Consider the following 72,024-nt stretch of genomic DNA (forward strand, 5'->3'; position numbering starts at 1 on the left):
TAATAATAAATATAGCCATTTATATCCATTGAACTGGTGCACCCTCACTAAGATTGTGTTTGCTTTGTCCCATGAATCCATCTTGGCTAATGGCAACATTTTTCAGAAATGGTTTGTCACGACCTTCCAAGGGCTGAACGTCACTGGCTCAAATTCACTGGCTTCCTGGCTGAATGAGAACTTAACTCATGGTCTTCCAGTTTCTAGCCTAGTTCTTTTAATCACTGCACCAAACTGGCTCTCACCAGCCTGTGGGTTGGTAATAAAAAGAATTGTCTAATTTGGTTCTTGCCTTGTTGTACATTTATTAGGAAATCTTCCTTCTCTACCTTGCAACAGAACAGATCTAAAACACTGGAGACATGCTAACCACTTCAACCTAATTCAGCAGTGATTCTTTCTCCCCAGATTCTTTATGGGAAGACAAGGATAATCTCTATCAGATCTCACATGTTTATGTTTATCTAGTTTTCATAGAATTTCAACATTCATAATGTATACAGTGTCTAAGAACTGGCATGCAACCAGCTAATCAGAAAGGAAAAAAGATGATGTTCCTGTGTTTTTATACTATACATGCTCTACCTATAATCAGAGACATATATATTTATTTATGTCCCATCTATATTATTTTTACAAATAACTCAAGGCAGCAAACATATCCAACACACCTTCCTCCTCCTCTTCCATCTAAGTAGTCAGAGGAGCCCAAGCTGAAGCTTAGCCTGAAAAGAAAAACCCATGCAAACACTAATCACTGTAACATGATTAATTCATTAACTTTTGAAAGTGAATAAATAACTAATATTTCCAATGGTTATCTCTTTGACCTTCCGTGTCTGTTACCAATTACAGATATGGTTACGGAGCAAAACCTTGACATTAGCTTAGCCCCACCACATAGGCTGCCAAAACCTGGGTGGGAAAGTAAGCAGCATGCGATGAAGTTTTAGAACTATGTTAATCAAGACTGTCATTTGTTGTCACTAAAACGCTAATCATCTCAGAAGGGAAAGCAAGTTGAAGCAGCCATGTACAACACATAGAAAAGTTCATTGTTCTTGACTTCAGATGTTGATTTGTTCTTTTTTTATTTTCTTCCCTTTTAGTAGTAATGAAGAGAAGGAATTAGGAACTGATTGATTGATTGACTGACTGGCTGGCTGCAGTATTGCTATACACCCTACTTCTTGTAACTCAAGGTTTTCTTTTTTAAGGGTGATATAATAGCCTTTGAAATGAAATTAAAGAAATATTAGAAGCAAGAGGTGTCAAATTGGTGCCATATCTAGAAGTAATGAAGTTATTTCACTCAAGCCCATTTTTTTCATTCTGTTTTGTTTTTTATAATATCTATCTCAACTTTATATTATTTTGAAAAGCAAAAAGTTCAGAAATTGGAGGCTGGCTATTTATATTTTCATGTTTAAAAGTAAGATTCTTCTGTTCCAAGTATTCAGACTTTCAAGAAGATTTGCTAAGCACAAAATCTGTGTGAAGAATTTATACAGAATATAAATTTGAGAGCTTTGTTCCTTCCTTCCTCACATTCAAATCCAGCTTCGTTGCAAGAAAAATGCTAAAATATGGTTAACGTTTACAATAGATGGATGATGTCAACAGGAATAGTTTACTATGGGTCAATATATTCTTAACACTAATTTAGCATGCATTACCCAAGAAAATACCAGGAGTCTAGCTTGAATGTTATTTTCACGCAAAAGCATTTTGCACTTCAGAACAAAGATGATTGGGAAAAGGGTGTTTCTTCCCTAACATTTTCCTGATCTATATCATCATTCCTGAAACAGCTAATAACTTCATCGGGGAAAATGCATCTTCATCATTCTATCAATAACAATATTGATAGAATATCTGGGGAGTAAGAATATGAAGTTTGTTTTATTTTTAGTGGTTTGGAGTGGCTGGCTCAGATAATGGTAATTATGGCACAGTCCGACTGAAGGGTACAGGGATACTTGAAGGCATTTTTCTCCTCGCATGTTTTAACTGTCTCCATGTGTTTTTACAATACCATTTAAAGACTTGATTACAAGAAAATCAAATGATTAACAATTAAATACACAAGAAATTTAGAATCAATAAAAATAACAGTGAGATTGTCAGGGGAAAAAAATAACTTCCCAGATATGGGTGAACATATATTTTTTGCACAATCTAGTCTTCTAAACTTTTGGAGTGACCTGTCAGGGCTGCAGTTCATAATGGAGATCCAAGAAAAGGGTGAAATCAAGATGGTAATTAGATTTGCTTTATCTGGAAGGACTTTTTCTTTGAAAAATAAATTACATTTAAATATGATTACTCTAGACATATTTAATATTTTCCCTCTTGAGATAAGCTGGTACAGATTTCATAGGGGCTTTAGGGATCCACTTGCCCTTTTCAAGAGTCAGATATCTTGACAGCACCCCACTCCCAAATGTGCATTCATATTTTCTATATAATGTATTTACTCCTTACATATATAAAATGACTTCATTCCTCATTCTATGCCAGCAGTCCCTAACCATTGCAGCTTGATGGCCTGGCTGAGGGAGGGGAGAGAGGGGAACCGGCTTTGTGAGCGGTGGGCCAGCGCCCACATGTGCACACACATTTCAACTTGTGTGAGTTGAGCTGTGCACACAGCCCAGTTCTGAATAGGCCACAGACCTGGGGTTGGGGACCTCTGTTCTATGCTATATTTTCTCCATAGTCCATATGCAGAGAGCTAAAGAATACAGACTTAACCATTTGCTGGTTCCATTCAGAGCTACTTAACAGAAACAAATTAAAAGAAATGTCCCTCTCTCATCATCGTATGGCTGGTATTAATAAATAAGGCACTATTTCTATGAGAATAAAGCTGGCATTTAAAGCAAGAAAGCCTGTTGCGAGAAACAACTCAGATGCCATGACCTAGGTATCATAGAAAGGATACATTCACTTGACTTGGCCAGTAAAAGAGAAGGACACTGCCTTTTTGGAGAAGTTCTTGATAGTCTCTGAATTTGGTCATTTTCTCGCGGAGGTTGAATCCCAGGGTTCAACCCAATTCTATTTCTACTGTCATTTTTCTCTCTGCTTTTCTTCTGTTGGGGTCTGGCTATTTTGAGCATCGGAATGGATAGGTGTGTGTGTGCAGAAACCTGAATAATATGTTGTAATAAAGAAATTAGTCAATGACTGAGTATGCTCTTGGCTTGCTTATAGGAACTCTATAGTTTATGCTCAAACCTGCATAGAAGAGCCTACGTAGTTTCTAAGGAATTTTTTTTGTGTGTGTGGAAGGGAAAGGATGCAGCCACGAGAATCCTTCTCCATTGTCAAACTCTCAAGCGATCCACTTGGCACTTGTTCCCATCGTTCATCTGATAGGCAGAGACTTCACTAGGATTCATTCCCCAGACAGCCTTCATACTGCAATTCAGAGCCCAGTTAGATTCAGTCCTTTGAATGTAGCCTCTCAGTAGCTCTGTCCTTGAAAATATAACCTAATTCAATAGTTCTTGGGGAGAGGACGATGTGTGTGCGTGTGTTGGATGTCCTAACAGTTCACCTCGGTTGTGTTACATGAATCACAAGCAGGAAAATTGGAAAACTAGTTTGGTATAGTTATTACAGCATTGAGGAAGGATGAGGCAGACTTGGGCTTAAGTTCACCTTCAGTGATGAGAGCAAATTGTGTGACTTTGAGCCAGTCACAACCTGCCTGTACAACTGATCCTACAGAGTTATTGTAGGGAAAAACTGGGAAGGGAATGCTATTATGTTGCTAAATCTAATGAGTAAGTTAAATAACTCCATTCAAACAGCCCTTTTCCAAATACTTTCTAATCTTGTTGAGTGTGATAGGCTCCAGAGATATGTCAAGGACCAAGTTCCAACTTGTTATCATATTGTGGCACCTGGAAGTAACTCTTTAGGCATCCCAGAATTTTGGCCCATAATTAAAAAGAATTGGTGTTGCTGTGCTCTTTACATACATTAAGTGACTCTATCGAGTCTATTTCAGCATGCAAGGTGGACCCCACTTGGATGACATGGCAGCTTATCTTGTACTGACCCAGAATAAGGCAAGAGGAGGCTATCTCAGGGGAGCAGAACCATTCTTCAAGACAGTCATGTTGTGGCAGTGATTGGGGCAACCTAAATCCCTCCCCTTTCTTTTTCCCCCCTTTGGACTAAATAGGAATATTTTGTAGTAGAACCTGCCCTACCATTACATGGAACAATGAAGTCTGCCTCCAAAAGAACCGGGTTGTTTGAACTCTCCCCAGTTAAATGCACAAAAGATTATGGAGAGTTCTAATACTTCTCCTGTTGCAAGACTGATATTTTATTTATGCATTAAATAGCTGCCATTCAAATGATTGCGTGGAATGTGGTTGTGCAAGCATCAAAAGTACCAACTGGAGCAGGCCCAAGGCAATTACTAATGCTGAGTGGCATATCATCTCTATCTTGTGGTACTTTGTCAACTTTTTAAAATTGTGTCTACAATAAGTATGTGTATGCTCACTCATGTATGGCATCTTTAAAAACTCTCCTTTTGCTCCAGGGAAGCATACGAATCATTATTTTCTTTTTTTTTCCCTGAAATGATCATTTTGGTTTTAAAAATATTGTTCTTGGAACTTTGCCCTTCCTATCTCTCTATGCTGGGGTAGAACTCTCTGTTTATTCCTTAAAGTAGCTAATCCTGCACCTTTCAGATGCTTTGGGAGGCCAAGTGCTGGAATTCCCAACCATAATTCCTTCAGCCTAGATCAGCGGTTCTCAACCTGTGGGTCAGGACCCCATTTGGGGTTGAACGACCATTTCACAGGGGTCACCAAACAACGCAGTCCGCCATTTTTTCCCCCTTTTCCTTAGCTGTGCTACTCCCTTTTATACTATTGGCTTTTGAAAGCCAATAGAATAGACTCTCTTGAATAGAGTCTAATTCTATTGGCTTTCAAAAGCCAATAGGAAGTGTCCAGGCTGTCTCTGCCCTGCTGAGCCCGCCAAAAGTCCCATTCTGCAAACGGTGCTGCAAGTTGTCTGCAGCGAAGGTGAGCTGTCTGGAAGTTTCCACCTCTCCCTGCTGAGCAACTACTAAAAATGTAAGTAAAAGAGGGCCAGGGGTGGGAGGTGGGAGGCCGGCGGGTGCAGGGAGGGTTGCTGGCGTGCGTGGGGCCTGGTGGGTGCCTTACCTCCCTTGGGCTGGGCCAGCTGGTGGCCTAGCTGGTGGTCAGCCTGCTCCGTCTCTGCCGCTTGCCAGCTACGCTTCAGCCAGCGCAGGGGGCGGCACCATGCATGCGCGGCACTCCCGGGCAGGGGAAGTCCTCGACTTACGACTGGTTGGGTAGTCCTTGACTTACGACCGGTTTAGTCCTCAACTTACAACCGGTTGGATAGTCCTCGACTTACGACCGGTTGGGGGTTGCGGCATTAAAAAGGTTGAGAACCACTAGTCTAGAAGGATAGGGTTTCTGGGAACTGGAATCCTCAGGCATCTAGAGATGCCAAGCTAGGCAAATCTACTTCAAATCAATATGCAGAAGTCCCTCTTTTTCAACCACAAGACAAGAAAGGAGCGGGGGGGGGGAGGACAGGAGATGGATCCAGACCATAACTGCTACCCACTGTAATAATCAGAGTTGTGTCCTGATATATCTAAAGAGAAAAGTTTGAATTACTTTCAGATGAAGCAGTCAGAAATGCAAGAATGAAAATAGTAAATGAAACAAAAAAAAAAAAAAGTCCGCCTCCAAAGGGACCCAAGTTATTTGAGGAATTGCCTCTCCCCAATTACATCTTCTCTTCCTCTTTTTCTTCTTTTGTTGTTTCTTCAAATCGGTTTTGACTCCTGGGACTTCCTGCACTGCATTGCAGTTTTTCTGGCAACATTTTTTGAAAGTAGTTTGCCATTGCTTCCTTCTTCCTAAGACTGAGAGAGAGTGACTGGCCCAAAGTCACCCACTATGACCAAAGTGGGACTAGAACTCATGGTCTCCCCAATTCTAGCCTGGTGCTTTAACCACTACCCCAAACTGGCCCTCTCAATTATGTCTACCCATCCTATTAGGTCTGGCAGAAAAGGCATGTTCCAAATCCCTTTTCTATCATGTCATCTTTTGTTTGGGGCATTGTTCCCTGGGAGATAACCCTGGCCCTACTGGCTTTGTAAAAGGACTTAAAGCCTCTCCTCCTTCCCCCCCCCCCCAGCTTGGCGATCTGGAGGATGATAGAGCCTATACAGTGATTATCCTGATAGTTGCCATTGTTTTGTATACCTCAGTTATTGATTAAGTAGTAGTTTTATATAGCTCTATGTATAAATTTATATTATATTTGGCTTGAAATTGTAAGCCTGATGATGTCATATATTTGAGTCGGGTGGCTATGTAAAAATTGAAATAATAAATAAATACTAATAAATATACGGTATTATTGTGGGTTGTAAACCACCCAGAATCACTTAGGGGAGATGGCAGTGTAGAAATTTAATAAATAAGCTGACACAGGCAAATCTGAGGATATCCCATTGTGAGGCAGCCTATTTTTTAAAATTAATTTGTTAGTATGTTTGTATTGCTTTTGAGGGCTCCAGCTGAGTTGATTTAGCTCAATTTGTTGGGCAGACCCGACTTTAGATGCATGGGGGGGGGTTGAGCCAGACTCTGTGTGCATGCACATGACTCTGGGTGGGTGGTGCTTAATTGGAGGATTTTGAAGGGCTTCTGTGACCTTTTAAGGATAAAATAGTGAACAACAGCAAAAGCAAATTGTATTTTTATCCCTACCCCACCATCCACAGTGGAGGCAACATAACCCTGCCATTGTTCTCAAGGAAAGTGTCCTGATTTTCTTCTTTTTTTATAAAAGACTGTGAACAGTTCAGTTCCCTCAGTATACATATAATAATAATGTATTATAAGTTTATATTATGGACAAAAATATCACTTTCCTAACCACAGGTGGTACACGATTTTTTAAAAAATAAAAATGAAATGGCAGGTTCAAATACAGTTAAACTATTCCTTGTCCTCATTAACAAAGAAATATGTTTCTTTTATTGGAGCCTTTTTGTAAGTCAATATGTCTAAAATCGCAGCCTAAAGCTACAATCCTGTATACCCAGCTCTCTGTATAATTATACACCAGTGAGACATATTTCCGAGTATTCTTTTGTAATTTTTTTTATAACAGTAATCACTCCTTGGGAAAAAAAGGGGGCTGATTTTTATCAACAATTCTTTTAATATCTTCAGCAAATTATATCTATACAATGTGGAAAGAGTTGGAACCGGGAGGCAATCTTGAAAGGGGTGGGAGAGAAAGCACGTATATAAACACACACACACACACACACACATACACACATCAGGAATAAGGCAATGCTGTAATTATGAGCCAAATAGGAATTTTCACAATCAGAAAGTACATGTGAAATTATTCCAACAGAGAATAAGGAACGAGCGAATACTGCTAATGAAATTGTAGGTTTCCTCCCAATACCCGTAGAATCCCCTAGGCGGTCATTTTTAAGAGAACTTGGAAGAAAGTCCCATTTATTTCAACGGTTCTTCCCAATAGGTTGCTAGAGCAGAATGATCGGGGCGCCGGGGCTGGCTGGAAAGAAAAGGGTTTTTTTAAAACAAGTTCCCTGGATACACACTTACAGATGGCTTTTTTTTTTTTTTGGGCAGCCTATTATGTGACCATTTTCTCTTCAGCATTAATTATGCGCAATTATTTTCCCACGCAGTTCGCCTCCCCCGTCCTTTTTTTTCAACCTGCCCGTTCATAAAGCAGCCGAGGTCACAAGTCGGTTTGTGGGTCCAAATCGTCTTAACTTCCACCGGGCTGTGATTTGCGTGTTGAGCCAATGTTAAGTTTTCAACAGCCTAACTAATCACCACTACCACCACCACCACGACCGAGAACGCGTCCTGTGTCCAAGAAACAGCCCCCAGCCTGAAAAGGGAACGAGGACGAGACTCTTCTCGGCTTTACTTAGATATTTCCCTAAAAGTAGCCTAATTACTTATAAACTCTGGAAACGATTTGCTTGCCGCCCTTGAAGTGAAACAGACAAGTTGCCACGCTAAGGGGCTGCAGAATGGCTCTCTTAATTGTTTTCTTCATAGGCGGGCCACGACTGGGAATCTGGTGAAAGGCTGGGTCTGGTTGGGGAAAGAGAAATCGGAAACTAGTCCAAGGGCATTGAAGTAGGTGGCTATGAAAAAAGTCAGGCGAGTAATATCAGGTACAGGTAGGGTGACTGTGTTAACAATCCACGCTTGTGGAAATTATATAGTGCCCCCCCCACACACACACACCGACAGCGGCTCTGATCGGGAGGTGAAAGAAAGAGGGGCCTGCCTGAACGTCGAGGATGGAGGGCGCAGGTACCAAGTTCTAGGTAGGTCGGTGTAATCCAGGTCAAAGGAGGGGAGTTCAGACTGCGCCGTTGCTGCTGCCATCTCCAGATGCCAGTGAAGACTAGCCCAGGGTTTAGATTGCCTCGAGCAGGCAAACGGGCAGGCGCTGAGCCTCCCCCCCCCCCCCAAGCTGCAATCAAGTTGAAGTCAAGCGGCTTCATCAATGGAGGTTTTTAGGAAGAGACTGGACAGTCACTTGTCTGAAATGGTATAGGGCAGGGGTAGGCAACCTCGGCTCTTTTATGACTCATGGACTTCAACTCCCAGAATTCCCGACTCGGGAATTCTGGGAGTTGAAGTCCATGAGTCATAAAAGAGCCGAGGTTGCCTACCCCAGGTATAGGGTCTCCAGCTTGAGCAGGGGGCCGGATTAGAAGACCCCCCCCCAAGGTCCCTTCCAGCTCTAATCTGACTGAAGGGGGGAAAAAGATAGCCTCCCTCACTGTGACCTTTGCAAGCCAGTGCCAAGTTCCCTCCCTCTCCTCGACGCTTGGAAGTGGCGAGTGTGCGATAGGATCCCCAGTGGGGTTGGACCCGCTCTCCTCCTCTTTCTAACCAGCGCAGAACCAGGTCCTCCCGTTATCAGGGTCTGATTTTGTAGAGGCGGCGGGAAAACATGCGTGCGCGCGTCTTAACGGAGAGCGCCCTCACATCTCTCCCCTGCCCGTAGAAGCGCAGGGATGAGCTCCCAGCGCGAAGCCCTTGCGGCGTGCATTCACCGGAAGCGACGTCCATTGAAATCAGCGGAACTTACTTCCAATAATCGCGGGGCCTCCCGGGCCGTTTCGATGCCCTCAACGCCAGTGGGCGAGGCCTGAGCACGCCTCGTGCGTCACTCTCCCGCGCTTAATATAACCTCGCGTCCCTTCTGCGGTAGGAAGCTTAACCTCCACTGACTGCTGGCTGAGCTCGATGGCCGTCATCTTTGATATTATGCAGGAACCCCGTCACTCCCTTTTACTCTGCAACTCTCGAAGGAGTAAAACCACGTTCCCCCCCTCCAAAGACCCCCCCTTCACTTGCTTCCCGTGGGGGGGGGGAATCCCACGGGTCGCGCCACTGTTTCAAGCCGTTGTCTTCGCCACCCACCTGCGTTGGCCCGATACTCTTAGGGGCAACAGGCGAAGAGGGAGGGGCGGGAGACGCTCAGCAATAGTAGAAGTCTCTCGCCTTCTCAAGGGCTGTTTGCGCCTCTGCGCTCCGTTGGGCCCAGCACTTCGCCGCCCGGCCGGCGAGAAGTCCCTTGTTTATTTGGATGTCATCTTCCTAACGCGGCAGAAACGAAGTGCGGCTGGCGAGAGGCCACTTTCGCCTTTCGCTCGGGGGGGGGGGGGAGCCAGGCAACGACCGGCTTAAGGCGGGAGCCTTTCTCTCGCCTTGGTGGCCATCGCCTCTTCTTTAGAGCCTCGGCCGTCAATAAACCTGGCGCTTACTACCCCCCCCCACTCCCCCCCCAATAAAACGACAAGAGGACAGAAAACCTCGGCGTTCAATTTCTTCCTCGTCTGCCCGCTCTGCGTTTCAGTTTGTTCCCACCCACCCCGGCCCCTGCCGTCTTCACGAATCTATTTCCAACTCTTAAAACACCGGGGCGCGGCGGCTGGTTTTTCTACCTGGGACCCCACAATCGGTTTTTTAGCCCATGAATTCTCCCCACCCGCCACGCGGAGATCTGGATCTGGCAGTTGTCTCCCACGGCGAAGCTTGTCCCGTCCAGTCCCACCAATTTGCTCCTGCGCTGTACTTTCCTTACTCCGGATTTCAAAACGCTTGTCAGCGATATATTTTTGCTATCGAGCTATAAGGTTCAACTCTTTACAGTTAAGGCAGTGGGGAGTATTTAGTAGTTGTCTGGTGCCCTGACTTCACAAAAGGTCGTTTCTTAAGACTCTTGGAAACGAGTTCCAGCGAACCTTCCAAGCGTTATTGGCAGGACAGCGACCACGGGCACCCCTTCGCCTCCTTCTCCCCCACTTCACCCACTCACAAGAGCACAGCCGCACGGGAGAGAAGAAGCCCGCACCGTTTTTAGCTGCAATAAAATAGCTTTCAAGTCCTTTGGTCCAGGTTTGCAAGCGAGAGAGGTTTCATTAAACGGGAAGTTGCAGACAGGCGGGACTGGTCACCTCTCCGCTTGGGAGCCAGGTCTGTGTGAACGGACACCTCGATAAGCGAGGTGAGTCAGGAAACGAGCCATTTCGCGGAGACAATGATGTGGTTTTGCTTCCTTCCTTAAAGAAAAAAAAAAAAAAAAGCAAGAGCAAGAGCAATCTATCAAATCTGCCTGTCACTTCTCCCCCCTGCCCGCTTTTCGTATGGATTTCCCTTCACCCGGCAGTTAGTATGTGAGGCCCCACAATCGCCGTCGGTTCTGCGATAAATTTATATATACACACACACACAAATACATACATATACATATATACACACATACATACATACACACACAGATCTCAAAAACCAGACACGTTTAATAATTGTTTAGGACAGAAGTGGGCGACCGCTCCTCCGCAGACATCTATTTTCTATACAGAAAGGGTCACCACTGCCCAAATTTTAGAGACCGGACTGGGTCCCACCGAATAACTGGATCCTGGGAGCCACCCGAACCAAAAATGTATTGGCAAATAAAGCCAGGAAATTAAGCAAGGGAAGAAACGACTCGTGGCTGTATCTTTTGTCTTCCGTTGTTTGTCTGGCAACAGGAGACTGTCCGACCTCTTCTCAACACACTTGAGGCGACCGAGAGCATTTTTAGTGATTCTGGAACTTTTCATCTTAAACCTGTAAAAAAAAAAAAAAAAAAACAGGGAGGAAGGAAAGAAAGAAAGGAAGAAATTAAAATTCTTAATAACATTTATTTTCAAGCTCATAGTTGCTATTTCATTTGATAAAAACCATCAGACCTAATTGTTTTAAATATTAAAAAAAAATCAGAAAAGCAGCTACCTAAAACCATGCTGGAGATTGAGGAGAATAAAAATAAGTATTGGGGAGGAAATAGAACAGTGTTTCTCTGACGTCTAGAAAGGACATAATTTATTTGTCCTGGTCGCATTACCATTGTTGAAAAAAGCTTCGTAAACAGCGAAAGGGGGAGGGAGAGGAAAAACTAGCTTGAGGGTCGTTATGCTCTCCCCCCCCATCTGTAATCAATCACGGGGGGGGGACAAAAATACTGTAAATATTCCATAGATTAAAATGCAAATAAAAGGCAGAATATGAAGTATTAACATGACAATCAAATATTTAATAAGTGTAAATCAGGAGGGGGTTTGTTGTTGATTCAGCTGTTGTTTATACGTTGTTTTTTTTTAAAAAAAATGTTAATATAAGATTTGTCCTATAAATAAATAATTTCTAAGCTGAGAGTGATTTTTCATTATTTTAACCAAGCTTTCCTGGCATGAAATATTATTCTTCCTCTCTTTTAAAATTATTCTGGATGAACGACTCATTTTGATTAATTTACTGGGGATAGGGAGAAGGAAGAGGAAGTCCTCCGAAAATGAAATGCAAACATAACATAACATTCACATGGTGATCCATATCAAACGGTTCTTTCGAAATACAGCCGAGAGTGTTTCTGTTTATATAGCTGCAGTACTGATGGAAAGACGGCTGGAGGTGGGAGAACGATTAGATTTATATATATATATATATATATATATATATATATATATATATATATATATATATATATATATATATATATATATATATATATATATATATAAAATAGGAGAATCTCACGAAAGGGATTTTTACTTTTAGACTGAAATAGGAACCAAAGGAAGCTGCAGCTCCAAAGCTGTGACAAAGACCTTGTAAACCAAGCAGCTTCGCCTGGCGGTACCTTTTCCTCCAAAATGCTTTTATTCTTTGTTCTTCCTCAAAAAAAAAAAAAATGGAAAAGAAAAGAAAAACTAAACTAGGAGCTGTGTACTGCTGCTGGCAATTTGGCAAATTTTCACTGCTAGTCTTAAGCCAAGGACATCGGAGAGCAGAGGATTGATTCCCCCCAGCCTGGTCAGTTAAAATTGGCGCCTAGGTTAACATGATTACCTCCTCACCATTCAGTGAGAATAGCGCAGTTCTGTGTGCATGCTGGCAATTCTGTGCATTTTCAACGCTTCGACTCTAAAACCTAACTGCAGCCCCCCCCCTCTGGTGCGGGGGCGTGGTTGGGGTTGGATTGAAAGGAGAGGCACTTTCTTATTTCTTATTGGGATATTGAATCAATTCTGCCTTCAATTAAATCTCCCTTCTCAGGCAATGTATCCCTAATAGGTCTTGTGCCTTAATTCTAAGGGCATTTGCCCGGACTCAGGTATCGCAGAAGTGAAGGTGGCATTTGGCAAAGAGTCCTGGGGACACCAATTTAAATGGAGGGGTGCTATGGAGGTGCCTAGCCAAAGTGGTTACAATTTACTCCACGGGCAGGGTGAAATTTAAAGCTCGACCAAGGTGGGAAAGGGAATTATGTGCAATACAGTAGTCGGAGACAAATTTTATCTAAAGAAAGATATGCTATTTTATCTAAAGAAAAGGATTGCAACCAAGTAATTTTTTTTTCTTGAAATATGAAATGTGTAGTCTGTTTGGCTTTTTTTTACTTATCCCAAAAGCACCCAAAAAACGGGGCGGTGGGAAGGGGAAGGATAAATAAGAGAAAGATTATCAAATAGGAGTTCGAATTTCCAAAACCTGTGCTTTGAATGCGGCTGGACCTTTTGGATACCCCTTCATCGCCCAGGCTGAACAAACAAACTTGGCACCGTTGAGAGATCTCTGCACGATCCCGAGAGGGCAATGAAAAGAGGGGAGCAGGAAGGACGCATTGCAATCAGGATCTTGTCGGGTCCGTTGAAATCCACAGGATCCGCGGTCCAATCGATGGGTTTACAAGTCGGAGCGCAAAAACACATTCTCACATCAACGTTGACCCTTTCTATTCCCAACCCTTGCAACCTGGCTTTATTTCTTTGTGGAATGTCCTTAACCTCACGTGGCACCAATATGCCATTCTGTTTAGCTAGCCAGGACCATTCTCTCCCCCCCCCCAACGCACACACATCTTGCCAGCTGGTAACGGGGCCATTTCACGAGGATGAGCTGGGAGGGGGAGGGTCCCAGTTTCCAATTTCAGAAGGCAGGTTGGTTTGTTCTTTCTACTCAGGTAAGGGGGCGAAACAGTGAGTCCTCAGGTACCTGGAGGGAAATGGTCAGACGGAGAAGCTGGGAGGCGACCTGCGTTAAATTCTCAATCCACATTCATTAAGCGGAAAATATTGGTGGCAGAAAAGTGGGGTCTCGCTAGAAGGACTAGGGGAAAAAAGCCGGCGCTGAAGATAGTTCCCAGATAGTGCCTCTGCCAATTACTCTTTGGAGCAAGAGAGAGAGAGAGAAAAAAAACTAGTAGCTGTAGAGAACGGGGAATATTAAAAAGAGCGAGAGAGAAAGAAAAGGAGGGTCGTAAGTGCTTATTCACTACTTTCCTCTGCCCACTTGTGACAGAGGAGCACACTTCTCACCAGGCAGGACTGTTCCTTCGCTGAAATGCAAGGCAAGGAGCGGTTCTGCATTTGGGCAAAAAGTTACCTAAACCTCGGGAAGAAAGAGAGGGAAAGGATGACATCCCCACACAATCAGGTACCCTACACAAGAATAACCTCACCCACCCACCCTCCCAACCCCCAATTCAGAACAGCTCTTCTGTTTCTGCGGGGTGTGTGTGTGTGTGCGCACACAAACTCTACTTGTGTATCTCCTGACCCCACAACGCACAGTTCAGTTTCATTGATCATCTCTCTCCCCCCCCCACCTCACCCCTCCCCTTTATGAGATAATGCAATTACAAACATCAATAAGGAGCTGCAAGGGGAATCATTATGCGGTGACAGTGATAAATGACGGTGCAGAAATAGCATGCTTTTTTTCGAACAATCCAGGCGCTCAGGGGCTTTGGGGGGGGGCTGAACACAGTCACCAAGGAAACAGATGACATCCAAAATGGCACCAAAGGGGGGAAAAAACGAGCAGTCTTTTCGTCTCCCCTCCCCTCCCCTCCTTCCAAAGAGTTAGTTTTGGCTTTAGAAACAGCTGCCACACAGGCATTTAGTTATTTCATACATTAAAGCCGTGGAAGATTTTCTCTGTCCACTACATAAAATACAAAGCTGCTGACTGCTTAGGAGTTTATTAACTCCCTTGCAGGAAGGACTTCGTAAAGCTTTACAAAGCAGACCTCCAGCTACCCTTCTTTTGGGACAAATATTCTGTGCGGGCCGGAGGAAGGTTCGGTTCTCCCTTTCACCTTCTCTGTTCTGGCTCCCCCCCCCCGTGCCTCTTACCCTCTAGTCTACCCCCTTGCAATAGTGTGTTTTTAAAACATAATAATTTTTTTGTATGTGTTTGTGAGTTCTTCCAGATACTGACTGGAACCCCAGCAAAGTCACACACAGAAGAGGAGAAAACGCAGGTATTACCATGTGGGCTATCTCCAGGGGAGGAAAACAAGTTTCCAGAAAGGTTAAAAAAATACAACCCGTCACACGACCCATCTCAAAAGGGGAGAGTGTGTGATAACCATATCCTTTTTCTTGTCCTTGGAAGCCCTCTGGTATTCTTTTTATGAGGGCTTTTAAAGCAATTCAGAGGAATCTCCTTTGCTGGAAAACTTTCTGTTAGCATCAAAGTGCTTGGGTTGGAAAGGAAAGCCTCGAACCTGGCTGAATAACCGTTTATTTTATTTACTATTGAAGGAAGGCGACCCTCGTCGCGAGAAAAGCAAAAATTCATTTAGTCGAACTAGAATTCGAGCAAAATCTAAGCCTGTCCTCCCTTCATTTACTTTTGTTAGACTCGGGTATATTGCCCACATTTACTTGAGTTTGGGCTCGCGTCCAGAAACGAGAGAGAGGCGGTGTGATCAGCCGAGAATGGCTTCATTTTGCTAACTTTACGAGGGGGCATCCATATCCTTATAAAATCAGGTGCCGTAATAGCACCTGAGAAGTAAAATCTACATTTCTAAGGAAAAGTGCTTCAAGGTGAATTTTAAGAATATTAAAGTATTATTTATCCACCCACCACCTCGCATTTGGAGGAAAGAGGGAAAATCTCAACATCTCCTCCCCAACGTACACAGCATTTTCCTACGCGCCTCTCAGGGCTCTTCACCGTCTTGAGATGGACGTTCAATCCCCACCCCCCACCCCGTCTTAGGCTTGGGACCGGGCAGCAGGGAAGAGAACACTCGCTTTGCTTTGTTTTCCGGGACACTTCAGGGACTTTCTGCTGACACTTCGCTGGAAAAACTCCAGCCAGCACCCCACACGCGTTTTAGGAGTATTCATCGATGCCCACGCACGTTCACACGTTCTCGCGGTTGCACGACTTTCGGGAGGCAACCAACGAGGCGATCAAACGTGAGGCGACGACTCTTAATTGTCTCCAGATTGACCCTGCTTTTTACCTGGCAGAACCGAAAATTATTTCTACAGGCTCTGTCTCTCTCTCTCCTTACACAGACACACACACACAGAGAGAGAGAGAGAGAGAGAGAGAGAGAGAGAGAGGCGTCGCGAAGAAACTTGCACAAGAGGAAGCCTCTCGCCTCAGTGAACGGATTCTGGCTTTCGCTTGCTCTGGTGCCTGAAGTGCCCCAAGGGAGGGTTGAGAGTAGGCGGCGGGAATGTCTTTTCCCCTTTAGGGAAAGGTCCGAGGCCAGGTGGGCCCGGACGGCAGGATTGGAGTCCGGAGTGAGAAGCCACGGAGACGATCCCGATAGCGCTGGCTTTAAAAAGGGGGACTCGCTCTCCCCGCGCTTTCTCCGGGGATGCTGCGAGTGGAGCGGGGGGGGGGGGCAGGAAAGCGACAGACCCAGATTGTGGCGGCGGGCTAGGAGGGACTATGGTGAGCTGTTTTTTGTAAGAGATACTTATTGCGGACGACCTACTCAAAATCTCCTGACAGACCTCTCTTTTTCCCTGTTATCCGTTTCCTTTCCCTCTCTTTTTTTCACCTTTCGAGAGTCAGAACGAAAGGAGTTTTGCGGGACCTTTCCCCCACTTTCACTTGGTCCGGATTTCTGTTTTTCGGCGGTGCGTGGAGAGTCAAACCAGACAGTAAAAATAAAAATAAAATAAAAAGAGACCCCGCTGGATCTGAGAGGAGCTCCGACTCCCAATTCACTTCAGACCACCGACCACCTCTTTGCCTTTCGGGCGATTGACTTTCAGACGCCGGCGACCAGTGTGTGCGGCTGAGGAAGAGAACCGGGAAGCCTTCGCCCGATTCAGGAGAGCTCCGTCTCTTATACCCGAGAAGAGCCCAGTTCCGGGGACAGGGACTGGCCAGCTCGTCCTCCGTGGTTTAGGGCCCTCCCGCTCCTCCCTACAACCCCCGAGGGGACCTGGCTTTGTAATGAGAAGGGCAAGGCGGGCATACATGCGGCCAGCTCGCTTTCCTCAGGAAGAGAGATGGCGGCAATTGCAGAAGCGGGAGGCTAGACCTAACTCCATATGCCCCCCCTCTCTTCACTCTTTCTCAGGCACGTACGCACGCACGCACGGAGGCACGCACGCACGCTGGCGCTTATCTCCACCCAGCCCAGTAAAAACGGGGACAAGGCGCTGGTTAATGCTGCTCTACGTGTTCGGGCGCGCACCAGATCCTCAATTTCTTAGAAAGTGTTTATTCAAATCAACCGCCCCCATCCCAGTCTTGGAACACGTGCATGAAACGTGGTAAGAAGGCGCTATAGACTTGGGGGAAAAGGTCCAAACACAGCCGCAAGAGTCTCTAATGTGGCCGTCCCACTTTTTCTTTTCAAGCAGCCTCTTCTCTCCCCGCAACACACACCGGCCAGGCGGACGGTTGACTTCTTTCGACCCTCGCTTACAATAATAATAATAATAATAATAATAATAATAATAATAATAATAATAATAATAATAATAATAATAATAATAATAATAATAATAATAATATCAGTCTAGGAGTCCCACCGCGCATGCGACCTCGTCCGACAATTTTTCGCAGGAAAAAAAGATGTTTCCCTCCCGCAAAGGAAAAGCTTGAAGAGAAAACTTTTTTTGGGTTGGGGGTGGGGAAAGAGGGAAATAATTCCGCGCTTGACCGAGCAGGGACAGAAACACCCCGAGGATCGGCGAAACTCTTCTGCAGCTAAGCAGCCACGCGAAGTTTTCCTTGGTCGATGACTTAAAACGATTTCCATGCGCAACTGCAAGCCAATCATTTGCAAGAATGCCCACCCCAAATTTTATCATCATCGGCTAGAGCGGAATCTCGATTTCGGACCGGAGGTTTGGAAGGACGAAGGTAGAAGAATATCGGGGGAAAGGAAAGCGAGGGAATCGTTTTTCCAAATCCCCAAAAGATGGCAGTCGAAGCTGGCGTTCTGTCTCCTTTGGCTCTGCAAGCGGGTATCAGCGAGAGGGAAAGAAAAGGAAGGAAGGAACAAACGAACGAACGGGAGGAGGAAGGTGGAAGACGACTGATCTGTTTTCAAATTCATCCCTCCAGAGATTTTTCAGTGCAAACAACCCGTACTCCTCTCTGGGCTGCAAACTGAGATGCATTTCAGCAGCCCGCTTGATCGCTTCCTCACACCACACACACACACACACACACACACACACACACACACCCGCGCGAGTGCGGCAAGGCGCTAGTCAGAACTTTATCAAGCGATGCCCTTGCTCCCTCCAGACCGGGTCCACACCCTGATATGGATCTACGTTAATCTCAGTCGCTTTGCGATGAACGGATCCAACTCAAAACTTGATTCCCAGTTTGGGGGAAGGGGGAGCGAGGGGGAGCCGGCGGCGAAGGAGAAGTAGGCAGAAAAAGAGAAACAGCGGCGCTTTCTTTTTCCATATAGGGTAACTGGGGTGTCCAAAGAGAAAATAATCTGTTATTTTCTCCTTTACTTCTAACACATCTAAGAGGATGAATTGCAGCCTGGTTGCCAAAAAGGAAAAAAAAAAGGGGGGGGGAGTGTGATAAAGGGGGGGGGGGAACCCAACTTCTCTCCCTTCCCCCAGCCCTCTCTTCTGTCCCTGCTGCCTTCGCTTTGAATGTGGGTAACTAGGAAACAGCCAGCAGCCTGAGAAGACGGAATTTCCAACGTATAAAATGTTCTTAACGGAGCCATTGAGAGTGTGCAATAAGGCGTGAGGGGGAACTAATCTCTCCATTTAAATGTTTGTGGCAATTTTATCTAAATGAATTTTAATGCTAAACGAAGGATAATTCCCTATTTGTAACCCGTTTACTTCTCTTTCCTTTGCCTGTAAAAGCCCTCCAACATGTGACGAACAAATAAAAAAACAAAAAATATGCTTTGAGAGCGTTATTCATTAATGTGCTATAATTGCAGCTGATTAAGAGTTTGGGGATGTAACCCCGAATGTGATTGCCTTGGTTATATTTTTCGAGGAAAAAATAACTGAAAATGAAGAAAAAAAAATCTCATTAAAGAAAAATTCCCCTTCCAAATTTTAATAGCAGGACATACACGTTTTGTTCCACTCCTCAAAATAAAAAATGGGAAAGGCTATCAGACCTAACTTTGGCAGCAAATGTATTCCTAATTTTCTTTGATATCGCAGGGATAAGAAAGATATAACAACTCCCAGGCCATCTATAAAGTTGGTAAGGCGTTCTTTTGAGCAAAGAAAGGAACCTATATTAACCATTTGCTTTCTTAAGTCACTGATTGGTTGGCAGTTTCCTAGACAGCGACGCCCCTCCCTCCATTAATGCAAATGACTCGATCTTTGTTGGAATATATCCGAATCGTTATCTGTAGGATCTAAGTGGCTGTTTCAACATCAGTGCAACTTAAGGCATTGTGATTCTTAGCCTGAACAGATACATCAGATAAGAAAATATTTTTACTCCAATGGAGAAAGTAAACAAGTAGTAATTAATTAATAGCAAAGGCACACAACTGAAAACTGCCTTCCACAAAGAGCGACAGAGAACAGAAAATAAAATGACTCGAGTTTCTATGGTTTATAAAATAAAGCTTCAAGTCAGGCTCTGAGCAGAAAGGAGTAGACTTGTGTCCAATGCTAGGTTCAAATTCTGGACAGTGGGGAGTGTGTATCTCCTACATGCAGAAGATGCTGTCTTATCAACAGGCTTTTCTTTAAACATTTGAGATGTTAGCTGGATAGAGCGGGAATGCTCTCCAAGTGGTTCAAGCAGTAGATAAACTAATCTATCAAACTTTGCCTAGTAGTCACCAAACAACTGGTCTCCCTTTTAAATCTAAACAGGGAATTGTTAGGGCGGTTTTATGGGGTGACATCTGTGTGAATGGCAGAAATAGTTCTCACCACTGAGGTCTTTTGTTCCTATCAAGCAGTTTACCATTAAATCTTTTTTCAAATAGTTTTTTTTTTAATTAGTGTGCCTTAGTGAAAGTTTCTCTTTTTTCCCCATGCCCTTAGGAAACTTTTTAAAGCTGTAATATTATTTAGAAGAAAATTATAAGGTATTGTAAACCTAAGCATATTATTTGGTTCTAGTTAACCAGTTGGCTACGGAGCAGAATATACAACTATGCTGGAAAATTGCTCAGTATTTCTATCTACAGACATTTGCAGCAACCAGATTTGTTTATGAACATTGGATTTTTAAAGTGTAACATCTTTTACTGTAAGTAAATGCACTAATTCAGGTATAATGACTGGCAGATTTTTTTTTTTGTAATCAACATTAACATTTTGAGGAGTAAAATTTAACACATCCTAGAATAATTTAATTTAAATAACTACAACTATATTACTTAACAGCATTCATTAATCTTGTGCAATTGGTTCTTTTTTGATTTGGAATGACTAGCATCTAATAAAACAGATTTGAAAATCACTTGAAAATAAACAAATAGGTCTAGGAAAGTTCACCATATAAAATGCTAAAATTTACTTTAAAAAATATTATTAAAGTTGCCTAGTGCTAAAATTATTTTGAGAGAGTGAGGCTGGAATAGTTGCTAGCAAATTGCTACAATTTTAGAGGGCTTGGGCAGAAAAATAAAATTTTCAAGCAGTTGAGCCAGCGTGACAAAAATAATTTGCTTTTATTTTAGATTCAGTTTCATTACTGCACTTGAACTACTACAGCTGGGCTTTGAGTTATTGTACAATCCAAACAGTTTCAGTCAGAAACTCTAAGACTTAATGTGCAATGATTATTAATAATAATTAGCTCCTTGGTTTCTTGATAGAAAAAGGCTATCAACAAGCATTTGTTTAACCACAACAAAAGTATAATTAGCTTATCCCACTTAGTAAATCTGTATGCATGCCAACTCATACCAAACTGCTACTTTTACAAAAAGAAAGGAAAGAAAGAAATTAAAGAAAAAGAGAAAGAGAAAGAAAGAAAGAAAAGGAAAGAAAGAAAGAAAGAAAGAAAGAAAGAAAGAAAGAAAGAAAGAGAAAAAAAGCAATAATACAGTTCATTTTTCCAGTCCTTTTTGCACAAAATTTATTTACAATGTATACATATATGCTCCATGATGGGACTATGGAAAAATGCATGACTGATGCTTTGCCGAAAAAATAAAGTCAACATAGTAAAAATAACTCTTCAGTTCATGGTTTGAGAGGCATAAAACAGGAAGTGATGTAGGTGGTAGCTGCTGCCGCTGCTGCTTCATGGGGATAATGATGCTCTGATGTGACAATTAAGGTCAAATACACTTTTCTCTTGGTTTCCATGTCTCCTCCTACCAGTCTCCTTAAGACATTGCCTGCAACAGCTGATTAATCATTGTTGAGGACTGCAGTTTTTCCCATCCTTCCCGATTTACATCTGTTCAGGCCAATTCAAATATGGTGAGTAAATGAATTAGACATGCAAATTCACGCCCCAGGCAGGGGGGGGAAAGAAAGGGGGAGAGAGAGAAATAAAGAGAGAGAAAGAGAGAGAGAGAGAAAACAGAAATACAGAGTGCATGGCTGAAATCCTAGGATAGAAGAAATGTTCTTCTGCCTGACATAGATATTTTAATGCTCTAAAAATCCTGCAAATAAATCTTTTTTGTCATTTGCAGGATAACTGTAAGGCTTTTTTAAAAAAATGTAAGGAGGCTTCTGCAGGAAGTGAAGAGTTATGGAAACAACACACATAGTGTGGAAAAAAATTCACATTTTTTTTCTTAAAAAATCTATAAGAAAGAACATAATATGGATAACAGAATAATAGCATTTTACAATATTCAACTCTGTTGCCTTATATAGTTATTTTTCTTGTCCCCAGAAGTTGACTTCACTTGGTGTGTTTTTCCTGCTTTTCAGGGTCCCTATAAAGACAATCGGATTGTTCCTTGGTCCAAATTAGATGCCAAGAATGGAACTCCATTAAGTCATTGTAGAACGACAATATTTCAAATCTGCCATTCATGAAAATAAAGTATATTCCCTTAAGCTACTGAGCATGAATGTCCATCACTTGTCCACTCATTGCTGGATCTCCTGTATTGAGCATGGTGGGGCTAGTCGCTGACATCGGCATTCCAGGGTGGGGTGGTCCACCATGCATCATCATTGCTGGGTGGTGGGGGTGTCCCGGAAGGTAGGGATGCATGGGGGGGCCATGACGCAACTGTGCTGGATGGGGGGGCATCTGGGGTGGTGTATAACTTGGCTGTCCCATTGTCATGCCCATTGGACCACCCCGAGACACATAATCCCCTGGCATACTTTGCAGTCCTGGGAAAGAAAAGAGAAACTCGTGAATATCAGCTTGGGTTGACTGAAACACAGCAACCCTATTTACATGTAGTCCTTGTTTAGCAATTGCCTCTTTGAGCAACTGTTATGATGGTGATGAGAAAATAATTTTACCACCAAGCTTCACAATTATGACTTTCACAGGTCTGTGAAGCAAAGGAAAGTAGATTGTAAGCACAGTCACAATTTCACTTAGAGACTGCTTCATTTAATAACTGAGTTGTCAGTCCCAACTGTGGTTGCTAAACAAGGACTGTCTCTAATTTGGTCAAGGCCTTTTTAAAATGATTTTGTTTTGAAACAATGCTTAGAGAATGCAACCATTGGAAAAACAACCCAGTCACACATATACTAAATTAAACATTTCTGTATAGTTCCCTCCAAAAAAGAATTACTATAAGGTTTGGAAGATAATCTTTTGCAGAGTAGAAAGTATAACCTAAGCCTAATGTATAAGAACTCTGTGAACTATACTATGAAACATTCTCAATAATAGAAGCTACTTGTCTATTCTTTAATAGTTTGTCAGATACAGGCATGTGGCCCACAGAGAATAATCCACATGCCCATATTTGATATGGACATGTGGGCTACAGAAAACGTTTGACATCAATTCCTGAATACAATCCCTTTATTTTCTCTGATTGTTGGAAACACAATCTCTTGTGGATAAAATATAGTGAAATAGGGTTCCTTGTAAGAAAAAATATGGCATTCTGAGAAGAATAACTGGTTTAAGTAACTTCAACATCATTCGTAGTTTCTTTTTTATTTAGACTACAAATGGAATTTTAAAAAGTGCCGAGGCACATGGCCTCCTATTTTGCTGAAATTGATACTATGGTAAAGGATGGTTTCTAAATCAAACCTGCTGTTTTGAAATGGATAAAAACCAATAACTGATATCAATTCATTCCTTCTTTGAGACCGTTTTTATTGGGTGGGGGAGGGAAGCAAAGCTCAGTCAACCTTTCAGCTGTTTTTAAGAACAATAAGAAAAAAATGGGCCTAAGACAATCAACCTCCAGCTTTCGGTGGGCCTCTGCCTTCTGCATGGATTGCTGTACTTGATGGAAACTGACAGATGTATTGTTTCTGAGAGCTATAAGCTCCATAATCATCAAGGGTGAAAGGCATAGCTCTATTGCTAAGTAGGTTCAATTGGCTTGAGTTCCAAGTAATAGTGCACTGTGAATTCTATGAACACCTTAGAATCAGGTCTCCAGACTCTAGCAATGAACCTCTGCTTAATCTAGCCTAAAGGAACATTTTTGAACTAATGAAAATTGGTTATAAAATATACTGTACTCACAGCTGTTTAATAAAAAAGGATGATTTTTGTAATAACCTATTAATTTAATTGGCCACAAAGCATAAAATACATCACTTAAAATTTAATTGACCTAGAAAGTAAGAAACAATATTGAAATTAACTAAGCTAGAAAAATGTCCATAATGAGATAATAACCTAGTTGCATTCCCAAGCTGACCAGGAATGTTTTTACAGCTAATTGTTATAAACTTGTATTTGACTAACATTTGTAGAATGGCTGGGAAACACCATCCACTCTGGTAATTTCTCATGGTATGGTCAAGTACTGAAAGGCATGCACAAAAAGATGTCATGAGCCTTGTTTCCACTTTTAGGGAAAAAAATGAAATGACTCCACGAATATTTAATATGCACTGATATTTTTATATTGCCTTATTATTATTTTTTAAAGAGCCCTTTCTCTTTTCAAAGACAAGAGCAAAAGAACTGGGACAGTGTTTGCAGGCTTATTTCACTAGGCTTGCCACTGAAGATTGCATTAATGATCTCTATTTTAGTACACTGAATAAGTCAAATCCATTTGTCACACTGCAACTGATGGCATACTTAATTTGGATATAGTCAATTAGCCTGGGCTAAGCTCCATAGCCTGCTGTGCGCACCTCGGTTTGGTATTCTTTTTTTTTTTCCTTTGCCCTGCATAATCCCATTATGATAGCCAGACAAAGAGAAATAAAACTTTTTAAAAAGTTTCACAATTACAAAACTGAGCACCCTGAGTGAAGTTTCTGTTTCTTCTACCTAAAAAGAAGTTTCTGTTTAGCTTTTTGGTGTCTTGCAGGTTAGTGTAGAAATGTAACTCATGCATCAACTGTGGTTAGACAGATTTATGACACTTTGGGGACATGCTCTTTCGTCTCCTTGCACTGCTGCAGACTGCTTACATTTTGCAAATCAGTCTGTTACTATGACAACTCCTCCCCTCTCTCTCCTCTTGGCTGTTTCTTGTTTTGTCATGTGGTCAGTGCTGTATAATAGCAACATACAGGAATAAATGTACATCATATATAGTGCTTTCTAAACTGAAAGCTTGATCAAAAGAAAGAGAGAGAGAGAGAGAGCATACAGAAACCAAGAATTCCATGGGAAGAAATGAACAAGCATGAAACTATGGGCAAGGAGAATGTAAGAAAAATGCAAGAAGGGAAGATCCCAGAACACAGTGAAGATAAAGACCCCATTTGTACTTACTTCCCCCTTGCTTTGCGATTGGTTAACTAGATGGTTACATGTAGTGCCATTGCCCCTCCATGCCCATATTCATGCCCATTCCACTCATAGGTCCTAGAAGGGAGATAAAAAAATCCAAGAAGATGCCAGAGAATGAGCAAAGTCAACAGATAGTGCCAAAAGACCCTTAAAAACACAGATACCAGAGGCTCAAGAAATATTCAGACATTAAGAGTGGAAAAGATCCCTGTCTTGTCCCTAGGTCATATTTCAAGTGCATCAGAAGACAGGAAAGGCAAGGCAAGTGCAGCAGAGGATGAGGCAGAGTTACCTGTTCACAGTGTGAAGAAGTGGCATAATTGACATTAGGACTCGGAGGAAAGTGTATGGCAACTCTTACCTGGTGCTCTGATTCCCATGTGCTGTTGACCATCCATCACAAAACCTCCCATTGGTTGTCCATCTGGATTATAAGGTGTTCCTTGGCTTACTAAAAAGGTGCAGGAAATTGCTTAGTATCTCTTTATCAGCAAAATGATCAGTTGTCTTAAAAGGAACTGATCAGTTCATTTCCAGACACATTTGGAGGTTAAAGTTATTGCTATTGTGTCAGCTGTTTCAATTGAGAAACTGTTACTTTTTTATACCTTCCTCATGCCTTACAGAAAAAGATTAATAGCTTCTTTAGTCCTCTACCACCTCAACTTTATCAATAAAGGGAAATATGAGTCTACATAAGGGTATCTAACAGCTGCCTCTTCCTTTCCCAGCCCATGTGCATACATTAAAAATTCTCCCACACGAAATTAATTCTTTGCTGCAGCCAGATTATGAGCCAAGCACTCCGTGTCTACACCTGTCTGCCCAGACACCATCTATGAATTTTATTATGGATAGTTTTAAATATTCACAGATAACTCAACATATTGGTTTTGGCTTAGTGTGATGCATGAATCCATCCCAAAGAAAATACAAGTCATGGTTTACATACACTTCGATACATTTGTACATCATGCTAAGCCAAAAATGCAAGCACACTATGTTATATGTTTTCTGAAAATAATTTTCTATGCGTGTACAATAATAATGCAATTGCAAACCAGTCTTCTTTGACAACTTTTCTCAATCTGAATCTATCCAAGTATTTTGATCCGTAACTCTTCCGTCAGTCCTAACAATAATAGCTTGTAGTTGGGAAAGTGGAATTTGCAAGTAAAAAAACCCCCAAAACTATAAGGCATCATGTTGGAAAGAATTAATTAAAATTTATGGGAATCTTTTAAAGGTTTTCAATTATCCCTAAATCTGTTATGTGTAGCAGTTAGTCCTGTGTGGAAACACATTTCTCATTAACGTGTTCTGTTTTCAGACAACAGAACTTGCATTCTTTACAAGATGTGCATAAGAATGCATGCACATATAAGACTCATATCTGCTCAAATACATATATACAAATCTCAATGAAAAAAGATGGTAATACTTGGCTAGGTCAAAAATGATCCCTTCCCCCATTTCAATAAAGATATTTATTGCTTGGGACCATCTCTCTGCCATAAATGGAGATGGCTGGGGAAAGCGGCTCACATTTTGGAAGAATATTAGACAATAAATAAAAATTCCAGAGCTGCTGTTTGGTGGTGGGGAGGAGGGCTGGCAGTTAAAAAACAACCCTACCATTGCTTTAAGCAGAAGCAGAGTTGCAATAAGCAACCTGTGGTTTTTCTTATTGAGAATGGCAATGACTTTCTCTATGGACCATTCTCACAACAAGAAATACCATGTGTTGCTGAAAAAGCAGCAGTCCCTTTTTCATTGCCTTTACATATCTATTACTGGAAAACGGAAGGAGAAAGTGCATGAAAAGATTTTGGGAATGTTTTCATCAAGTCTACAAATGCAGAAGAATTCTTGGGTGAATAATATGACCCCACTATATGTAGATGTTTATATTTTAAATCATCAGGCTTTGAAATGCATGCAGAGATCATGGCACCACTAGCTCCATTGCTCCTTTTAAGACTTTGCTTCAATCACTACAGGGCATTTTATGAGCCCTGTAGACTGACCAGGAAGATGTATACATATTTAACCAATGTTTAAATAATCTTTAAGAGTAGATAATCTTGGCTAGTCTTGCTGGTATTATTTCACTGAAAATAATCACCATGAAAATAATGCCTGGAAGGTACATTCTTGTATTTGGCAATAACATGAAAAAAATAAACATTTAGGATATCCAGAAAGAATTAAAGCCTTGCTATTTTGAATCTTGATAGAAGTCAGTGTCATGATTATAAGGTTCATAAATAACAAAATACAGATATCCCAAGGTGAAGGATAAAAGGAAGATAAAGATGCAAAAACCTTAAAAAATCCCCACAACTTGAATTTTAAGATTCTAACAGAACATTAAAAGCTAGATAAGCGGCCTTTTTTTATTAAAGCACATATAGTTCTACCTTAACTGAATGTCTTTGAACTTTACTGAATTCCACAAGCACTGTGACCCTTTTGCCCTTTGGACAGATATTAAAGTTTACAGTAATTCCACATCTAGCGATGCACCAGGGAGTGTCATAATAGCACAAATAGCTGGGAAGAAATATTTTAAAAACCCTTAATGTATGTTTGGTATTAAAATTCAGTAAGCAACAATGTAGTTTATGGCTGACAATTTACCTTCAAAATATGCTCAATTGTACTAAATCCACCAACTTTAAAATAAATCATGGCAGGTTTTGTTTTAATTGTCAGCCATTCTCTGCATTAATTCCCAATTATTTACTAAGAAGAGATCTCCTGGTGAATGGCTCGTGAATGTTTTTTTGTCAGCAAGACAGGGCTACAGTTAATATTAAAAACTTGCCTGCTCGATTGGACTGGTCTATCATGGGCTGAACTATCCTTCTTCTAGCATTAATAAACCTGAAACAAGAAAAGAGAGTGAACTGTTATTTTTAAAAGAAGCCCCCTATGCTTGTACTCAGCACTTGGAAGATGGTTGGTATATGTTCCCTGGGAGTTAATTTTAGTGTACGTTCAAATGCTGCAAAACTCGTAACCTCTCTGATGACCTCTGAAAATGCAAGTTTGGATTGTGAGTTGATTTATGCTGGCCTCCCTTTGCCACAGTTGGACACTTTTATTTCATCTTTTCATGGGGGAGTTAGTAGAATTCTCAGGAAACAAGATCAGTTTAATTCTTTTCAATTCAGATTATTCTGGGGGGGGGTGGAGTGGGTCAGAAAAAGATGCCAATCCATAAAAGCATTCATTTCCTTTCTCACTCACACTTAACATAATTAGCAATATTTTTTTAGTAAATTCTCTTTTCTTCCCCTTATTATTTTATCAAAACTTTCCTTGCTTCTCCCAATCATAAATTTGTTGTAATGGTTTTATTAAGATCACGAACTGTGTTGTCAGCTCACCATCCAATAAGAACATGTCTGGAGTTTTATCATGAGCAGTTCACACTGCTTTGGACAACTTTATAATCAATTTCTTGTACACAGTATTTATTTTTTCTTTTCTTTCTGCTTCTTACGCAAAGGAGCATAGAGTGTATTATAGCTATACAGTGACAGAACTTTTCTTCTCCAATTCATTAAACTTTAATTAGGGTATCACAGAACTAGACTGGGTTGAGGCAACAAATGACCTGGTTCAGATAAAATTTGTCATTTGAACTTATATTCTAATGAACTCTATTATGAAAAAACAGAGATTATTACAGTACAAAGTAAAAGTAGTTAATTAGTGCTAACCAAACTTAACCGTGTATTATACGTATCTATTCAGAAGTAATTTCCTCTACATTTAATGACCTTACTATTGCAATCCTAATAATGTAAATGTAAAGTCCAAATTAAAGGATTGTCCTTAATGAGTATCCATGATACTAGAATTTCCTACTTGTTTTCTTCATTTTTATACAAATACCACTGAATATTAACACAGCAGAAAGAATTTCTGGGGAATCTATCTTATCTTAAACCTTATCTTAGATTGTTCCCTGTTTGAAAGATGACACTCTCTCCAAGAATGAAAACTAAAATGTTAGAATGGAAATTAAAAAAAAAAATCACAAAGTTTCAGCTTTTGTTGTTGGCTATTTCATGTCTATTTAAAGGCACTGAACTTTGTTTAGGCCTTTTATCCCCCCACTACTGTGACCTGATTTTAAATAACATTCCTGCTTGATATTCCCAATCCACACACCAGCCATTGCATTCTAGCTTTAAACGAAGGGGGAGGGAAACAACAACAATGAGGCTTGAATTTTAAGTTTCCACTTCCTTCCACACAATACTGAACAGGCTAGAATCTTGAACACCAATCCCACCCACAACATTTCTGAAGAATGCTGTTTTTATGGTACCAAACTGTCCTATCTTCACTGTTTCACTGAAATTAAGAATGAATTTTTAATTAGGCTTTATTTATTTATTGTTAATTATTTATCTTAGTAATATTTCTGCAAGCCATTTGTCTAATTTGTTCCCGCTATGTTTGCAAGTATGATAGCTCATGCTGCTATCCCAGTCATAAAGGTTACACCTATAAAACTCTGCTGTGAACTTCCACTAGCTCTCCATTCCTTTTTAGATAAAAGTGAAAATGTAAACTCTTAAGTCAAATCATTTGATAGCTATTTGTATTAAACACAATTATCAAACTGGTCAGCAAAAGATTTTGATATTTCTTCTCTTCATTAGAAAAACCACAAAATAAATAATTAAAACTATTTTTCTCTTCAATGAGTTATCATATATCACCGCCAATTTGAAAACTGTCAGAAAATGATTTCCATGCAAATTTTCAAAGGAAAATTACAAAGCAGTTGTTGTTTTTTCCTTTTTTCATGAAGTACTATCATACAATTGATTTTTCCACCATAGTTACCCTTACCTATAGAAGGCATTTTTAATTTCCAGGCATAGAAAACATCAGGTATGCTATTAAGAGGCATGTATGTTCATCTATGCTTGTCAGCTTCCTGAGGCCCTCACTGAGACAAGTATCTTAGTTGATACTCTGCGCACCTATTGTGCCCTCAGAGAAGCATTTCTAAAATAGCATTTTCCAAACTGCTGCTCTTTAAACATGTTAAACATACCGACTCATGCTATTTAGTCTTTCAGATTTTAGAGCGGTTTTTAAAAATAGATCACTCAAGGCTGTGAACATATCTAATACTCTTTCTTCCTCCAATTTGCTGCAACAACAACCCAGTTTGGTGAGTTGGGTTGAGAGAGTGGCTGGCCCAAGGTCACTCAGCCAGCTTTCATGTGGACTAGAACTCAGAGTCCCGTCCCCCCCCCCCCCCCCCGGTTTCTAGCCTGATACTTAACAATTGGATCTAAATGAACCTCTTCTATTTCACCAGTTCCAATAAGTTAGCATTTTCCCCCCATAGGCTTGTGCAAACATCTTTTGTCTGTGCCTCAGGGACACAGATACTATAAAGAACTTGCTTTACTTCTTGAAAGGCAGCACTTACCTATATCTGATTAGCAGCCACAGTGTGTGTGTGTGTGTGTGTGTGTGTGTCTTTTGTGTGGCGTGCAAAAGCAAACAGTGTGACAACAATTGTGGCTACAAAGCTGGAGATTACATAAACTCCCACATTTATGTTAAGGATGGGTTAGGGTTAGGCTGATAGGGTGGTGTGCCTATTTGCTTTAACAGTACAATTCTCCATCAAAACAGGTGCTGATTTGATATACTGTACCTGGCCAGGCCGGGTCTTCTCTGCTGGGAAAGGCTTCCCATTTGTGGCAGTTGGTACTCTGATTTTAAGCAATCTTAGATCAATAAGGTTTCTGGCTGGAGGTAAGTTGTGCATGCTTGTGAGCCTCAGGTTTATGGGGTACTATTTATCAGTTTAAGAGGTTGCCTGAAAGTATTTTGCCTCCAGACCAACAACATCTACAAGCCAATACTGTATAGAATCCATTTGGAATATAGTAATTCTCCTAAAAATATACAAGTGGGAAGCATTGTATCAAGTTTGTTCCCCATGAAATCCAAGTCTTGTTGGAAGCAATCTATAAGGCCCCCTTTTCAAGAAGAAAAGGTTTTATCATCTGTGTTCTGTGACATTTAAGAGGGAACTATAAGCTTATACAAATTACAACACTTATTTCATTAAATAATAGAGTAATGGTAACTGTGAAGCTAATAATATAAACAATTAGATAAAAAGTTTTGGATACTCATCCAAAACTAGAAATATTTATCTATTCTTAATGAAAAGCATTTATGGAGCCTCAAAAACTAAAATGCTTAAGAAAATCTAGAAGGCTTAAAATAAATGCTTCTCAGCTCTTTTTTATGAAGATCTATTTTATTGTACTGTATGTTAAAGCTATTAGCAACAAGGTTATCCCCTGGAGGGGTGAGGGGAGGGGGAAATTTCAGGTTGAAGTCTTCAAGTGGTGAAATTTCAATGTAATACCTTTTTTAATTTAACATTTCCTCTCTGTGAACCTAGGCAAGATATAAGCTGAAACATACATGCCATGGCCCATAGTTTTTAATTAATGTTTTCCACAAAGACTTAACAGTTGACTTTCTTCTATGTATTCTGTGTTTAATAACTATTCTGAAAAACAGCCCAAATGCTAGGGTGCCTTCTGGGTGCTTTCAGAAGAAAGAACATTTTCCTTCTAGCCAAAGCAATAAAATGACATTCTTGCTCCTCCCCCTAGAAGTCAAATGAAGGTCAGCTCCCAATCCTTGATTCTGTTTAAATAAGCTGGTCCAGCTGTTTGTTTCCAAAATACCCTTTAACCTTCTGTTCCATCCTCTCTGCTTTTCTAACAGAACCCTTTATTCTGCATCATAGCAAATTCCAAACACTATACATTTAAAAAGTATATTTATTAAAGCCTTTCACAAGGTCTTAAGTGTGTATCTTAAAAAGCCTATTTTTAATTCCTCACAGCTTTAATTAAGCAAAACTTCCTTGATAAGGGGAAAGACCCATATATACCTTTTTTTCTCTAGATGCAAATGGTTTAAGTCTCCAAAAATCCATCTCAGGGAGCTCAACAATTATTTGAATTTCAGTACACTCAGATCTCACTTCATCTTCAAATTTGCCAATAAACTGTTATCTACAAGTTCACATTTTAACTTATGGGTCCCAAGCCTTAGCAATTGCTATGTAACACCATCCTCTTTCCAAGTAATAGCTTGTTGGTTCATAATATTTCAGTACGCTTCAACTCATTTAGAATTTAAACTGTTTCACTTTTTTAAAAATATAAAAGACTTCTCTTGAAAATAGTGTAAAAGCTGTATGTATTCACAATTCCAGATGTATTGACACAAATATACAGGGCTTTTTTTCTCATAGAATGCCCAGAACGGAGTTCTGGCACCTTTTTTGGATGGAACCTTGCAGGATAGGCAAGGCGGGTTGTATGATGTGTGTGAGTTCCGACACCTTTTTTTTTTTTTTTTTTTAGAAAAAAAGCACTGCAAATATATATCCATGTTTATTAGTACACACAGACTTTGGTAACAATATTGTACACATGTAGAAACTTCTTCCTCAAGCCAAAAGCTCTCAAACGCTAGAACCGTTAAGCAGAGTTAAAAGTATAATCATTTTAGAAAAGATTACATTTTACATCAGTCTGCCCAAAATAATCATTTTGCATCCAAAGTCCTCTATTATACAATAACAGGAAAGCAAAAATGAATTAGAAGGAATGAAATATTTAACAATTTTCCCTACTTGCAAATAATAGCTGGTACTTTTGCTTTTCTGAACAATAAATATTAAACTGAATTACCGTATACTGGTCTATGGCTGTAATAAAGATTTGATCTGAATATTAAACTGACCCATTGTCCCCTTACAGAGTACCATGATATGATGTGCTCTTATAATGTTTGCTCAGTCCTCAGTCCTCTCCCTCCTTCATCATTACCCAGTCAAGCTTCCTCATTCTAATTTGGGTATCTCTGTAGTAAAAAAACAACAACTGTCTCTGGGTCATGTGTCACCTTTCAGATTGAGACCCAGAGATGCAGCAACCTAATTTTGAACTTTGATCTTCTGCTTCATTATCATGTACAAGTTTTGTTTCTTTTAAATTAGAGGCTGCACATCTAGCAATAACAAAGAAGCTGGCCATTCTCTTTGTGGCCTGAAACTGACTGAAGAATTACCACCAATGTATTACTGTAATATTCTCATAGGGTCAAAAACCACTACTTCACTTTAGCTAGGATGTCTTCTTAATACACACCTGCTCTTTTCCTATATTAATATAGTCTTTACCTTTCCTTTCCTTTATTATTTTGGATCTATCTGCATTGCTGGTTGAAATGAAAAATCACAAAAATCATTCATACTGACTGATTAAAACAAGTACTTCCCTTACGATCAGTTCTGTTAAAAGTCACCTTTGCTTAATAATCTTTAGAAGGTTTGAGTTATAATCTCTCTCTCTCTCTCTCTCTCCCCCCCCCCCGCTTTTAAAAAGCATATTGCCCATATATTTTTGAACTATGTTTTCACTACATATGATATTTTCTGGAACTTAAGTCACAAACTGAAATTCCACAGTGAAAGGAGATGAATTTAAACTTTGCACATTTACCTCCCAGCTTTGTAAAGCAACCTAAGCATTCATATGGATTGGAAAGTACCAACTAATCAAATACATGCTATTGTATGGCCTTCTTATAATTAGTTATCTTTAGTATAATTATTTTTATATTTACAACTTCAAAAAAATCCACCTTTATTCTTGTACTTCTAATTGCTATTGCCTCCAAACTTGAAATTCAGCAATTTTTAAAAAGTGTATTACTTTTGGTGTACTAATTTACTTATGTCAAGCAAAGTAGTTATATTAAAATTTAAAAATAGTCTTCTTTGTAAAGTATTATTTATTTTGCAGGAACAATGAACAAATGTTTACTTTTTAATTCTACATACTATCCTGTAAGAAAAACTAGATCACTATAGTTATCTTTATTCAATATGGTTAGTATCTTGCTAGATATAATCACTACATCCTAAAATGAGAACCTAATGTTAAAAGAATTCTAAAAACAACCATTAAAAGTTTTGTTTTAATCTTCAGTTCCACTACTGAGCTGATTGTAATCTGCAACTTCCATTCATTAGCCATCTATGCTTTCAATTCATCTCTTATTTGTAAAATTATGTTCTTAATGTATTCCAAAGAAAGTTGACTCAATGTAAAGTTAAACCTTATGAAGTCACGGTTGGCAATTTTTCTTGGTTTTAATTCCTTGGAAATAAATGCAGTTTAAGACTTGAAATGCAAGTACATCATTTAAAAACAATGGAAGGCAAGGCAAGAAAAAAATTCTATTCTTTTCTCAGAATCCATTCAAGAAGTGTAATTTATTTAAATCACAGCAAGCTTATCAATCAGGTTCATCAGTGCTCTTGATCCCATCCTTTCTAACAATATTGCAATATTTGACAAATTAGTACATTCAACCGGTTGGCAAAGATTGTGTTAAAATTTAAGTACAAGCTACAAACAATGCAAAATACACAGCTTGTGATGAAAAACTACTGAATCATTTGACAGTTTGTTGCAAAGCACTAATTAAAATACAGTACTGTTTTGCTGTTGAGTTTTTAAAAATAGTTTTTGATTTTAAAGCAGGGGTCCCCAAACCCCAGCCCAGTACCAGGCAGTGGCCCATTCAGAACTGATCAGTGGATGAGCGAGCACGCAGCTCCACTTGCACAGGCAGTGGGCAGGTGTGCACACAGCTCCATTCATGCAAGTGGCTGATGCACGTGCCTACTGTTTGTGCAAATGGAGCTGCACATGTATGTGTGCTTGCTCCCACTAGTGCAGAACCATTCCCTCTCCCTCGCCAGTCCGCAAAGCCAGAAAAGTTTGCTGTTTTAAAGCATTACTGTGTAACCCTATACATGCACTCCTGTTGCTTAAAGTTGCGTAAAGTTGGAGAACATTGTTTAGACTCTTTCATAGGAACGTGCTGATAGCAGGCATATCAAGCAGAGAGATAGAAGATAAGAAGATAAAATCAGTTATGTATACCCAATATGTATGCCTGGAGAATGCTGATTTTATGAGTCAAGCATGGAAGAGACATCCTTTGTCAATATGTGCCTTTTGAACACTTCAGAAAACTTCCCTATGCCACAGTTTCCCCAAATGCATAGCTCACACTCTGGAGAACTGTGCAGAATGTGGAGGGCACCATTATTTGTATCAGGCCATGGGGAAAATAGAGACACTCATGTAGATACATTTGTCAATAGTAATTATTATTGGCTGACACTCCTACTACATAGATTAGCAAAGGCTTAACTCTCACATAGAATTTCAATAATAACAGCATTAAAAAGTCTTCTTAGAATTATTTTCTCTATGGAACTGAGCAATACATTGGTCAGCTGCCTCCAAAATCTGTATCAGTGAAACACGTATAATCATTTTTAAGAAATCATTAGTCAACAGAGAACAGAAATAAAAGAATCCTAAGTGGGTAGGTAGGACATGGGGTCATCTCTGAAAGAAAATGTTCCAATAAATAATGTTCCACATTCTTCCGACAAAAATAAATCAGGTTAATGTTTTAGGCTTTATTTCAAATGCTACTCTAACTAAAAGAAATGAAACACTTTCAACAATTTATTAAAAATGGTAGAGACTAAAAAATAGAACCCAACAATAATGTACATGTATTAACTCTGGGTATACTGTTAATCCTGGGAATGTTTCCCTGGCATCATTCTAGTGACTTTCATAGTCCTGTCCAAGTAATTAACTGAACACAAATAAACTAAAATGTATAGAGCAGGTTTTCTCAACCATGGTGACTTTAGTTTTTCTGTACATTGCTCTGCTAAATGTACAAAAATCTAGCAAGCAGCCTATATGTCTAAGTTTATTATAGGAACCTTGCATGTACATTCTTGATCCATACACCACTTTTATCCTGTAAGAATTCAAGCAAATTTCTGAATGGGATTGGCCACTTAATATTTAGTAAAAGGTAAGGATTTCCGCTGACCAGTCATGTCCGACTCTAGGGGGCATTGCTCATCTCCATTTCTTAGCTGAGGGAGCCAGGGTTGTCCAAAGACGCTTCCGTGCTCATGTGGCCAGCATGACTATATGCCAACATGCATGGAATGCTGTTACTTTCCCACCAAAGTGGTATTTATTTATCTACTCACATTTGCATGCTTTCAAACTTCTAGACGGGTAGGAAATAACTAGTATGGTAGGTTTTCAAAGCAGTTTGAGGGGAGAGATTTCTACTGTAGAAACTATATATAATGTGGAAGCTGATAAGGTTACAGGAACACCTTTTTTCTGCTTATTAATTAATTATACCTTGGTCTGTGATTAATATATATGTATGTATATATGTGGTGTATATATGTATATGTATATGCATGTATGGAGATGTGAACACAGAATAAAGTTATAATAAAAGTTATCATTATTGGCATCTATTTCAATTTTTGTGGCTTGAAAAAGTGCACAAGATGTTTCTAAAGGTCAGGCAAAATATCTGTTCTTCAAATCTTCAAACTAAGTGAGTCTATGCAGTGATTAATGTTTCTTTAAATAAGATAACTGTACCCACTGCCTGGTAGGAAATAGTGTATAATAGTGTATAGATAGTGGTGTATAATGAAGTTTTAGAAAAGGCAATCTAATTGCAACTATTTCCTTCTGGGGGAAGGTGCTAAAAGTATGATGACAATGAAACAAGTGAACCTGGAAGAAGACTGGCAATTAAGGCAACTAGTTCTATATTTGAGTTTGAAGCTAGACTGAAATTAATCAATCTAGTCAAATATAGAACTAGTTGTCTTAATTGCCATGTTTGATGACATTACTTGTTAAAAGAGTCATGGATGGAATTCATGGATCCACTTCATGGATAACTTGATCTTGATACCACTGATCATAGAATGTAACCGAAGTAGTTGGGACATTGTAGAAAGAAGGCATGTGGTTATATGGGTTCCATTACTATCTGTGAATACCACTAGAGAGTGGTAGTGGTATATTTCTATTCAGCTTTGGGGACACAACAAATTCTATTCTTTTTATGTGCTTTTCAATACCTACATAAAACTGCTAGGGTGATCATTCAAGTATGTAACATATATTATGTTGCCAACACTATGCTGGTGATATCTAATTCTATCTCTCCTTTCCAACTGAATTATAAGAAATATGCACAGGTGGCTTAACAATTGCCCAGAGACAGTTATGACTGAAAAAGGGGCAAGAGTTGAATTCAGATAAATTGGAGTTATTGTAGATGAGTGGCTTCAAGAAATTATATTTTAAGATTTTAAGATTCAATATGAAAAAGTTTTAATATTAAGACATATCCTATATTTAATATTGCATTCTGTGAATTGAAGAAGCTTCTTGGATGAAAAGCAAAATGCCTCAACTTTGAAATGTCTTCAAGGAAAATCAAAGTCCAGTTGCCTTTTGAAAAAAATATCTTTGAGACAACCATGACCTGGATGACTCAGAATCTCTATAGACACTGCATTCTGTGAATGTTGTATACTGTTCAACCAATTAGACTGCATAGTAAGAAAGCTCTCTTTGCAGATAAGAAACTAAGCCCAATTGTAAATGGTATGCCTAAGGCTAACATTTTAAGCTTGAACTACAATCTATCTTGATACATGCTTAAGCTTCTTAGTTACATTAATAAACACTCTGGTTATTACTGTACTTGCAGATGTGGTTCAAGCCTGTTCTAAGCAACCATACAATATAATTTACTACAACACCTTATAAACGTAAGTTATCTTTATTATGCCAATGCATAAGCCCTCTTGAAAATGAAATATGAACACCTTAAATCTCAGAGATACTTTATAAATAACTGTGAAAACACAAGATGGCTTTTTGCCATCAGCTTTTTCCTCACATGCTGTTTTGATAAAAGGAAAACCCTCATTGTGAGATCTTTCTCCTAAGGAAGGAGGAGATGGGAAACTAATTAGAAAGGCCACTTGCTTTTATGAATCAAAATCCACAAATAGAACAAGAGTGTGCCAATGTGACTGCAGAAGAAAACTCCTTCATTACTTCTTGCAAGTATATTTTAATTTACCTTCTATTTGCAAACAATTTGATGAATTCTATTTCTTCTTGAACCATATCTGTTTGTTCCAAATCTTCAATCTAGTTTGGGTTAATAGGCGGAATCACAATCGGAAAGTATTAACTTTTTCATTTCATTTATCCAACTGTTTGAATAGTTGCTTGTAGGGATTCAAATGATTTTATTTATTTATTTTTATCCTGCCTTTTATTATTTATACAAATAACTCAAGGTGGTGAACATATCCAACACACCTTTCTCTTGGCCCAAAATCATCTAGCTGGTTTTCATGGCTGAGGTGGAACTTGAACTCACAGTCTTCCACTTTCTAGCCTGGTGCCTTAACCACTAGACCAAACTGGCTGGCTGTTTGATGGTTACAAGTTGTCTCTTACTGTGAATTCAACTAGCCTAAAAATATAGGGGGCTTTGCTAAGTGGAATATCAACAACAGCAAACCTTTATTGCATGTTTAAAATACAGTGCTTCCTTATTTATCAGATTTTTTAAATTTTTTATCACTTATAGCAGCAAACATACATAATATTCCTTCTTCCAATATTTTCCTACTTTGCCCTGTGAGGTGTGTTGTGCTAAGAGAAAGTAATTCCTCAAGGTCACCCAGGCAGCTTTCATGTCTAAGGCAGTCTCCTGGTTTTCAGGCCAGCACCTTAACGATTATGCCAAACTGTTTTGATAAAATAATACAAATATCAGTGGTGATCATCAAGATGAGTGATAATCTTCAGTCACAGAGGAGATGAACAGAAAAAATAAGACACCCAGAACTGGGCAACTTGACTTACAAGCCACAATGGAGCCCAAAATTTTCATTCCTAAAACAATTGATAAGTGAACTGTGCCCTATTTTATGACCTTTTTGTCACAATTTATAAGTGAATCACTGCAGTTATTAAGTGAAGCATTCGGCTTCCTCCTTGAATTTGCTTGTCAGAAGCTAACTGGGAAACTTACACATAGAGATCACACGGCCCCGGGACAGTGCAATCGTCATAAATACATGCCAGTTGTCAAGCGCACAAACTTTGGTCACATGACCACGGGGACGCTGCAACGCTTGTTAAGTGTGAAAACCAGCATATGTCACTTTTTTCAGTGCTGTTCTAACTTTGAATGGTCACCAAAGGAATGGCTGTAAGTTGAGGACTGACCGGTGTCAGAGTCCATCATGGTTTCTACCAGGGTATTTCTTTAAGAGGGGGATAGATGACAAAATTTCAGTTTTAGAATAGAGGAGAGACAGAATGATGGCACGTGCCCTTTTAAGAAAAATTCTGTGGGTTGGATACGAGGTTGGCTATTACTATTGGTTTGAAAGTCAATGTCCCAGATAGGCTAATAATAAATCACACAGCTTATTAATATCTCATCAATAAATTCATTTTGAGGAACATGGTTTGGAATTGACAGATTATTCAAATGAAAAATTGGCAATCTTCCTGTTTTCTGCTTTTGATTTGGGTTCAGTACTTCGTTTAGGAAAACAATCTTAGCATGCTGAGAAAGATGAGGGAGGGTCAGTTTTATCCATGGTTCTAAAAAAGGGTTGTTAAAACTACTCAAGGAATGTAATCAGAATGAACTGGGACAGATTAGAGGCAACTTAAGCTTTGAAATATTAAATTGGGTTACATCCAACATTATGTTCCACATATGCTTTTGCACATGTGACATGCTTTTCCCTTGCTCTCTATTCAATGAAATTCACTTCAAAGGTTTCCCAGCTATTCAGAGCAGGTTTTGATGAAACGAATCCAAATGTTGTTCTATCAGCAGTTGATACACAATCCATTGTGTCTGCCTACCTTGATATCATATATTGCTATGCCGTTCACCCATATCATACTTAAGGGAGTGGACTCTTAAAGGTTTTACAATTCCTTCAAAAACCTGTAGAATTATAAATAATGACTAGACAACCCCATGATCCATTGGGTCAACCTTTTTGAGAGAAAGATAGCATGGTCTGATGTGACCAGGAGGCAAGGCAAGAAACAATGGATGGAAACTCACCAAGGAGAGAAGCAACCTAGAACTAAGGAGAAATTTCTTAATGGTTAGAGCAGGGGTAGGCAACCTTGGCTCTTTTATGACTCGTGGACTTCAACTCGTAGAATTCCTGAGCCCTGCTGGCTCAGGAATTCTGGGAGTTGAAGTCCACGAGTCATAAAAGAGCCAAGGTTGCCTACCCCTGGGTTAGAGGAATCAACCAACGAAACGGCTTGCCTTTGGAAATGGTGGGTGATCCAACACTGGAGGTTTTTAAGAAGAAACTGAACAACCATTTGTCTGAAATGCTATAGGGTCTCCTGCTTGAGCAGGGGTTGGACTAGAAGACCTCCAAGGTCCCTTCCAACTCTGTTATCCTGTTAAATGTAGATAAGCAGATAGCAACTTGTTCTGTTTCCTGCAAACTTGATTGTTATTATTTTATTAAGTTTTGTATCATCTTTTTCTTTAAAAAAAAGATATATCGAGAGTTTATTTTAATCTTCAAACTGATTTGCCACTGCTGTCTTCTTTGGCTTTTAAGTGCCCTAATTTTGTCCATACTAACTGATTCAAGCTTAGCAAATCCTTTCATGCTGTCAAAAGATTATGATGTTCAAAATAGCATACAAATGTCATATGGACAAAATTTGAATGTCACAAATAAGATTAGAGGTAAGTAGAATCAGTTTTGTTTCCCAGCCCAATTCAGATGTCATGTAAAACACTGCAATGCGAGTATGTAAAATATAAAACATGACTTACAATGCCATGCATATAATAATCAGACCTGTTTTTTGGAATTATTGGTATGCTTTCATCCTCAAATCACTTAGCACTAAGCTTGTATATAATAAATTTGAAAGCAAATTTGGTTTATCATTTAAAATTGTTTAAAATATTTGAAATACTTCAAATTTACTAGTGTTACATTTCCAGATTACAGTTTACCTGTCTGTTGCAAACTTCCATTTATGTAGCACTCAATTAGTGGAATTTTGGTTGGTGATTTGTTAATTCAATGAATAAAGGAAGCATAATTAAGTTTCTTGAACCATAAACTTAACCCTAAGCCTGTTAAGTTTCTGAAACTGTGAAAGGGTTCACTCAATAATGAGTAAATATAATTAGGCAAAGTATATTTCATTTAATAGTTAAGTGATATTAGTTTTAATTCAGAAAAGTAGCATTTTTTGTGTTTCCTGTTTTAAAAAAATCCAGCCCCCTTTCTTTTATAAAAAGATCCACTGAATAGAGATATAAGACATACCTTTACAAGAACTTCCTACTGCTGAATAAAAGAACACTTTTATTCAGCAGTATGTGCCCTATGTTTAAATATCAAGCTGACTTTTTAACAATGCAGTGTATAGTTTCTTTTATGCAGGTTCATGTTCTTTTATGTTATGAAAGAGAAAATTCATCTCTGATGGAACAATTCCTAATTTGTTGGCAATTTAGTTCTCTGGATCTAATCATTACACATGGAATTAAACTTCTTTAAGGACAAAATACCTTCGAACAAAAGGTATCTAAACCTATTAAAAATGGATCAAGTCCTGGGCTTCCAAACAAATTCCATGTTCCTAGTCTGTTTTTGATAAACCTCGATATCCTTTTATAAAGGTTCACTTTGCATTTCCTAAAAATAAAATTTATGAGATAGTTTGTGTATCAGCTGTGCAATATAATTTTATCAATCTTTTACTGTTATTACCTTATTTTTATTACGGTAATCTTTTATTATATATACACACATTTTGTATCTTGGATTTCAGCTAAAGCAACTGGAAGGAAAAAAGATATTTTTGAAACAAGTATACAACTATAGAACATTTAAACAAAAATTGTAATATGATAATTATATTACTAGAGCCTATAGCTTTCTCTAAGTAACATGAGATGGAAATGAGGTAGAAGGCTAATGGGGACAAAAAGTGAGTTATATTCAGTCCTTCTCTGCCACCAGCCCCATTCCCCAAATCTGCTTTCTAGGGTCTAAAATACAAGTGGAGGTGGGTGGGAGATATATGAAGATGCTTCAGAAATCTTGGATTTAGCCCAATGGATCTGGTTCCACATTGAAATCTTTACATTTCTGCTAATCTTACCATTGGCATAGGTATCTATGTGCTGTAGATACACTTATTAAAAAGATGGGAGGGGGCAGTTATTCAAGGAAGAAGCATTATGTTTGTAAATTGAAATTAATTTCAGTGTAGCTCAAGGTGGTAGAACTATAAGTAGGTAAATAAACTGCTCCCCTATTGCCTCTTGTCCAAATATTGTTAGGATTAGAAAGGACTAACAATGTTACCGTAGAACACAGTGGATTTGGGACACTGAATATCAGAATGTCTGATAAGACATTAACTCAAAGATTTATTCACCTCTCAAAGACTCCCACAACTGACTGCCAGAAGTTTACTTGTACTCATTTATCCTAAGCACCAATGATCTCCCCATAACCCTTCTAGAAGACAGTTATCTTTCTGTCTCAGCACCCTTGGAGATTAATTCCATGCAAGTCAAGCGAGATTAAGTTAATTGCATGTATTTTTGATGTGGAGAATTTTATTCCATTCCAGTGCTAAGGTTCATTCAGACTGTACTAAAAAAAAACAAAACAAACAAACAAAAAAAAAACAGGTCACCCAGATCAATTTTTATTCAATATTTATTAGTTGATAGCTACCCTAAAGTTCCTTATTTTTCTTTTGAGTTTTAGGCACGAGGATTCATTTTATTCATAATCCTTGAGAACAAATTTAAACTAGCTAGATGTCAGCATCTATTGATTGTTTTATATTTAGAAATTATTTTTATTAATTCATGTTTCCTATTGATTTTTATTTTGTATTCTGAAAGAAGACCATAACAAATGTTTCCATCTAATTTACCTTGCTCACTGCTTATGGCCAGGATCCTCATGCCCCTATATTTTTTCTCTTTATAGCAGAGATATAACACCATAGGTATTTTGTTCTGCTATCATCCACCAATTCAAATTAATTATTAAATATGAAAATAGATCAAACAGGTAAATGCTGAGCTAGGTAGAACATGCCATATAATGAATTGGGGCAAATCCCTGAAAACCATCTTTTGATTTTTTGAAAGTAAAATATATCTCAACTTTCAACTAAACACCTTCAGCATATTTTAAAGCCTTGTTTTGTCTGCAATTTATTTTGTCCAATTTGCACTGCATGTCTTCCATTCTCTCATTTACTGCCTCCTGTTTGTGCATGTGAAAACAGCCATGGATATCTGTCTTAAGTAAATTACTTCTTGATAAACAAGAAATCTCACATTTTTTGCCAGCTATTATTAACCAGATTTACAAGTATTATATCTTTGGGCTCACTGTCATGTTTCAAAGAAGTCAGCAATGGTTTTCACACATTATATTCACTTTTCTTAATCTTTCCTTTATTGCATTCATTTTGAAAGTTTTTTAAAAAATTAACATTAGGTATTGGATGTTACCATAAACATATCTGTTGTCTAACTCAGTCTTCTCAGATGCATTGGAATTTCTCTGAAAATTGCCAGCTAACTGCACTGGATCTTGGGATTTTTAAAAAAATCAACAAAAGCTGCATTGTTTTGCTGTTAAGAATGCCCTAACAGAATACTACTGCTGTTAGATACATCATATACATGGTTATTTTTGGAAAGAAAAGTCATATTCAGTGATGGGTTTCAGTAGTTTGTCCCAAGATCAACTGACTAGGGAATATGTTTGTGTGAAAGCTGCTTGATAGTGAGATGGGCAGCAGATAAATTTAATACATAAATATCTAACTAATCCCATCAGTGCCTTCCAGAAGCACGGGGATTTCAGCTCTGAGGATTCCAACCAGCATAAGTGAAGCCTGCATTGCAGCCTATCTGGAAGGTACCAAGTTGGTTAAGGCTGGTGTATAAACTTTTCTTCAGCAACAAATTAGACACAAGAAAGATAATTCCAAAACAAAATATATATCACAATACAGTTGTCGTCTTTCAAGCTACAACTTCTTCTTGCAAGATATACATTAACTTTTCTAACAATAATTTAATATGGCTCTTAAGGTGCTTTATTATTATACATCCAAATCAGTTTTGATTGATTTTAAAGTGTTTTTTAGGGTTTATTTTATTCTATTCATTTTAGAGTCTATCCAAACTCTAGACGAGTCTGCTTAGCTTTAACTATATTATACATAGTATATACTATATAATATACTATATTATCTGCTGGTCTGCTACGAGTACTGTGCAGGATAGGATCAGAACTAAAGGCTTCTCTGTGGTGGCCCCAACACTATAAGTGTTTCTTCTGCTACAGTCTTTGCACACTCTGGCTACTCTTTAAATACAGTTTGAAAATCTACTTTAAAAGCTGGCATTTACTTTTCCTCTGTGGTAAATAAACATACTGTTTAAAGAATAAACTGTGCATTGTCAAACTGAGAAAGTAATGGAACATTCCTCTTCCAAGCAGTGGGAAGTGTGCATGTTACTTTTTGATGATTTTGCAACTGGAGTGAATATAGCCAACGACGGTGTTTTGCGTAGTGTTTTCCAGCTAACTTTTGAACTTAATGCTGCACTCAGCTAAGGGGGTCAGGTTGAAGTACTTTGTCTGCCAAGGCATTCCCTAGCTGCAGGATCTCAGAGCACCTTCTCCTCTTGCTGAAGGGAAGCACTTTGCCTCCGCAGAGCTCTCCAGTGTGCATTCATTCATTTTCATGGGTAGAAAGGGGATGACCTAATAAGGTCAGAAGACTGCAAATCATTGGGAAATTGTTGGGGGGCACCATCGAGAAGTCCTCTCCTGCCCATGTGCAAAATGCTGGTTGGCTCAGAACTGTTTACTGGACATCGTGGGCAGGCAAAGTATTTATCATGGATAATAAACTTTGACCTTTTTTGTGTGATGGATTGTGTCTACGAAAAGAGGTGTGTGACGGCCTACAGTGAAAAGGCAGTTTCCCTGGAAGGAGGGACATATTCCAAGAGGGTGTGTGTGAGAGAGACAAAAGGCATCACAGGCCAGATCTGGATGCAAGACAGAGGAAATGAGTTACGATCACCATTCCCTAGAACCTTCCAGTGTACATCTGTTAGGGTTAGAGTAGTAGAATTAGGCTTAGTATGGCAATAGTCTGGTGTGAATAAATGCAGTACTGAACTTTGACTGGAGTGTTCTATGTTATTCTTGGTCTGGACCTGACCTGTCAGCCATATACTAGTGAAACTGCACATGACTGAGAGGTGTTTGATCACAGTGGGTAACAAAAAATAAATTCCAAAATTAGGACCACCTCTGTTATGTACATATTGTATTGATTGGCTGGTTTTAACTAAAAGTTTTATATTAACTAATAATTATAAATTCTCAAAGGTTGGTCTTACCAGGAGTCTGTGCATAAATACATGAATAAATAAATAATAAGTTCAGTTGATCACTTCAGTATAATTAAGCATAAGGAAATAGCACGGATGTAAAAAAAATACCAACATAAATCACAATAGTTTAAACATGGAAGATGAAAAACATAAAATAATTAACTAAAACTCACTTTAAAAACCTGTTATGGGATATCTATTTCCAACTGCTGTTCAATCAGCATTTACAGGACCAATTTAACAGACCTATTTAGAATGGGCATAATCCAAATAAACTGTTATTTATTTTAAGCATGTAATTACGTTTCCCACAATGTTAAATAAAAGTTAAAAAGCACTTCACTTTTTCACTTCATAATAGCCATCTTTTAATGTTATAACATGCATTCTCCAAGAGAAACACCTATTTGTAATAATAAATTGTAAACAGAACTCATTACAGTTATATTGGAGAAATGCCTAAACACTAGAAGACCAGGACATAAATAAACTCTTTCCATGCATTTGGATTTGTTTGACAAAACCAACCTATAATGATGTTACCCTGCCTTTTATGCTATTGCACATTATTTTCACTCTCTGTTTTTGTGTGTTGGTTGTTTTCCCTTCCCTTGTTTTTTTTTTTACTATCTTGGGCAAACAATCTATACTAAATCTTTAAACAACTCCTCTAAAGACATTATTAAATCATGCCTGAGCATGGGATAAAAGGAAAACTCTCCCGTGAAACATGATGATCCCTAATTGATTTTAGATCATTTACATTGGATAATTTGGGAAGGTTTAAAATTTACAGCCAAGTACTTGCATTTATGGCAACTCTGATTGCTCATCAAAGTATCTGGAAATGCTCGGAAATGATTTGCAATCACACATCTAAGCACTTAAAAACAGTAAATAAAACCCCAAATTACTATCTCCCCTGATAGATAAAATCCACTGCTATTCATGTCCATTAGAGAAACAGTAATACATATATGTTTTGCACCTTGGAGTAATCCTCCCCTAGAGCCTTGTGCTTTCAAGTAAAGGTCCCAAAATTTTCAGTGTTATAATCCCCATACATATTATTATGCAGCGGAAGTGGGAAACCTGCCCTAATTCCTCTCAACTACCTTAAAGTAAGCAAGAGTTTTATTTTCAAATTGATTATATCAATTTCCTTTCAAATGATTCTCGTCACCAGGCATAAACAATGCAATGTAATCCTGAGAGTCTGAAGAGTCTGACCTCTCATTTAGAGGAACTCAAATTTTGTTTGCAGTTTCCCAAAGCTGCTTCCTTGGACACTGAGATCACACCATTGTGCCATTGGGCAAAAAGCATTTCATTAAGAATGAAAGAACATTTGAGCAATTAACATAAGAATTTACAGGAAAAAAAAGATTGTGAGGAACCAACTAAATGATCTACTTGCCTGGATAAAAGTAAAAAAGAAAGTATTACACATACTTGTAATACTTAAAATGCATAATACCATTTGTATTATATGTGTAATAATAAGCTATATTTGCTTCCTTTAAATACAGCACAATTATTTAACATTGTCTTGACAGGAAAAAGGGGTTGGCTTTACATAGAACTATAGTTTGATCAGCTGTGGCCTTTAATAAGTTTTCAACCTATGTTCCATACTTTCTGAATCCCTTTATCACTGAGGTTTTCACCACTTGGGAAAGAACAATTATTTAGACCTACAGATCTTTTTCTATGCTCCTGTACATAAAGTAAGATAAGAGAATGTACAATTGTTCATCATGTTATGAACAATGAAGCTGAGGTACGTGTACTGAGCAGCAGAAGATGGAAAACAACGGTAGCACAGAAGAGAGGAATAAGGAATTTTCAGCTTCGTGCTTCGAGGAGCACGAAGCTGAAAACACCAGCCTGAAGATGACGAATGGGACTTCGTCGAAATGTCACCAAGACACTTCCAATTTTACGCCGGAGAAAACCCGAATAACCAAAGACCTACATACAAACACCCGCGAAAACCTCAGAAAATATATATATATAACAAACACTAGGATATAATAAACCAGCCTGTTTAATATAAACAAGCCTGTGGTTAAGAAGAGTCACTAAGCTTTCGTCCGGCCAAAACTGCCGGCTTCATCAGAGTTAGAATAGAAGGAGATCGGGAAGGCAGCTCATATAGCTTCCTGCCTCTGCGCCTGGCTCCTTGAGCGCGTCATCGGCCCATTGAGTGTATTAATCCGTATCATGCAGAGTTGTTCCGCATCAGGCAAACTGTCCTTGGCTCCACTGGTTGTTTTACAATCCTCAAGTGCTCTTTTAGACTCATGTTCCAATGTGACAGCAATGCCTGCCACACGAACAAGCCTCCCTTACATCTATGGTGTCTCCGAGGACACGGCATGGCTGTTGGCCCCCTTCAATGTGAGTGTTGCCTATTGGCTCAAGCACACCCTTAGGTCCAAGGTCATGCATCCAAAAGAACCGCTCCCCAACGGTCAAAGATCATCTGTGGTTTACAGAATCAATTGCAAAGACTGTGCGAGCAATTACGTTGGGAAAACTGCTAAAAGGCTGAGGACCAGGGTCCATGAACATGAACTGGCTATTAGAAGGCAGGAGCAACACTCACAAGTGTGGGCCCATATGTCCAGCTCTGGCCACATGTTCGATCTGGCTAACGCAGAGGTTATAGCTCGTGAGACTACCAAGGGTGGCCGCCTACTCAAGGAAGCCTGGCTCTCTAATGAAAATTCCATCAACCGGCATATAGATCTTTTGCCGGCTTACCAGACTCTTAGGAGATGGGAAAAACAGCGCCATGATCTGCTGAGAAGACATTTAACTCTTCCTTGGCAGGATTGGGGTGGTAGAATGATGGATGAGATGGGCACGATCTCTAAGTAAGACAATGACAGCGTTTTGCATAATTGGGACGATGGTTCTATGGGTGAGATGATCACGACTTCCATGGACCGAGATGATGGACCAAATGGCCCTAAACCAGGGACGGACATGCTGAGGCGATCTGGAAGGAGGGTGAGGGAGGGGGAAGACAGAGAGCAGGAATGCCGGAACAGCTATATATATATGTAGGTCTTTGGTTGTTCAGGTTTTCTCCCGCGTAAAATTGGAAGTGTCTTGGCGACGTTTCGATGAAGTCCCATTCGTCATCTTCAGGCTGGTGTTTTCAGCTTCGTGCTTCGAGCAGCCTGAATATATATATATATATATATATATATATATATATATTATATATAGATATATATATATATATATATATATATATATATATATGAGAGGTTTTCGCGGTTGTTTGTATGTAGGTCTTTAGTTATTCAGGTTTTCTCCCGCATCAAATTGGAAGTGTCTTGGCGACGTTTCGACAAAGTCTCATTTGTCATCTTCAGGCTGGTGTTTTCGGCTTCGTGCTTCTAGGAGCAATGTGTGATCGTAGCTGTTTCTTCCTTTTAATTGCCAGTGGGGGTATGAACTGATTGGATGAGAGTTTGGCTGTGTTCTGATTGGATGGAGGTGTGTTCTGATTGGTTAGGAGCTTGGCTGTGCTCTGATTGGATGGGGGGTTGGCTGTGCTCTGATATAATATGTAAGGAAATATTATAATATATTTGCATACAAAAAATGAATCATCCATGATCTGAATCATTCATGATCTTTCCCACCTTTTTGAGGTAATCTGTGCTTTGGCATATGTTTTATCTCAGCTATTATGTGCCTACATGCAGATGTCATCCAGTTCATTAGCAGATTAAGCTTAAGCTGTCCCTCCATATTTCTTCCATTCCTTCACATCAGAAATCATAAAACATGGAATAATTTCTCTTCTGAAATCTAGAAATTCATATTCTGAGTATTTTGATAGATTTCATGGAACACTGTCTGAGCCTGTGTTTAACTGTACATGTTACATTAGATGGAAAGAAAGAAAGAAAGAAAGAAAGAAAGAAAGAAAGAAAGAAAGAAAGAAAGAAAGAAAGAAAGAAAGAAAGAAGGGAAAGAGGGAGAAGAAAATCTCCTAGTATCCCATTTTCCCCTCCTCACTATTGCCAATAGGTGGGCTTCAGAAAAACCATGTCAACCTCAAGGACAAGGAAAAGAAACAGATCAAGGCTGAGCTAAATTAAAGAAAGCAAAAGGACAAGGGAGAGGGAGGAGCATGGAAAATATTGACCAGCAATCTACAGATTAGTCCAGCAAAAAAACCAAATATGGTAGAAATCTGAATATTAAATCGTCATGTGTTTTCATCTACTTGAATAACAATGATCAACTAGTTATCACACTAGTTCTCATAAGAACATTGCTTTAAAAGAGTCGCCACCCTTCTAGATAAGTGAGCGCATATGGAATGTTGAAACAATGTCATTAGCACTCTCACAAAAATGACTATATTAATGAAAGTATTTAGTCACAAAATACCCAATTCAAAGAAAGGAAACTGAGGGGGATGAACTCTCCATTACTTTCTCTCCTTCAGATGCTTATTTTTCCTCCTTTTTTGAGTCAATTTTTTTATAAAGATGCATCTGAAGTATATGCAGGGCACTGAATCATTTTTGGAAATAAAGACTATCCTTCTAGTTGGCATTTTGTTTTCCAACATGCCTGCTTCCGATTTTTTAACGAATCAGTACATGTAATAATAACAATAAGAATATGCAAAGCAAAACAGATGAAACCCATGAGCATGAGAATGGCAAGAGAGATGGATATAATCTTTCCATAAATCTTAGTAAGGTTTCTGGAAGCTGAATGCTAAAACTGAACAATATAAGGGGGATTATAAAAAAAATGTTTAAGCTAATCCCTGCTGGGTCTTTTCACCATCATATTTTATATTCTTTTTCTTTCTTTCCCAATGACTATTACATGCTTCAGAGGTTGATCACAGAGACAAAATCTTATGCTTCTAAATCCTAACATTTGCCTTACAAACTTTTACTGTTTTTTTTAATTATTATTATGTTAGATTCGGACATAATTGGAAATATTTGGTAGAAATTGCAAATTGATCTCCAGCTATAATGTTATAATATTCCAGTGTTTTGCTGCTTTAAAATAATTGAAACATTATGAATGGTCTTAGCAGTCTTGTGATCTTATATGCCCATAAAAACCTGAAAGAAAATCAACATACACAGATAAATGTTACTTTAAATTCAAAATATATCAAAATAAATTCTTTAAGGTATTTTCAGAAAGCATACTGAAAAATCTTCCATCTTTCAGAAGGCCATCAAATCAAATATATTTTTATTCAAATATCATATGTTCTCAAGTCATGAGCTTTTGTTTTTCATGTAAATTTCATGTATTTGCCCATGCCATAATGCAATCATTCATAACTGATCTACACCCAAGCTGCCATTCAGACTTCATTAAATCTCTGCAACATTTACTAACTCATCAGAATAAAAATGTTCATGATTATTAACAAATTTTGAAAGATTTAAACAAAGAAAAAAATCCCAGAGAATTACAACTGAATCATATATGTGTCAACTAAACAAGGTAAAACTAATCTATAGATTAGATTTTTCTTGTAGAAAAAAGTATAATTATACAGATCTCTACAATATAGCCGATAATTACTTTCCCTGAACTAAATTATGTTAACTACTTGGAAGTATTTTCCAAAGAACAGGCAAAAGGGGCCTATCATAGTTCAGTGAAAAGACATCTGGAGAACAGTCCATAAATCTGGTACAAGGCAAACCTATGATTGCCAATAGGTGCTACTACTGGCTGCCTTGGGCAAGTCAACATCTTGAGCTTAATTCTTCCTTCTCCAAAAGTAGAATATATAACTGGCACCATTACAAACTGATGACATAGAATTTGTGTTAGAGCTGTGTAAAGTATTTGAAAGAGGTGGAAATCTCATACAACTTTTTCACACATTGTTCCAGACTGTCTGCATATTCATGCACAGAAAGTACTCCACTTCTGCTAACATGTTTTGCAAGCACATCTTTTGGATGCTTCATACAATCCTAATTTGCATAGTGCTTTAAAAATTTGTAGAAGTTGTAAACTTCATTTTAGTTAACTACTTTCTAGTTTATTGCTTTAAAATTTATCTTGTCAACTGTATCATAAGCTGTTATAAAACTTTTTTAAAATTAATTTAACAGAGGACTTAATGTATAATGTAATATAATCCAACCTCTAAGGTAAATCTATATTATTCTGCCAAATTGCATTTGGGAGGCTAAAGTTGAGAGAGAATTGCTTGCTTAAGGCCACCCTAATTGTTTGATGTCAGAGAAAAGATTCATATCTTGAACAATACATAGCTCTAGTCACAGTGCACATAATTGTTCATGAAATATATTATCTCTGTATTGGCTTGTTTTAGCACAGCATCCGAAGCCCTGGAGTACCGGCTTAAGTTGTTTAGCTCCTTACAGTGAAACTTATTTCTATTTCTCTTTCAAGTGCCTCACTGTGGAAAGTAGAGGCTAATCTAGGGCCATTCGAAGACATTTTGCTGCCTGAGGCAAAATCTAAAATGCCCTCACCGTCACCCTCACCAAAACTCTTCATGGAGAAGTCATCCAACCTGGCAGCTGAATTTTAATTCAGTGCTGGCTGTTTCTATTTCATTTACATGTGGCAGGATAGTTCAGATGATACAGGGCAGGCAGTCCAGTACATGTATAACTTTGTCTACCTCCAATACCTTCTGGGCTTTTAATTTGGATATGCAAAGCAAGCACGTAGTCACTCACGATAGGGCGGCTCTTGTTTAACCCCTGCCTTGGGAAATAGGATTTTTCCTGTACAAAGAGAAATACCCTAATACTTGACCAAGGGCTTCTCTAATATATACCCAATATCATGATTTTTTTAGAATTTCAACTTAGAACATTCAGCTGCTAAGGAGTCAGATTAAAAAAAAAAAATCCTAGAGGCCAGATGCATCATACTGGCTTTCTATTTGCACAATACTATTTAGAAATACTCCGAACAAAATGAAGTATTTAGGAAGCTATCATAAACCACATTGTTTTCCCTTAGGATATTACATGTTAGTCATACCCAGCATAATTGTTGATAGATTATCTAGGTTTCAAATCTATCCTTGAAGGCTGGAATAATTCACAAGCTTATAATAACATACAATATAGTTTATATATTTCTAGCCAATCTTGACTCAGGGAATATGGCCTGTTCACTTCAAGGGATCTGAGTTCTTCAAACAGGGCTAGAAAATACAACAGTACAAGCCCTAACAAAAACTATCTCCTACATTCCTGCTTATAACCAACATGCCTTGTCTCATTTGAACTCTGATGAACTTGACAATCTTTTTTCCCTTTATTTCTTGGACATTCTATTTTAATTTGACTCTTAATCCCTTTTAATGTGACTCTTAAATAACTCATGTTTTAACATTTTATTTTAGGTTATTAAACCCCACCCTTTAAAAAATATTTACCAGGTTAATGAAATATGTAACACCACAGAAGACATATTAAAATAAATGCACTGAATCACAACCACACTACAGTCCTTGATATAGAAGTAGAATAAAAATGAAACCAAATACAAAATTCTGATGATTCAGTGTAACATAAGGGCCATATCTGAAAACTTGCTTTCACAATATTTCCCAAGGATTTATTAGTAAGATAGAATTGCTAGTAGAAGAGTAGAGACACCCAGCTAGATATATATACATCATTGCATTATAAATGTGCAACTAATTCCAAATGTGTTCTCTCATTTATACAGAAGTTCTGCAGACAAAACTATGAGAACCTCATCATGAACTTTTGTGTAAGTTTTTACAAATGCATGGGATGCAATATTTTATAATTCACCTGCAAAGAGCAATTTCAACAAACTTTACAAGTAGTAGCATTACATATTTGCAAAAGTACACACCATTTTAAGGATCCAACAAAACAAATACAGACATTCAAGCCAGGCTTGTTCTTATAATAAATCTGCATCAAGTGTGCTTTTATATTCCGATGTCCTTATTAGTGATTAACACATAATTATTTATTATTTGGTATGCAGTATTCAAAAATAAGTGTAAATCAACACACAAAGCATTCTCTGATCTCATTGTTCAACATATTTAAAAGGCTACAGCAAATTGATCTCCTATGTCTGTTGTAAGGTCACAGAAATTGATAACCTTTACAAGCTCTGATTATATAAGCCTGTCTGTGTCTTACAGATAGCAGCACTTGGTGAATTAATCCTCTGAAGGCAAATATATTGTAAGTACCTTGTTATCTCCAAAGTACTAAATTGAAGAATACATGGGATTATATTGACAGAAATTACATTTTCTATAATAGAGTTTAATATATCTGAAGCCCCTCTCTTTGGTCTCTAGTCATTCTGTCTGTGAAAAGCTGGTTAATGCAGGTGCAATAAAACATCACAACCAAATTTATTCACTAAAATGGATTACCCTTGTAATCAAAGTTTCAGCAATATTAATCTCTGACACTTTTGGAATAATAAGAAAAGAGAAACAAATTGTCTAGATCTCTTTCACGTCATATTGGAGCTTGCCTTAGCCATTTCCTGAATATTACTTCAAAGATGATAAGATTTCCATATTGTAAACAGTAATCTAAAATAACTGGGACAATTAATTAGATTCAGTTAATTTTACACAGCATTAGATTTTTATATAATTTAACTGCTGTTTCAGGGTGAAGCCTGCATTTCATATCAAGAACAAATGCAACACACTAATTTTTTTTAAACTGCATTTTTATCTATTAAGAGCTAAACTATTAGAAACAGCAAAAACTAAATATATTTTAAGAATTTTTAGTTTCCCTCCTAAACCAAGATTTGGGCATTTGTATTTCTGCTTGTTCTTTTTACTAATTAGTTTATTAGTAATTTTGTTAACCAACTTTCTCCATCATGGCTTGAGAGACATTAATAGGATTTAGACTGCTCCATGCTCAACTGCAGCATTTGTGAATAATATTAGATGAGTATGAAATAACTATAATAATGGCCAATTCATTTGTAATTTCCTAGCTGTTGAGAAATTGATTTCTTGAAAGGTAGCCTAAAACAAATCCATTCTAGCCAATCACCATACAAATACTTACAAAAAGAAACCTAACTATTTCCACTGCTGTGTAAAAGCCAATAGCCATAATACAGGAAGAATAAAATAACTGGTTCCATTAGCTGAAAGCATTCTCTAAGCTATGCTGGATTTGCCATCCTAAACTAGGAAAGAAAGAAGGTTACTAAAAGGTGGATCATCATAATGCAAACCATTAGCTGCAAGTTGTCAGAGGCTTTAATGCTGATACTGGGTAAATACTGAAGTATAATTACTTACCAATTGTTCACTTGAAGTATTGTCAGCCCTGTGTCTTGTGCCAACTGCTTTTTCTGTTCTTCTGAAGGGTAAGGGTGCTGTAGGACAAGTAAATATGCATAAGTATCTCTAGCTATGTATCTATAATGTGGGTGTTTATTAAACAGTTTTATTAGCCATTTTCTTGAATCATAAAAATGTAGTATCTATAATTAAAGATGAAAATGCTGAGGTGTGTCACTCTCATAATTATTAATGGACTATTACATCATATAATTAATTGCAGTAAAAGACAAGTCAATTATAATGATTAGTGAAGTGTAGAAAGAACTGCCTGAGATACAAGTACTTGATACTAAAAGAAGACAATTGTTGTGCCAGAACTAAATTTTAACTCTTCTTTAAGAGAATCATGCCTACTGTCATTTTTCCCATCTTGAATAAATAACTTCTTTCATATTCATGTTTTATGTCGATGTTTGGCTTATTTCTTTCCTGAATGCATTTTTGTTCTAATGATTCAATCCAGCTGTCTAACTTATGATTAAAATCAGTGATTGTATACACTACTCAGAATTCAATTGCTGTTAAGATTAAGGAATACAAATAATACATCAGAAATTCCACTTTTGCTGGGAGAATTTCAACACTAACTTTAGGAAGGCTTTTTCTTGCTTTTCCATAGCTTCCTGTTGCATGTTTATATATACCGGTATTCATTATATGCTGATATATCAATATAATTTAAAGAAAAATTATCAAAATTTTAAGATGGAACTCAGAGACAATACTGTTTTTAGCTAATTATTAGCCTAATTTGAAGTTCCCCAGTATTGGCATTGCTATAATCATAATTCAAAAAAGTTAAAGATTTTTAGTTTTAAAAAATATCAAAGGCTGAATGCTTTCTTCACATTTTTTCCTTGAAAGATATAAAAATAATATCTACATAAACATTTTAAAATTTGCCTTAATGAATAGTGTGGCAAGTACACTGATGGATTGTCCAGGTTGTAGTAATCACTGCCCAATCATTTTTGTCAATATTCTGAAGTTATCTATGGTTATATAGTGGAAAAAAGGGACTATTTTAATACTTTTAAGAATGATTTCATCATTTTTAAAAACGTACACATAACAAAAAAGAAAAAAGAAACGTTAGCTGACAAGACAAGGCAATGATGTTGGTTTTTATTTCCAAGGGTATTCCAAATTCTGAAAAACTAATATTGTTTGGCTGGAAGCCTACTGGGTCAGTAACAATGGCCAGAAAGCTGTTCTGGGTTAGACATTTCAGCTTTCCAACACTGAAATGAAAAAAAGTCTGTAACAGGTAATAAAGAAAAACTTAAAGACTATTGTAGCTTGACATTTTAAGATGAACTGCTGTGCAGCTACAGGACAAGAAGCTTATATGCTTTATTTTAGAGAAATAGTAAAATAAAATAAACACTGGAGACTTCTTACTATGTCTTACAGTTCTATGATAAATGAGTCTCTGATATAAGTGTTACCAGTTTCTTACATTCACAGTACTGTGATCATTTGTCTTTGGCTTTGTTAGTATAAACTTTTGGCAGACCATAATGCAAAGATTCACATTTTTTAAAAAATACCCATCAATACAATCCACTCTTTCTCCATAATTATAGCTTTACCTGCAAAGGTAACATGGGACCAGCAGGATTCATTATGCAGGAAAAATGAAGTCAATTATCCCTCTAGGTTCCTTGTGACTTCCAACATTTTATGTGGAAATGGTGATCAAGTGATATCCAAAATAACTAGCACTTGACACTTGCAAGCTATTTGTCAAGCCCTATTGTCAATGCTCACTTTTTCTAGTAGTACCTATCAGTTCAGTTCTAAGACAAGAATGGGCAAATTCCAATGATCTGGAACTCACTATTTTGGGGGAACCAAGATTCATAGTATGGAAACCAAGTTATGTATATAGACATAGGATTCCCTGTGTTTTGAAAAGAAGAATATTCTGTTTTGTTTTGGTTTTGAACTGTACTTACCTATTTGAAGGCTTACACTTCTTACTTTATATGCATTGCTTACGTCAAGATGGTGGAAATCTATACAACCAGTACTCAGAAATCATGACTGTAGGGCTTTGGATCACTTCATTCCCTAGGGACCTAAGTTGCCCACCCATGTTTTACAATAATTTAAACTGGGTTAACGGCCCTAGCTTTTGATATTATCACACTGTGCTATCACTGAAGAAGGGTTGCAGGAATTGGGTATGTCTAGTCTAATGAAAAGAAGGACTAGGGGTGACAAGATAGCAGTCTTCCAATATCTGAGAGGCTGTTACAAAGATGAGAGAGGCAATCTATTTTCCAAAGCATCAGAAAGCAAGACAAGAAGCAATGGTTGGAAATTAACCAAGAGGCAAGCAATCTAGAACTAAGGAGAAATTTTCTGACAGTTAGAACAATTAACCAGTGGAATAGCTTGCCTTTGGAAGTTGAGGTGCTCCATCACTGGAGACTTTTAAAAAGAGACCGGACAGTCATTGTCTGAAATGGTATAGCTTGAGCAAGGGGTTGGACTAGAAGACCTCCAAGGTCCCCTCCAACTCTGTTATTCTGTTCTGTTTCACTGGGCTCATTTTGATCTTTTTCTTTAGTACAGCAATGATTCTTAAATTTGAGATTATATTCTTTTGCACACAATACAAATTGTTTGGGAAGTTTGAAGTCAGATTAATGGGATTAAATTCCTTAGATGTAACTACTGCTTACTCTAATGTTCAAAATCATATTCGTTCTTATATTGTTTTACCACCTTGCAACAGATCCAATTTTACATAACTTAGCAAACTATGCCTAATTCCATTCAGGAAGCAAGAATTTTCAGGACAGCCTCAAGCTACTGAGACTGAGAATTCTGTCTCCATGAAGCAATTTTCAATTGTTCTGGATCTTTTGAAATAGATGCAAGAACAGATAAAATTAGCCATCAAAATAATATAACTACTGTAAACAAAACATATGCACACACAGCCACATGCTGGAGTATACTAAAATATTTGAACAAAATTATTTTAAATTATGGTATGTTTTCAGTCATCTGATCTTTCTTTCATGCTCCTCTTCCCTCCCCTTCCTCATTGTCTGGTTATTGGCTTAACATCAATGTTCAGTTTCGTGAAAAAAACTGTAATTGCGATAATCACATGAAAGCCATTATTTCATGGAGATAATCTCTCCCAGGGGGAAAAAAAATCATAATGAGACTAGACTAGTTCTTTTAAAAAATCCAAAATGTTTCATACGCTTGAATAATTTTTATAATACAATTATTGTCGGAAGTCAGAATCATTCCTTCTACATTGCAAGAACAGCACTAAATAGACCAAGAATGAACATGCCACAGGCTAAGCCATGTTAAAAACATTCAAAGCATTGTTGATTCCTCATCCTTCAGGCTAGTAAGGCACATGCTACAGGCTACAGGAGAAACTGCACTGTAGCATAAGAATAGGTGATATTCCAGATAATTACTATTTTAACATTAAAACAGTGGAAATTCATTATGCAGAGTGGCAGATTTAATCTATCAGTCACTCCTACTTTGTACTATCATCTGGTTGTTGTTGTTATTGTTTCAAAGGAGGGAATCCTCTTTAAAATCAGTCAATTATTAACATCCCACTGGTTTTAGCTAAGAAGCATACTTATCACCGAGATCACTTTTGAGATATCAAAGGAGATTTGGCCACTGTTCAATAAACAGTGACTTGAGATCTTTACTTTTGATGTGTACATTAGCCTCATACCATTATCTCTTAAAAGCTTAATTATTTGCACACAATTGATCAAGATGGAACTTGAGAAAGGATTCACTCAAGTCTCTGGGAGAGCTGCAACACATTAGAAGAGAAAACAAATCACATTTAGATCTTAAAATGAGAATTAGTGATTAGGGCCATATATAAAGCAGAGCAGTAGCCAGAGCTATTCTTTCTGGAATGTTTTCCATTTGATCTGCATTAACACTTTCAAATACAGGAAAGCTATTAAACACTGATTATGTATGGTCAGATTTATGCTCCCTTCCCAGAACCAAACCAACACGTATCTCCCTTGAAATAATGCATATTGAAAGAACCCAGTGTGTATCTTTCTCTCTCTTATTCTGTGTATTATCTATTGAAGTGTTTCAAATTACAGGTGAGCAAATTCAGTTCAAGGTTCACAACAGAATTCTGATAGTCGTGACTTTTCATGAATTTATTATTTATTCAACAATAAAGAAAGTATGTTTTTTCTAATTTTCATTAAGATTAAATCAGAAATTATTTCATACTATTTCAAAATAATAATAATCATCATTCTAGCCATTGTCTATCCACTGCAGGATGAGGACCTCTTCTGCATGTTTTCAACCAATATGGTCTAGAGCTTTCTTTTGCCAATTAGGCCCGCAATACTTGCTGATATCGATGCTCCATCTTGTTTTAGGACACTTTTGTGGACACTTTTTATCAAATGGAATCCATTCTACGAAAGCCTTAGTCATACAATGTATTTCAGAGCACATTGTACATTGCCACATTTAACAAGACTGGCTGATTCCAGATGACGTGCAGGGGAGGTATGTCAAATTGAAGACATCTTTGAGAAAAAATAGCCGGTAACCGGTTCCTTAGAACCTCTCCAGATAAGGACAGGGTGAGAGATTGCCCACATGTTATCTGAATGTCTGCTCCTCATAAAGAGACTACAGAACAGCAGTTTTCAATGGGATTGAGCACCAGGAGATGAAGGGATCAGTCCTTGCTCCCAAGTGCAGCAGTACCTTTTAAAGTACACTAAATTCACAAGCCTCATTTTCTAACCACTTTTGGAAATTTCTTAAAGCTATTAAACACCTTCAGAATGACAAGTTTTAAAAGTAATCAGGGTTAGTTTATCTTCAAATCAAATAAATAAATAAATACAAGCTAACAAACTTAAAGAATTTTAAATAAACAGCAAAAAGCTAAATAACATTTTAATCTAAGAAAGTTACAAGTGAATTAAAAGTCCAGATAAATTTGGAATATTGATTTTTACTATACTTTTTAGTAAATAACTATAAAAATGAATACCATATTTTCCGGCGTATAAGACGACTTTCTAAAGCGTGGAAATCGGCATCGAAGTCGGGGGTCGTCTTATACGCCGAGTTGTCTTATATGCTGGAAATTACAGTAGTTTCCAGCATATAAAATGACTTTCTAGGCATGGAAATCGGCACCGAAGTCGGGGGTCGTCTTATACACCGAATCGCCTTATACGCTGGAAAATACGGTAACTTTTCATGAGAAGCAGACTTATTCTGGCTAACTTTGCTGTTGTAAGTTATTACAAAGATAAGTGACTTTATGATTTTAGAAACTGGATACTAGAGGGAATTAAAGCATCTAAGCAGAAGGAAAAAACAGAAAAATGTTCTTGATGTTAGTTAATATTGGGACTTATCAAATACCCAAAACATTATAACATCAGAAACATTAAAAGAGATATTTGAAGAATGGAGCAGAAATTATTAACTGCAATATCAACAGTGTTGGTAATGATACTTGCTTTTATGGATAGACTATATCCAAAAGATGTTAATGAACAAATGACAGATGTAAACCAAAATTTATCTGAAAAGACAGAAAAAGTATCAAAGGTAGTAAATGACAGGCCAAGATAATGATTGGGAAAACAATGCTTTACTGGATATAAAAAAGAAACTGGATTCATTTTTAAAAATGAAAAAGGAGATATAAATGACAAATAAGGAGAATGACCTGAAAAAGTTTTGGGTTTACAAAAAAGGTTTGTTAAATCCCTGAAGAAACCTGTGTGATGGGATAAAGAATTGAAGGGAAATCAAATCCTATAAAAAATATTTGATAGTTAAGACAATTAGGAGTAAAAGGAAGGAACATAATGTTGGTTTATTTGATCAAGGTTAAAATAAGCTTCTTTTCTTTTTTTGCAAAATTCTGACAAAGTTGTTTAAGGACTTTTTGCTGATATGAGGATTAAAAAGTTGACTTTTACTAGATCTGCTTCTTAAGAATGGGATATGAGAGAAAGAGATATTTATCTGCAGTATGTAATTTATAGGAGGGAGATGAAATGCTATTAAATTTATTTAGATTTGTGATGAAGATTGGAAGTCACTTTTTATATATTTATTTTCTTTTTCTTTCTGTTTATCCTGTACCTTTGCTGCTCTTTTCTATTCTATTCTCTTTCTGCAAGTTTAGTTTATATTGTAATCAAAACTTTTAGTAAAAAATATATTTAAAAAGAGCATTACTGATTCCCTTCTTGAGTAATAAGAACAGAAACTCTTGCAGCACCTTAAAGTTGTTATTTTAAAAGCTTCTGTGGATCAGAAAGCCTTCTCAGAATAATGTAAACAAATAAACAATTGAAATGGTACTTTGCCACCCAATTCCAAAGGTTTCTGCTTGAGTCTCACATGGTTTTCGCTATTATACACTTTCCTTAAAAGGATCACATTTGTAATATAGAGGTGCTCATTGATCCATCTTTGTTGTAGAAGCACAAGTGACCTCTGTAGCCTGGAAGCCTTTTACAAGGTTAGATATCTGGACAGAGATAATCTTGTTTCAGATATCCTTGCCCTGGTGACCCTCTTTGGTGTACTGTAATGTATTGTATCTAGCTATTGGCCTGTTGATGGGGTTGTAGAAATTGAAGTCTAAGGGGAAAAAATTCCAGATATCCAAGAGTGGTAATCTAACACAGGATAAGCAGGGATGTTCTTTTTCTCCATGTTCATCTGGAGGGTATAGCTATGACAAGAGTGAAACTTTATCAATACTAGTTTGCCAAGAATGGTCCTTTCACAAAAGTTTTCAGTATTAAAGCACAAGAAAGCTTAATGTTAATAACGTTCCTAAATATATATAACCCAGTGCAAGGACATATCCATATAGCTAGAAAGGTAGATCTTTTGCAATTGCGTGTGTATGCATGTATGTAACATTCTAAATTATCTTCCTTAAAAGATAATTTCCTTCTAGTTCCATTATTCCATTACAACAGAGACTTGGTTTCTTGGTAAGATATAAAATAAAACAGGAGAAAATAGCAGCAAGTGTCATTAATTAGCAGAAATGATAATGGAAAGCATTGTCATTGAAAATGCTGCCAGCATTCACTGAATTTGTGTCAGCTTTTAATAAGAAGGTTTTGCCTTCTTTGAAATAAACTGAATAAAAGTAGGCTTGAGATAAATTTGAATATATATTCAAGATGTTGTATCCTTTATGGTCATTTAATTTCACTCTCTGTTCTATCCCAAATATGACTTTAACATTTAATTTGTGAGGGGGGATTATACTGATTTTTTTTGTCTTTTTGTCTTGTTTTAATATTGCTGCATCAGTTGTAACACAGAGATTAACTGTGTTCATTTAAATAATTCCTATATTAAGAATACAGTGTGATGGGTGTGTGTACATGTTGCAGAATATTATTTCATAAATGAATGGAACTTTCAATTGCGCTAAATCTTTTTTATTATTATTATTATTTTGCTATTGAGCAAAGCTAGCAATACTATTTTGTCATGTTTGGCTCATCAAAATTATGTTCATTATAACACATTCATGAAGACGTATTCATCTTATTCTTTTTTCAACTTCATGAATTACTTTTACTGTTTGAATGAACCTTTTTTGTGTATCAAAGAGATACTTTGTGCCTCTCATTTGCATTAAAAAAGCAGGGCATCCTATAGTCTCTAACAACATAGTTTGAATTTATAGTAGTTGAGTCCTTGCCTCCTGATACAAAGGCAAACAAAAAAAGGACAATTAAGGTGTCTCCTAAAATTATTTTGAACACTATAAATTAAATCACAAGATTTAAGCCTGCTTTCTTATTTCTCACTTAGTAGTATTTGGATGGAAAATTAAAAGAGAAAAGAGAAGCAAGCAACAGCTTTCTTTTCTTTTTTCCCACTTACAGAAAAATATGCAGAAATATTTTGCATTCTATTATAATTGGTTAAGAAAATAAAAGTTTAATGACAAGAAGTCATTTATCAGTTCAGAATTTGGTACAAACAGTATGTGGATGATACCCAACTGTATATCACAACATAACGCCCAGAACAAGAAGCAATGAATGAAAACTAATCATGCCTAAATTCTCAAAAGTAATGTCCATTGAATGAAAACCAATGAAGGACAGAACCAACCTAGAAATAAGGAGAAATTTCTTGGCAGAGAGAACAATTAATCAGTGGAATAGCTTGCCTCTAGAAGTTGTGGTGCTTCATCACTGGAGATTTTTTTAAAAATTGGACAACCATTTGTCTGAAATAGATAGGATCTCCTGCTTGAATACGGGGTTAGACTAGAAGACATCCAAAATCCCTCCCAATTCTGTATTCTGTAACTTAGTGTATTATGTCTGGTTTGGTAGGAATGAGGAAAAGTCTTCTGTTCAATATTAACAAGACTAAGTGGCCATAGCTATTTGGACCTTCTCCCCTCCCCCAATTCAGGGATGTTTTCATCACTGGCCTTGGTTAATGTTGCATTTTCCATTTGAGATAAGTACACAATTTGGGAGTCCTCACAGTTACTGCTCAACAAGCAGATGGCAACTGTGGGCAGAAGGGCCTTTACAAGATCCATTTTGTGTGTCAATTGAGTCAACAGTAACAATGGCAACATGTTTCTCAATAATTTCTATCATGTATGGAACAAATCAATAGCAACTTTTGTTTCTATTCCCAAATTATGTTAGCCTAAATTCTCAAATGAGATGTTCATTAGTCCATGCTCTTTTACCATATGTTATTTTCAACGGTTTTCCACAAAATAGGTTCCCAGGATGTTGAAACAGATCCCTAAACTATAACTACTTTTAATACCTTTAAGAAGAATCTCAAAATGTATTACAATCTGCATTATAATGGAAGAAAGTGATCACAGCTTGTGCAATATTATAAAATCTGATCTTAACCAAGCAGGTAATATGTAGTTTCAAATGTTTTATTATTTATGGATGTTTTTATTAATTTGAATTGTCTTATATGCTAGGTATGCTAGGACATGAGATTTCATGTATCTTAATTACTTTTGCTCTTTTAGTGATTACAAATTAGTTTTTATTAGATTGTTCTTTTGTAATTTTATTATGTAAAGATGCATAATTATTAGTTTCTTTTTCCATGATGTTTTAATTGTGTCTTAAATTGGTTATTACATATTGCACTGAAGGAATTCAGTAAGATATGGAAAGAATTACAGCAATATCCTGTGTGATAATTTGGAAAGGGAAAATTTATTAAATAATGTAATTCATTCCCATCAGTTTTCCACAAGAGCAACCCCAGAAAAGACATAAACTTTATCCAGCCTTTAAGGTGTTATTAAGGATATAGTTAGAACAGTTATTACTGATTAATTATAATTGCTTTGCTACATGTTGGGCATATGCTCAATAAATAGTAGGGCTCCTTGGCTGTTTTTGAATGCCCTACTTTCAACTTCTGCAAGGACTCTACTCTCTGAAGCATCTGCCACCTGAAAAGGATACATGGTATTGAAACAGAACAAGATTAGGAACAAGGAAAGAGTGGATCAGATACTTGGTTTGTCCTCTACTCATTTTTCTCATTTTTTAAAAAAGCTTTAAACTTAATGAAGCTGATATTAGTTAATGCTAGAGTGAGTTGCAAAAATTTTCAGAATTTAGTCCTGATGTAAAATGTAAACTGGCTAGAAAAACCAAAAGAGCTTGTTTGGTCCCATTCCATGATTACAGGGAGGATGCTTAAGAGACTAAGGATGTGGTGGTCCATGATAAACAAATTTACCTCCCAACAATGTTTAGCAGATGCCTATAGCTGGGATTAGCTACTATACCATGGACAGATTAGAGACTCTGTTAGTTACTGTATGCCTCCCAAGGTGAGGTCCTGGAGAGGTTAGCTTGGCAGCTGGCAATAACAGACTTTATTACAACGGAGGCTTGCTATTCATGCTACTGCTGATTAACAAGAGCAATTGTGATAACATTAAGGTCATTCCACTATACTTACAATTGCATAGGGAAAGGATGGTACAAAACCCCCAAATCAAAAAAGCAACATGTTCTTTAAAAAAAAAAATTCCAACATATTCAGCACATAAATTAGAGGTGGATGTATCACTTGAGTATCATGAAGAACTAAACTTCTAAAACTGCTTCTCAGAGAAAGCTAATGTAAGGACCCACCCCACTTTGCATCTTAAGAAGACAGAACTCTTGGAATAGCTCTTCCAACAGGAATCCTTTATTAAGAGAAAATGGTTGCAGGCATGCTAGACAGGACTTGGGGTTCAAGCTCTCCCATTCAAGGTTTTAAGGGGTTCCCCAGTAGTCCCACCCAATCAACCCCCCTTCCAGTGATAGTTTCAAGTATCACAATCCATCCCCTTTCTTCTTCCGTCTGGATGGAGACTTCAGATAACTACATGAAAGGCAATTACTCTTCTTTGATATGTTAAAGCTTAGAGGCCACAATAAACACACATTCAGTCCTTTGAAGTGTGCTGAAGGAAGTGAGGGCCATAAAGCCCCTTTGCTCTCCCCCTTTTCTCCCTCTTATGGCAGAATCCAGAGAAGGCAGAATTGGGAGTTTCTATGTTTGATAATTAAAGATGAAATATAATTGGATTCTGACATCCGGCCCCTCTTAACAATAAGAGAGATCCACCTGAAAGAAAACACAAGTAAAAAATTTAGTTAGGCTTGTTAGGATACTCTGTGTGAAACTTCTTCAATAGCTTCGGGGCTCTGACGTGACGTTTATGGACCCACTCATTTTGTGAGGCAGGGAGGTGTTTCCAGGCAACTAGGTACTGAGTTGTTCCACGATATCTCCTAGAGTCAAGGATCTCTTTTATTTCGAAGTGTTGTTCCCCCTCCACCATGATTGGAGGTGGTGGGGGGGGGATTTTTGGCCGTAGAGGAGACTGATGCTCTCTTTTCAGCAAGCTGCAATGAAAAATTGGGTGTATTTGCCTGAGGTTTTTGGGTAATTCTAATTCTACTGTTACTGGATTTATGATTCTTTTAATTGGAAAAGGTCCTATATATTTTGGTCCAAGTTTTTTACAGGGCTGTAGGAACTTTAGGTATTTTGTAGATAAGTACACCATTTCTCCTATAATGAATGGTGTAGGCTCAACCCTTTTTTTATCGGCTTGTGCTTTGTATGCCCGCCTAGCTTCATATAGTGATTTTCTGACTATTGGCCAGGTGTTTTGTAGGCTTTCCATCCATTCTTTCAGTGAAGGGATCGTTGGTTCTTTAGGGAGTTAACTCTCGGCATAGGGTTGAAACTTGGCGTGGCTATTTGAAAAGGAGTGTAGCCTGTGCTTGTATGTGGACTGTGCATTATTGTAGCGCATCTGCAAAAGGAAGTAAGTCCGTCCAATCACTCTGGTGGAAATTTAAAAAACATCTCAAATATTGCTCAAGTACCGACTGGCAGCGTTCCGCTTGTCCATCTCCTTGAGGGTGGTGGCTAGATGTCAATCCCTGAGTGGTCCCTAAGAGGGATAAAAATTCCTTCCAAAATGCAGACGTAAATTGCACTCCACTATCAGAGATGATGCGTTGGGGTGCCCCGTGCAATCTGTAAATGTGCTGGATGAAAAGTTTTGCTAAGGCCTTTGCAGTGGGAATTTTTTGGCAAGGGATAACGTGCACCTGTTTGGAAAATAGGTCCGTGACTGTCCAGATAACAGTATTCCCATTGCTTTCAGGCAATTCCACTATAAAATCCATGGCTATTTCCCTCCAGGGGGCTGAGGGACTTGCCACTGGTTGTAACAGCCCTGGCGATTTCCCTTGCAACCTCTTTGCTGATGCACAGGTTGGGCAGCTGGCAACATAACTTTCTATGTCCTTTTTTATTGATGGCCACCAAAATTGACGTTTAATTAAGTGTAAAGTTTTTACAAATCCAAAATGCCCTGCTGATTTTGTGTCATGGCAAAGGTGCATGAAAGTTAGTCTTTGAGTTGTTGGTATATATAACTTTTCCCCTACCCAAGGCAATCCGTCTCTCATTGTGCACAAATGTTTGTTTTTCTGGAACCATTCATCTGTTTCCAAACTTTTTCTGAATTCAATCCCAGTTTGGCTGTCCGTTGTGGTTTTATTTGCTTGGGTCTTGTGGTTATGGCGCTCGCCAGTGTGATTCGCCATTATTGTATAGAGTCTGTGGTTCGGCCGCTGTTAATTGGGCATGCGAGTAGTGCATCTGCAGGAAGTATCTTCTTTTTTCTTTTCCCCCCCCCCCCTTGGGTAAAGTTTGAGCTTAAAATTGGAATTTGGTGAAAATGCTGGGACCAGCGGGCTTGTTTGGGATTGAGTTTCCTGGAAGTTTTCAGGGCTTCGAAATTTTTGTGATCAGTCCATACCTGGAAGGGGATTTTGTTGCCTTCCAGGAACTGTCGCCACGTGAGTAATGCCCAACGTATCCCATAAGCCTCCTTCTCCCATACGGGCCAGCGCTGTTCTGTTTCCGTGAGTTTCTTAGATGTATATGCACAGGGTTGCAATACTGCCTCATCATTTTCTTGTAATAGCACAGCCCCCACTGCCACATCACTTGCATCTGCCTGTATTATGAAGGGCTTGTCCATGTCTGGGTGTCTTAGTACTGGTTCGGCAGAAAAAAGTCTCTTTAGTCTCTCAAACGCTGCTTGGCACTCCATTGTCCATGTTAGTGGCTGGCTAGGTTTTACTGAGGATGCTCCCTTCGTTTGTAGTAAGTTAGTGAGGGGCAAGGCTATCTGGGCAAATGAGGGGATGAATTGGCGGTAAAAGTTTGCAAAGCCCAGGAAACTTTGTAGTTGCTTTCTTGTGCGGGGTGGTGCCCAATTTAGTAATGCTTTGACCTTCTCTGGGTCCATTTCAATGCCCTGTGGGGATATGCGATAGCCTAGGTAGTCTATCCTTTCCTGGTGGAATTCGCATTTTGAGAGTTTGGCATATAGGTGGGCGGCTCGCAGCTTCTTAAAAACCGCTCTGACAAGTTTGACGTGTTCTTCTTTTGTTTCGGTAAAGATAAATGTCCCAAGTAACAGGCCCCGCCTTAACAGGTGCTCCCCTTAGAATGTCATGATTAATTGCAATAAGAATGCAGTCCCCCTGTAATCCAATGGCAAGACTTTGATTGATACACACCATGGGGCAGTTAAATGCAGTCTTCCATTCGTCCCCTTCTTGATTCTCACGCGATAGTAAGCTTCCCTTAAGTCTAGTTTAGAAAAAATTTTCCCTTTCGATAGGTGTGACAGCATTTCTTTCATGAGGGGCAGCGGGTATAGGTTGCTTTCACTGATTGTATTCAGGGCCCTATAATCCACGCATAAGCGTAAAGAGCCATCCTTCTTCTCTCTAAAGAGGATGGGGCAGCCACTTTAGGCTTAGCTGGCTCAATGAAAACTCTCTCTACGTTTTTTTTTTTTTACATAAAAAAAATTTGTTTTCTTTCCTTTCTCCTTCTCCTTTGGGCTCCTGGCGTATACTCTGGCTTTCGGTAGTTTTGCCCCAGGCTTGAATTCAATGGGTACAGTCTGTGGGTCGGTGGGGGGGAAGCTCATTCGCCTCTCCTAACGAAGACTTCATCATCAAGGTCCCTATATTCCTCTGGTATTTCTGTTAATCTTTTTTCCTCTCCTATGGATGCTTTTTCTATTCTTGATTCTGGTAGCCTCCCTTGGGTTTTTAAGTCCATAGGGTCCCCCTTCGGGAATTTGATTTCTGTCGTCCTCCAATTTACCCAGGGGTTCCATTTTTTCAACCATTCCATCCCTAGAATCATTGGCCAGTCCATACCTGGGGTCACCACAAACGTCAAGTCCTCTTCATGGTTGCCCAGGGAGAGATGTATTGGCAAAGTGGCTAGAGTAGCTGGCACCCCCCCTGCTATGGATCCATCTAGCTGGCCAAATGAGATTGGTTGTTCCAGTCTCCTGGATGGGATGCCCAGATTCCCCACTAGTGTTGGGCTAATGAGGCAGCGGGTACCGCCAGAGTCTATTAAGGCTTTCACCTTCACAGCTTCGGGCATGGGGGGGATTAATATAGTCACTGTTTTGAAGATGGGTGTGATGCATCCACTTACCAGGGGTTCGCCCTCCGAGCTGTCATCTGAGGCATCCACCGGCCCTGTGGTGTAGGCTGGAGTCCTTTCCCATTGGTGAGCAGAGGTGGGGGTTTCTGCAATTTCCATCATTCTCATGGCCGTTTCTTTTGGCTTAGCTGAATACTTTCCGGGTTTGTTGATTGGGGATCTGTCTGGGTTGTGCTGGGGGGCCTTTGAGCGGCATTCTACAGCTCGATGCCCTTCTCTTCCGCACTTGAAACATCTCATTTGCTTCTTGGCTGTATCCGATGATTTCACCGGTTGGTGTGTCAGCTCAGGCGGGGGGCGGCTCCATTGTTTTCCTCGGCGGTGCCTCTTCAATATGTCGATCTCTGCTTCCTCTGCCAAGACGTACCATTCCTCAAGTCGATGTGGGTCCCCTCGGGGCAGGCAAGCATCATATAGATCAATAGTTTAGTCCGTCTTTGAAATGGCCAAGGAGGATGTCTTCTGGCCAATTCAGTTTGCTGGCAATGGCCCGGAATTCTTGTGTATACTCAGCCACTGGGCGTTTGCCCTGCCTCATCGTTGTTATTCTTTCACGGGCTTTGCGATCAGCCAGGGGGTCTTCAAATCGTCTTCTCAAAGAGGACATGAAACGGTTGAAGTTACTGAGTTCTGGGGCATTGGAGTCATGCAAGTTCACTACCCAATCCGCAGCTGGTCCATCCAGGGCAGATTGCACGATCCGGATGCGGGCTTTGTCGCTGGGATGTCCTGCCCATATTCCTCCATGTAGCTGAGGACTTGGGTTAGGAAAAATCCCAAGCGTGTTGGCTCCCCTTTGAATTTCACTTCCAACGGTGGACGTCTTGGAATGGATCGGTGCCTCTGTTGTGGGTGGTAGTGCCTTCCGTCCAGATTGCCATCTGTGGTCCGGTAGGGGGTGGGAGCTCCTGGATCAGTAGATGTCCCTGGGGTTGCAGGTTCCACGTCCCCCTCGGTGTCTCTCCCTTTGCGGCTCCAGGAACTGGGGCGGCCGTAGGGTTCAGTATTCTCCTCTCCTAGGGAGCTGAGAGTTCTCTTCATCAGGTCAATAGCTTTCTCTAGGATCCAGTCTGAGTACGGTGCCCAGCTTCCTCCCTCTTCACTTGCGTGCAGGGATTTCTCCATCTCCTGCTTCCATTCTGGTTGCTTGGTCCCCCGTCTCAGGGTCACCTTTCTTGATTCCTTTCCCCACTCACTTTTCTTTCCAACGCCCATCGACCAGCGAGGCTTGTGGTCCTGTGTCTCCACCACTTCTTCTCCTGAGGAATCTGGCCTCTCGGATCCCAACATATGGCAAGGTTCAAACTGGGTCAGCGGCTCTCTTTCCAGGGAGTTTTCCCCCTCTCTTGCTCCATTGTCTGACATGGTAAATTTTTGCAAAATCCCCCGGCAAGGGTCTTCCTTCCAGGTGGATTAATTTTGCAAGTCCTGTCTAATGTAAGGACTCACCCCACTTTGCATCTTAAGAAGACAGAACTCTTGGAATAATTCTTCCAACAGGAATCCTTTATTAAGAGAAAATGGTTGCAGGCATGCTAGACAGGACTTGGGGTCAAGCTCTCCCATTCAAGGTTTTAAGGGGTTCCCCAGTAGTCCCACCCAATCAACCCCCCTTCCAGTGATAGTTTCAAGTATCACAATTCCATCCCCTTTCTTCTTCCGTATGGATGGAGACTTCAGATAACTACATGAAAGGCAATTACTCTTCTTTGATATGTTAACGCTTAGAGGCCACAATAAACACACATTCAGTCCTTTGAAGTGTGCTGAAGGAAGTGAGGGCCATAAAGCCCCTTTGCTCTCCCCCTTCTCTCCCTCTTATGGCAGAATCCAGAGAAGGCAGAATTGGGAGTTTCTATGTTTGATAATTAAAGATGAAATATAATTGGATTCTGACAACATAAATACAAAAAATAAATGTTTAGAAAAAAAAAGAATAAAGAAAAGGGAAAAAAAAGAAAGATAAAAAATATTAAATTTTAAATATAAGTTATTAAAAAGCTAAATAATATTTTTTTATATCCAACTTGTGTTGTATAAAATCTATCCACTTTTTCCATACTGCAACATACTTCTCTTGCAATTGATCCTTCAAGAAAGCCGAAATCTTTGCCATTTCCGCCAAATAAGAAACTTTAAGAAACCACTCTTGCAAAGTAGGCAAAGATTCCTTCTTCCAACATTGCCCTACTAACAACCTTGCAGCTGTAATTAAATTTAACATCAATGTAATCTCTTTGATATCATAACCAGTAACAATACCTAACAAAAACAATTGTGGGGTAAATTTTACCCTCCTTCTAAAAATTCTTTGAATATTCCACCATATCTTAATCCAAAAGGCTTTTATATTTTTACACGACCACCAGATAAGATAGTAAGTAGCATCCAAATATTATTATTATTATTATTATTATTATAGGATGGCTCCCATTTGGCGTCCCTATTCCCAAAGTTGGAAAACGGTGCAACGGGCAAATGCAGGAGGGTGCCTTCCATCTAGAACAGGCTGCCCCCCCCCCCCGTCCTCTTTCAAAGGCTGGCCACAATGTTTTCTCAACCAGGTAAAGCCGTGTTGCTTGTGGCAATTATTTATGTCATCGTGATCCCTTCTCCAAAGATGGTGGAGCCCTAGGTCTTCCAGCGAAGGGCAGAATACTGGAGAAACATTGAAAAACAGAGCTCAAAGTAGAGTGTAAATAAAATCTATAGTATATAATTGGTCCTTGACTTTACCAGAGTTTGGTGAGTGTTTGAAGTTACGACGACGGCTGAAAAAAAGTTACTTATGAGCAGTTTTCTCATTCCAATACTTGAGGGGCTGCCACAAAGGAGAGGAGGGGGGGTCAAACTATTCTCCAAAGTACCTGACAGACAGGACAAGAAACAATGGTTGGAAACTGAACAAAGAGAGAAGCAACCTGGAATTAAGGAGAAACTTCCTGACAGGGAGGACAATTAACCAGTGGAACAGCTTGCCACCAGAAGTTGTGGGTGCTCTTATCACTGGAAGCTTTTAAGAAGAGACTACGCAGTCACTTATCTGAAATAGTATAAATTCTCCTGCTTGAGCAGGGGGCTGGACTAGAAGACCTCCAAGGTTCCTTCCAGCGCTATTCTATTCTATTCTATTCTATTCTGTTCTGTTCTGTTCTGTTCCGTTCCGTTCCATTCTATTCTATTCTATTGTATTCTGTTCTGCTCTATTCTTTATTATCCTCTCTATTCTATTCTATTCTATTCTATTCTATTCTATTCTATTCTATTCTATTCTATTCTATTCTATTCTATTCTATTCTATTC

The 72,024-nt window shown here is 38.6% G+C and overlaps 1 protein-coding gene and 1 long non-coding RNA gene across 2 annotated transcripts; both read right to left on the reverse strand.

Moving 5' to 3' along the window:
- Positions 1-10,887: 10,887 nt before the first annotated feature.
- LOC120313110 lies at positions 10,888-11,972 on the reverse strand. Its single transcript, XR_005558057.1, has 2 exons — positions 11,382-11,972; positions 10,888-11,216 (listed from the first exon to the last, which is right to left on the reverse strand). It is a non-coding gene; the product is annotated as an uncharacterized LOC120313110 (long non-coding RNA).
- An 8,556-nt stretch (positions 11,973-20,528) lies between these two features.
- On the reverse strand, positions 20,529-54,664 carry LOC120313109 (homeobox protein Meis2-like). The gene is made up of 4 exons (XM_039354645.1): positions 54,568-54,664; positions 27,574-27,632; positions 25,108-25,197; positions 20,529-22,183 (listed from the first exon to the last, which is right to left on the reverse strand). The coding sequence occupies exons 2-4, from the start codon at positions 27,596-27,598 to the stop codon at positions 21,900-21,902; spliced, it is 399 nt and encodes a 132-aa protein (XP_039210579.1). The 5' UTR covers positions 27,599-27,632; positions 54,568-54,664; the 3' UTR covers positions 20,529-21,899.
- Positions 54,665-72,024: the final 17,360 nt, after the last annotated feature.

This window comes from Crotalus tigris, unplaced genomic scaffold (assembly GCF_016545835.1).
Source record: "Crotalus tigris isolate CLP2741 ecotype Arizona unplaced genomic scaffold, ASM1654583v1 scf7180000018573.505203, whole genome shotgun sequence".
NCBI classification, from domain to species: domain Eukaryota; kingdom Metazoa; phylum Chordata; class Lepidosauria; order Squamata; family Viperidae; genus Crotalus; species Crotalus tigris.

Coding starts and splice junctions, on each gene's coding strand:
- LOC120313109 (XM_039354645.1), bottom strand. CDS start 27,598: ATGATAGACCAGTCCAATCGAGCAG. Junction 25,198..27,573: donor AGACCAGTCCAATCGAGCAG/GCAAGTTTTTAA, acceptor GCACCTTTTTAG/TAAGCCAAGGAACACCTTAT. Junction 22,184..25,107: donor CATGGGAATCAGAGCACCAG/GTAAGAGTTGCC, acceptor TTTCTTTCCCAG/GACTGCAAAGTATGCCAGGG.